Genomic DNA, 53,398 nt, shown 5'->3' with positions numbered 1-53,398 from the left:
AGGAAAACATTCAGACCCTACAGGATCTCAAAAAACAAGCTGGAGAGTTCTCGAGGTGGCTACAATCTGGAATTTGGAGTTGGCCAGTCCCCCTACTGGTCCTTGTTATCACCATATTGATGCTGCTTATGATTGCTCCATGTTATTGTCTAACCCATTTTTTCTATGCCCAGGTCAACAAGCTGCAACATGCAGTGCCAATTCAACAAGGATATATAAAACTGCAGTCGACCACAGAAAATATCACTTACCCTTAGAAGGACACTGCTATAAGGACTCTGAGGCTTGAGACTAGCAAGAGGGGGAGGCCCAATGCCCCTCGCCATCCCACTCCAGCAGGAAGTAGCCAGAAAGGCCTCAATGCCCCTATTCCCAAATAATTGGGCCTCCCATCTCTTGAGGGGAGGAATGTTAGGTGGTTAAAATAGGAAAAAGGAATCCAGAATGGCGGTGGCTAGAAGACAAGGAAGGGAAAAGCCCACAAAAATAGAACAAAGGAAGGTCCGAGGACTAGAGTGTGGACCTGAGGTAAAACAAACAGCACTCCTCAATAGCCCAATTTACATAGGGCAGGCCCAGGAGGAGGGAAAAAAAAAAATATATATATATATATATAAAAATATATATATAAAGGAGCCAAAATTGGGCTGGGGGCCTCTCTTCTCTTCGTGTCTTTTGGGTTGGCATGCCCTTATGCCTCAAGGATGTATTTTCCTTTGCTTTCTAGATAAAACTGAGCTGTAACATGGAGCTGTAACAGTGGTCTGCCTGAGGGCTATAACACTGGTCTGTCCATTGCTTCAAATTTTTGTTGGGATGAGACAAAACTGAGGAAATTACAAACTCCTTAGACATCAGGAAGGTTCTTTACCACTAGCGCCACCTGGGAAGTCCTAAAATAAATTTTTAGCATTATAAATTTATCCAGATTTAGATACATAAATTAGAGAATAGTTTGAATTGATTTATGAATTCAATTTTCATATCCATGGAAAAAGAAAACTGATGTTTATTAAATATAAAGACAGATGTAATTATATTATAATATAATTATATTAATTACTAGAGAAAGGAAAATTCTCATAGTTTTAATTACTGCATCCCATAAATAGATTTTCCAAAGAGGAATCCTCCCCCCAATAAACATAATAGTGAAATGATGATACACGCATTCATTGATAATTTCAGGGTTTCTGAGCAATACCATTTTTCATCTTCTATTGTGCTGTGCTTAGTCGCCCAGTCATGTCTGACTCTTTGCAACACTGTGGACTCTATCCCACCAGGGTCCTTTGTCCATGGGTTTCTCCAGGCAAGAAGACTGGAGTAGGTTGCCATGCCCTCCAACAGGGGATGTTCCCAACCCAGGGATTGAACCTAGGTCTGCCACTTTGCAGATAGACTCTACAGTCTTAGCTACCAGGGAAGCCCATTTTTCATTTTACTAATATAAAAACCTGACATTTTGATTGATATTCATTGCTTGCTTCATCAATCAGATAGTATGTCTAACCCTGGCATACTTCTAGAAGGGGAAAAAAATAACTATTTCCAAGTGCACAAATGCAATTACATTTTTGTTTATCACCAAATTATGTCATTTTGTAAATGGATATTACTTTCATTTCATTTTTCCAGAACAACATTTAGTAAAATAAAAAGATATACTACTTTCCAGGATATAGTATTAAACAGGGGGAAAAAAACCTGTATTGTTATTTTGTACAAAATCACAAAGCAAAATGAATTTAAACCTGAAAGTTTCCTTGAAAATGTATCTCTATTTCTTTTCTTTGTTCTGGTAAAAAAATAAATCATTGAAAGTGGAGCCTTATAGGCAACACATTTTCACTGTCTCATTTTCTCTTATTCAAACCTGAAGTATTTCACATTTTGCCTTAAATATAATATTCTGGTTGAGTTTCATTTTATTGCCCACCTGAATACTATACAGTCCTATCCTAGCTCTATTTCATTTCCGTGAAAGATATTGAATATTATGGTTGTATTTTATAAAAGTTGTTCTCCTAACACAAATGAAACAAATTTGGAACTACAAAGCTGAAAATTAAAGGGGGACTCATAGTCAGGTATAAAAGAAGAAACAGACTAGACCTACAGGGTCAGTACTGTAAATGTTACAGCCCACAGAGGGAGCATATATATAAATTCCTCAGCCTTTTTAGGCAGCTCAAATTCACAGATGTCATCTGCAGAAGTACATTTCCAATTACCTAGACTTTCTGATGGCATGCATCTTGTCTGATGTTCAGCTTCATTGTGAGCAATATGAGCTAAAGTACAAAATTCCTCTTTGCAAATTAGAACCTCATTATTATTACATTCTGCTAGAGCCTGTCAAAAACCTAGCTTCATGGTTTCATTTAGCCATTACATCAAATCTGGCTATTGGGCTAGAATTATAGGTAGGCTTTCATGCCCTCTGCTGGATATTCAAAGAAAAAAACTACATCCTTCAGCAGTAAGAAAAACCTTTAAAAAAAAAAAAAATGAATGCAGAGAAGGAATGGTATGACATTCTTTATATGTGGAATTGAAAAAGAAATGATACAAATGAACTTATTTACAAAACAGAAACAGACTTACAGAGTGAACTTATGGTGGCCAGGGGAGAAGAATGGGGTGGAGGGGAGAGATAGGGAGTTTGGTATCAACATGTACACACTGCTATATTTAAAATGGATAACCAACAAGGTCGTACTGTATGCACAGGGAACTCTGCTCAATGTTATGTGGCAGCCTAGATGCGAGGAAAGTTTGGGGGAGAATGGATACATGTATATGTATGCTGAGTCCCTTTGCTGTTCATCTGAAGCTATCACATTGTTCATCGACTCTACTCCTATATACATAAACAGCTTAAAAACCTAAACTAAAATAAGATGGTTTGGTAAAGCAAAAAAAAACAAAACAACAATGCTCTAACATGGAAAGAAAAAAAAAAATTTAATCCTATCAGAATTAAAATTTGAGATGCCAGGCTAAATTGAATTTTAATGATTTATTGATGAAATAAGATGCAGGCAAGGATTTTCTGAAATGAGATGACAAAAAAGAATACAGGCTTATTTTTTTAATTTCTATTTTAAATATCATGATAATCATATAACCTAAATTAGTTTTATCATTTTATTATTTGCAATAGTTTTCAGGGGACCGCAAAGACCACTTGCTACAGAACTTTCAAGTCTCTGGAGATCAGAGTAAAGTAGCAGAAACTAGTATCATGAAAAATAATACTAACAATAATAAAGTCTACTGAAGAAATATATCCAGAACTTTGTACAATACTTGATATATGTAATCATTCAGTAAGTATTTTTAAGACATTATACTTAAAATGTGATCTGTGATATTTGATGAAAAATCTTTGCCAGGAAAGTTTCTATGAAAACAAACTCTTTTCTACTAACCCTATCCACATGCTTAGAGCCTATTCCCCACACTTCCTCCCCAGTGCCCCCTAAGTAAACCAACCAACCACACACCAAGCAAGTATTGACACATACATGCAAATCACTTAAAAATAACCAACCACTTCAACTCTGCCTTTCATTAATGTCTTCATCAAACTCCAGCTGCTGAATAATTAGGCCTGTTTCCAGATATGCTTACACTTTTCTAAGTGTTTATTATAACCTCTGTCTTTCCTGTAATTAGAATGGATTTTAACATATTTAACTTATAGAATATGATGAAAAATTCTTTCCTTAGAGTTACTTCAAAATAAATGTATTTTAACCCAATTCTCTGATGTTTATTTTTATAACCACTTTTGAAGATAAAAGATCTTAGTGAAGAGATACTTAGAACAGGAATTAAAAGATGAAAATACATAGTCTCTAGTTTTATCTCAATTAGCTATGCACCTTGATTAGTCAATTATCCTTCCAAAGTCCATTTTCTTATCTGATACATGAAGGCAGGATTTTGTTTTGTTTTGTTTTTAAGAAAGAATGTTGCTGAGATTTTCAATTATAAAAGTAATATATACATATTTTTGAGCAATTAGAAAAATCCAGCAACATGAATAAACAGCAAAATTACCTGAAGCTCTACCACCTAAAGTCATTTATGTTTAACACTTTTATTTATAGTATGATTCCCCTTGTTTGTTGCAATTGCAAAGTATAAATCTGCCAAACCTTTATTTGTTTATACTTCTTTTTGTTAAAGTAACACTTGCATTTAGTTTTAAAAGTAAAATAGCACTATAGGCTTTTGATGAAAATTAGCACTCATTTGTTCTATTTCCACAGAACATTATCTCCAAATCCCACTTCTTAAGGAAATATACTTTTCAACTCTTTTGGCATTTTGTTTCAGATATTTATGACCTAATTTTCAAATGATGTGCTTTACTACTATTACTTGATTTTTAGAAAAGTTTAGATGTTATTCCTTGATTCCACCCACAGTGACTCAGTGGTAAAGAATCTGCCTGCCAATGCAGAAGATGTGAGTTCAATCCCTGGGTTGGGAAAATCCCCTGGAGAAAGAAACAGCAACCTATTCCAGTATTCTTGCCTGGGAAATCCCATGGACAGAGGAGCCTGGCAGGCTACAGTCCATTGGTTTGCAGAAGAGTCAGACACAACTTAGTGACTAAACAACAATTGATTCCACACAATATGAGATTAAGATTTACTTTCTAACCTTAAGCCTCTTCCTTAATACAAACTTTCCTTCTCTGCCTACATTGTCAATATGAATAACATCTATTTTATAATTCAACAGTAATTATTTACATGATTTACAACTTAACCAGTTGAGGGAGGGTTAATCTAAATTTTGTTTTTCATAGATTTATAATCATCTTGTTTTTCAGTATTTTTTCCCTTTCCATTTACCAACCCTTATTCTATCACCACATTTTCATCACTAATTTTTCCCTACACTTACCTCTTTATTCAACTGTAGTTATTTGTTGTCATGTTCTGATGGAATTGGCTCTTGTCTGGGTTGCTTCAATGCTATCATCCTGCAGATGAAGTTTTTCATCATTTCCAAAATTCTCTTCACTTCTCTTGTCTCTGACTCTAAGGCATTTCTTCTTTTGTACAGCATAAATTTGTTAGATTATTTTCTTTCTTTCCTTAAGTCATTTAGCATAGTGGAGAAACTTGAAACCCCATCTGTCTCAGGCATCTTTCCATGTACTAAAACTTGTTGCTAATTTTCTTCATCATCTTCTTGCTACTCTTTTTATACTTGTGAATGAAAAAGTGTTTTTACTCCCTTACTATAACCTTAGTGGGTTTAATAAGAGGATGGATATATGTGTAACTTCACGTTTTACAGTATTGTCAGCTGTCTCCAGCTTTCATCCAGATTCACTTCTGTAAGGCTTCATCCGCATAAATTTCCATCCAGCTATTTTTGGAAATTTCCAGAATTGGGAACTTATAAAATTTGTTTGAATACATAATAGTGCCAGGCTGCTTTAGAGGCTAGGGGTATAAATCAGTGGAAAACACAAAGATTCCTCCTTTCATTGGTTTACATTCTAGCAAGGAAAAGTCAACAGTAGACTATGAATACAATTTTGCCATGTACTGTAGCAGAAGACAATGCGTAGAAGACAGTATGTACTATGAGAAAAGGAAAACTGTGTCTGGGACAAGGAGGTTGAAGTGCTAGTGTTGGGAGAAATTGCAACTTAAAGTAGGATAATCAGGGTGGGCCTCATTGAGAAGGTGACTTTCAAACAAAGACTAAAAGGAGGTGAAAATGTGAGGCAATGTTGATATCTGAGGTAACAGTTTCATAGGAAAAAAGAACAGTAAGCACTAAGGCCAGAAAGGACATATGGGGTAGAATAATGTCTGGTAGGTTTGAGGAGCATGTTCCTGGAGCAAATGAGCAAGAGAGAGAGTCATTAAAAAGGAAACTTGAGAAGGGTATAGATTCTATTTTGGCATTTTTGAGTGACATGCGTTGTCATTGGAGTTTAGTTAAGGAACATGACCCACTTTATGTACTAAAAGCACCATTATAGATACTGTGTTGGAAATAGAATATAGGAAGTCAAAGCTGGGAGCAAGCAGTCCAGTTTAGATGCTATGCAGTAATCCAGGCAAGAACTGACAATATATGGGCTCACACCAGAGACAGGGTAAGAAATGCTTAGTGTCCAGACCTATTTTGAAGATGGAATTAATTTGAAGCATTTCCTGATGTAGGAAGTAATATAAAAGGAGGACTCAAGCCTGATTTCAAGTGATATGATCCTAGAAGCTGGAAGCTTGCTATTACCATCAATTGAGATGGGGAAGGTTTGGACAAACATGTTTGGGAAGAGCTTAGGAGATAAATCAAAGCTAACTTTGAAAGGTATATTAGACCAACAAGTGAAGAAGTTGACTGTTCTGTTCAACAATTGGCCAGCTTAAGACTATATGTCTTAAGACCACTGTCATGAGCAATGAAAAGTGTTTCTTGATGATATCTCATTGTTACTTCTGTAGTCAGAGTTCTCAATGGGAATATTGATACCTAGGCTGAGGGTTTTTATCATAGTTTGCTGAGAAACGCCCAGTTGAGGCACAAATTATTCAGTTCTCATATAACATCTTAGAAGAAATGGAGTAGCCATTATAGTCAACAAAAGAGTCTGAAATGCAGTACTTGGATGCAGTCTCAAAAACAACAGAATGATCGCTGTTCATTTCCAAGGCAAACCATTCAACATCACAGTAATCCAAGTCTATGCCCCAAACAGTAATGCTGAAGAAGCTGAAGTTGAACGGTTCTATGATGACCTACAAGACCTTTTAGAACTAACACCCCAAAAAAGATGTCCTTTTCATTATAGGGGACTGGAATGCAAAAGTAGGAAGTCAAGAAACACATGGAGTAACAGGCAAATTTGGCCTTGGAGTACAGAATGAAGCAGGGCGAAGGTTAATAGGGTTTTGCCAAGAGAACACACTAGTCATTGCAAACATCCTCTTCCAACAACACAAGAGAAGACTCTATACATGGACATCACCAGATGGTCAACACTGAAATCAGATTGATTATATTCTTTGCCACCAAAGATGGAGAAGCTCTATACAGTCAGCAAAAACAAGACTGGGAGCTGACTGTGCCTCAGATCATGAACTCCTTATTGCCAAATTCAGACTTAAATTGAAGAAAGTGGGGAAAACCACTAGACCATTCAGGTATGACCTAAATCAAATCCCTTATAATCATACAGTGGAAGTGAGAAATAGATTTAAGGGACTATATCTGATAGACAGAGTGCCTGATTAACTATGGATGGAGGTTCTTGACATTGTACAGGAGACAGGGATCAAGATCTTCCCCAAGAAAAAGAAATACAAAAAAAGCAAAATGGCTATCTGAGAAGGCCTTACAAATAGCTATGAAAAGAAGAGAAGTGAAAAGCAAAGGAGAGAAGGAAAGATATTTCCATTTGAATGCAGAGTTCCAAAGAATAGCAAGAAGAGATAAGAAAGCCTTCCTCAGCAATCAATGCAAAGAAATAGAGGAAAACAATAGAATAAGAAAGACTAGAGACCTCTGCAAGAAAATTAGAGATACCAAGGGAACATTTCCTGCAAAGATGGGCTCGATAAAGGACAGAAATGGTATGGACCTAACAGAAGCAGAAGATATTAAGTAGAGGTGGCAAGAATACACAGAACTATACAAAAAAGATCTTCACGACCCAGATAATCACAATGGTGTGATCACTCACCTAGAGCCATACATCCTGGAATGTGAAGTCAAGTGGGCCTTAGGAAATATCACTACGAACAAAGTTAGTGGAGGTGATGGAATTCCAGTTGAGCTTTTCCAAATCCTAAAAGATGATGCTGTGAAAGTGCTGCACTCAACATGCCAGCAAATTTGGAAAACTCAGCAGTGGCCACAGGACTGGAACAGGTCAGTTTTCATTCCAATCCCAAAGAAAGGCAATGCCAAAGAATGCTCAAACTAGCACACAATTTCACTCATCTCACATGCTAGTAAAGCAATGCTCAAAATAATAGCCAGGATGTGCAAGCAACCTACATGTCCATCAGCAGATGAATGGATAAGAAGCTGTGGTACATATACACAATGGAGTATTACTCAGCCATTGAAAAGAATACATTTGAATCAGTTCTAATGAGGTAGATGAAACTGGAGCCTATTATACAGAGTGAAGTAAGCCAGAAAGAAAAACACCAATACAGTATACTAATGCATATATATGGAATTTAGAAAGATGGTAACAATAACCCTGTGTACGAGACAGCATAAGAGACACAGATGTATAGAACAGTCTTATGGACTCTGTGGGAGAGGGCGAGGGTGGGATGATATGGGAGAATGGTATTGAAACATGTATATCATATAAGAAACGAATTGCCAATCCAGGTTTGATGCAGGATACAGGATGCTCGGGGCTGGTGCACTAGGATGACCCAGAGGGATGGTATAGGGAGGGAGGTGGAGGGGGGTTCAGGATGGGGAACACGTGTACACCCGTGGCGGATTCATGTTGATGTATGGCAAAACCAATACAATATCATAAATTAATTAGCTTCCAATTAAAATAAATTTAAATTAAAAAAAATTCTCCAAGCCAGGGTTTAGCAACTCATGAACCGTGAACTTCCAGATGTTCAAGCTGGTTTTAGGAAAGGCAGAGGAACCAGATATTAAATTGCCAACATGTGTTGGATCATTGAAAAAGAAAAGAGTTCAAGAAAAACATCTACTTCTGCTTTATTGACTATGCCAAAGCCTTTGACTGTGTGGATCACAATAAACTGTGGAAAATTCTGAAAGAAATGGGAATACCAGACCACCTGATCTGCCTCTTGAGAAATCTGTATGCAGGACAGGAAGCAACAGTTAGAACTGGACATGGAACAACAGACTGGTTCCAAATAGGAAAAGGAGTACGTCAAGGCTGTATATCGTCACCCTGCTTATTTAACTTATATGCAGAGTACATCATGAGAAACGCTGGGCTGGAGGAAGCACAAGCTGGAATCAAGATTGCTGGGAGAAATATCAATAACCTCAGATATGTAGACGACACCACCCTTATGGCAGAAAGTGAAGAAGAACTAAAGAGCCTCTTGATTAAAGTTAAAGAGGAGAGTGAAAAAGTTGGCTTAAAGCTCAACATTCAGAAAACTAAGATCATGGCATCCGGTCCCATCACTTCATGGCAAATAGATGGGGAAACAGTGGAAACAGTGGTAGAATTTATTTTGGGGGGGCTCCAAAATCACTGCAGACGGTGACTGCACCCATCAAATTAAAAGACGTTTACTCCTTGGAGGGAAATCTATGACTAACCTAGATAGCATATTCAAAAGCAGATACATTACTTTGCCAACAAAGATCTGTCTAGTCAAGGCTATGGTTTTTCCAGTGGTCATGTATGGATGTGAGAGTTGGACTATAAAGAAAGCTGAGCACCAAAGAATTGATGCATTTGAACTGCAGTGTTGGAGAAGACTCTTGAGAGTCCCTTGGACTGCAAGGTGATCCAATTAGTCCATCCTAAAGAAGATTAGTCCTTGGTGTTCATTGGAAGGACTGATATTGAAGCTGAAACTCCAATATTTTGGCTAATTGATGAGATGAGCTGACTTATTTGAAAAGACCCTGATGTTGGGAAAGATTGAAAGCAGGAGAAGAAGGGGATGGCAGAGGATTAGATGGTTGGATGGCATCACCGACTCAATGGACATGAGTTTGGGTAAACTTTGGGAGTTGGTAATGGGCAGGGAGGCCTGGCATGCTGCGGTTCATGGCGTCTCAAAGAGTCGGACACGACTGAGCGACTGAACTGAACTGAACTGAATAAAACTGGAGCCTCTGCTTCTCCACATCATGGGATTACATGTGCCCCATGGGTTTGATCCTTGGGTTGGGAAGATAACCTGGAGAAGGGAATGGATACCCACTTCAGTATTCTTGCCTAGAGATTCCCACGGACAAAGGAGCCTGACTGGCTACAGTCCGTGGGGTCTCAGAGTCAGACAAAACTGAAGCTACTTAGCATGCATGGATGCACAGTTAAGAAATGTCCTTCAGCTTCTATCAACACTTTCTATTTCCTCAGACTGTGACATACAGCTCCTTGAACTTTAATCATACTCTTCACTCATCTTTCACCCTTCAACTCCAAATGGCCCTTCTTCTTGCTCTCTCCCTGACCCTAATTCAAACATTATCTTTCTGACTCTGGATCTGGACAAGTATGACACTCTGTTTGGGTCACTGCTCAGTTCAGTTCAGTCACTCAGTCATGTCTGACTCTTTGTGATCCCGTGGACTGCAGCACACCAGGCCTCCCTGTCCATCACCAACTCCTGGAGTTTATCCAAACTCATGTCCATTGACTCAGTGAGGCCATCCAACTCGCTCATCCTCTGTCGTCCCCTTCTTCTCCCACCTTCAATCTTTCCCAGCATCAGGGTCTTTTCAAATTAGTCAGCTCTTCACATCAGGTGGCCAAGGTACTGGAGTTTCAACTTCGACATCAGACCTTCCAATGAACACTCAGGAGTGATTTCCTTTAGGATGGACTGGTTGGATCTCCTTGCAGTCCAAGGGACTCTCAAGAGTCTTCTCCAACACCACAGTTCAAATGCATCAATTCTTTGGTGCTCAGCTTTCTTTATAGTCCAACACTCATATCCATACATGACTACTGGAAAAACCATAGCCTTGACTAGATTGACTTTTATTGGCAAAGTAATATCTCTGCTTTTTAATATGCTGTCTAGGTTGGTCATAGATTTCCCTCCAAGGAGTAAGCATCTTAATTTCATGGGTGCAGTCACCATCTGCAGTGATTTTGGAGCCCCCCAAAATAAATTCTGCCACTGTTGCCACTGTTTCCCCATCTATTTGCCATGAAGTGATGGGACCAGATGCCATGATCTTAGTTTTCTGAATGTTGACCTTTAAGCCAACTTTTTCACTCTCCTTTCATTTTCAAGAGGCTCTTTAGTTCTTCACTTTCTGCCATAAGGGTGGCGTCATCTCCATATCTGAGTTTATTGATATTTCTCCTGGAAATCTTGATTCCAGCTTGTGCTTCTTCCAGCCCAGCGTTTCTCATGATGTACTCTGCATATAAGTTAAATAAACAGGATGACAATGTATAGCCTTTTCCTATTTGGAACCAGTCTGTTGTTCCAAGTCCAGTTCTAGCTGTTGCTTTCTGACCTGCATATAGGTTTCTCAAGAGGCAGGTCAGGTGGTCTGGTATTCCCATCTCTTTCAGAATTTTCCACAGTTTATTGTGGGTCACTGTTAAATGACAATAATTTTATTGACCCCATATCAGGGAAGAGGTCAGGTTAAAACAGAGATTGAGGCAGAGAAATCTGTGACATATTCTAGAGTGGAACTCTAAACTTAATGGAAGCCACTCCTTATGTTAATTACTGCCTATTGGATTACATCAAGAAACTTAATTTGTAAGATAATATTATAAAGCAACAGTGATATAACTAGAGTCCACTAGTTGACTACAGAAACATTTCCATGCCCAAAATTCTTTTCTTATATTCATTTATTTGTACTTTTTAAGACTACATTAACTAATCTCCAGGAATTCTCACCAAGTGAAAGAATTGTTCCTAAATTGTATGTTTTGGAATTTTAAATATTTCTAATCATTTCACTTAGCAGTCTAGATCTGAACTCGGCTTGATTTTAGTTTCTTCATATGGAGGTGGGGAGCCTAAAACTCCAAAACAGGGAACACGAAACAGTTCAGGGTTTTGAGTGTGAAGGTGCATTCCAACAGTTGGAGTCACAGCTGCTTCTGTCCCTGGAAAGAGAAAAGTAGAGGCATAATCTTTCTAGTCAGCATAAAACAGAAGCACATGAGCTTCCTAATAAAATCTGGCATTTCTTGGATCACTGGAGCAACAGAAAATTATTTGTACCCTTGAGAAAAAATTTACAATCATCTCACTCTCTGCTGTGATATTTTAGTCATTATAGCAAGAAAATTTGCTCTCATGTACTGATTAGGCCATCATTGACTAAGCCATCAAGAAGCATTTACAATTTAACAGCTGAAACTAGAAGAAATATCCCTTTTGGTAGATCAGAAGACAAGATTCCTGTAAACTCTAATGGCATTTTAGCTAATGCTCCCATCATGAGATATGCAATCTCATTAGAAACATTAAAGTATTACATCTGAACTTCATCCTTTCATGTGTATGTTTTGTAAACTGCAACTAATGCAATTAATGAATTACAACATTTGTCAATGATGCATAGTAAAAATACTAAGTTGTGAGAAGTTTGTAATTAAAATATATAATTACAATTAGCAAAAAGCATTCTTAAATTTTAAAATTTGAAATTAAAGGTCTTGACTTAGATTAGGCACACTACAAACCATCCAATATAAAAGACATGCATTTTCTTCCTTAAACTGATCACCTTGAGAGATTATGCACTTATTCCAATAGGTTTTTGGGAAATCTTTTATTAGTATTGGCCTGAAAGACTGCTTTAGAGTCACACAGGAAATCAATAGTAATACTTTATAGTCATTTATCTATATTGTTTTCCTTTTTTTCACAAGGTCTTTACATTTCTGGGAATAATTTGACTGCTTCTTCCCATATCAATAACATAACATAAATTCATGACAGCCATAAATTCACCTTTAAAGAAAAAATTACACCCTTAAACTAACCTTTGACTGTTTTTGTGTATTAAAATGAATTGTAACACTATCATGTCCATTCATTTTCATATTGCCTTTGGCTGCTTTTTCTACTATAATTGCAGAAATTAGTAGTCCCCATAGAGATCGTATGCTTGCAAAGCCAAACATATTTCTCGTCTGACTTTAATACAAAAAGTTTGATGACCCTTTCCTTTTTTTTTAATTTTATTTTATTTTTAAATTTTACATAATTGTATTAGTTTTGCCAAATATCAAAATGAATCCGCCACAGGTATACATATGTTCCCCATCCTGAATCCTCCTCCCTCCTCCCTCCTCATACCATCCCTCTGGGTGATGACCCCTTCCTTAAAGGATTAAGATTCTATACCATCAAGGAGATTTCAAAGAACAAGCCACAATTATTAAAATGACTCCCAGTAGTTACATAAAAGGCAATAGCTGTATCAGTGGAATCCATATGTAAATTAATCAAAATTATTGCTTTGGAGTGCATTTTATTTATTTAGAATCATGAATTTCCGTATATTTGTATTTGCTTTATTTTGTATCTCACTGGTTCACAGGACAAAGTATAATAATTTAAATATTAATGTAATATGTAAAGAGTAGAGCCATATGTAGAATATAAATCTCACCTGGTTCAACACTTTCCTTAAGGAGTTAATTTATTTAATTGAATAACCTAATGCTAACTTATTACACGTTTTTACACCTCAGCTTACTCTTGTGCAATATCTGTAAAAGCAAGGCTAAATGAATGTAACGTGCTTAAAACAAAGCCTGACATGCATTAAAGTTGACTGTCACTGTTATCAGTAGTGATATTAGCATTTTGTTGTTGTTGTTGTTTAGTCGCTTAGTCGTGTCCAACTCTTTGTGGACCCCAAGGACTGTAGCACACCAGGCCTCCCTGTCCATCACGAGCTCCAGGAATTTGCTCAAACTCATTGAGTCAGTGATGCCATCCAACTGTCTAATCCTCTGTGGCCCTCTTCTCTTCCTGCCCTCAATCTTGTCCAACATCAGAGTCTTTTCCAATGAGTTGGCTCTTCTCATCAAGTGATCAAAGTATTATCATTAGCATTATTATATATTAAGAACTGCACTATGCTAGGAGTATGCACGCATTTTCCTTTATTGACAGTAATATTTCCCAAACTTTTTTATTTTAATGTTTAAATAATGGTTTAATCATTATTCTTATTAAGGTTAATGGCACAGAGATTACTGAATGAAAACTTTCTTATTAAAAACAAAACTTTCTTGTAGTTAGAGCCTTGAATATTTAGGAAGTTTAGAATGATGTAGGTTAGTCCAAATGTCTTGATAAAAAGAGTTAACACTGGCAAAGTAGACTTGCCTCAGTATTTCCCTCCTTTGTGGATACAATTAGTAAGCACTGCCCATTTTCCAGATGAGCTGCTTCCAGCAAATCCGATACAGAGTCAGAGGTAACTTGGCTATCTTTGTATCTGTAGTGGTTGACCAGGATTATTCAAAATAAATATTAGCTTGAATTTATATCCACCAGGGTCATTATTAGTGTCATGCTCCAGGCAGCAAGATATTGACACTTGCTCTTTATGTTAGAAAAGGTTTATTATTATTTCCTTACTACAGATTTGCCCATTGCTCTTAAACTTATGACGACCATAGGGTATTCATATGATAAACAGAATTAAGCTCAGACAGCTTTGGTAAAATTGAACACATGTCACTTCTCAATTTTTTTTTCAAAGCATGTTTACATACAATATCATGTGATTGGGAGGGAAACAGGCATTATTTTTACCTTTTGACAAATTAGGAACCTGAGAGAGCTTAGTTAAAAATGCTTACAAAAATTCTATGATTTTGACAACTGTTGGTGAAGATAACAGTTTGTTGTTTGATTTTGTAAAACCAATACACTCACTGCTAATTTTTTATACCCGGAGTTCAGATTCCCCGAGTCATTAAGAGTCACTCTAATGGACTTGGTTCATTTGAAAATGCCTTTCTTATTCTTTCTGTTCTGTATCCTTTTTATATCATTCTGTTCTCTCACTTGGGGGTGACTAAGATTGCCTGAATTTGAGTCACCATTCTACCATCCACTCTGTCCCTAATCTCTAAGTGCCTTTGTTCCCTCATTTTCAGTGCTCAGAATGACAGTGAACTGTTAATGGAGCTGTAAGGAAGAATAAAGGAGATGAGAGATGTCAAGGAGTAGCCCGGAATGTGACACATGATAAGTGCTCAGTAAACAGGAGTCGTTACTATCATCATGCCCATCCATGACAGCTTGTGAATGACTCTCATTCCTTTCCCACAATGAGTCCCAGAATATTTACGTGTAGAACACAAGGCATAGGAAAATGACATTTCAAAAAGCATTCCTAAATAAGATAGGATTCTGGGGGAGGGGAGGAGAGAGGAGAATAGAGTGTGTAAGGATCAGCTTCTTGCCTGACTGCCCAGTCCCTTCTCCCCTTCCCAAATTGGAGCATTCACATTTAATCATTGCTGGAAGACTAGTATTTCTATTTGCCTTGAAATAAGAAAAAGGTAAGATTATTTCTGAAATTGCAGAAGAAATGGAACCAGGGAGATTGGATAGTTGAAATGCAGCATTATCCAGGAGATCAGCCCGAGGAGGAGCCAAGCCAGGATGAGTGTCTCAGGAGAGGTGACTCTGCTTCTCCTCTAGCTCTTTTTTCTTCCTTTCCCCCTCCACTTCCTTGACTCTATTCTGGTCCTCCTCCTCCTCTTTCTCTAGCAATACCTTCTCTTCCTCCTTACCCTCTGCTGGAGTATCAGAAGAATTAATTCTTTTATTGGTGCACAAAGAGCTTCATCATAACACATTATGACATGGAAACATTAGACCATTTCAGAGGGGAAGGAAAACAAATCTGAGCCCTGAGTCAACATAGAATTGTGAAAAGGTGTGATTATTGGTTTAGAAGATTCTTTTAAGGCCTTGGTGTTTGGCTGAGATTCCTAAGGACTTTTCCAGACAGAAGTCTCATCACTGTGATGGGCTGAACTGGTGAGGCCTTCCTTAAACATATTTTACAAGGATTCCTGAGCCAAGTATTTTCCTTCCTCCTTTAAATATTTCTAATCAAGATAATTGACAACCAGAGTCATGTAATATTGTCAGAAATTGCCAGCGAGAAATTTCCTATTTTATATATTTCAACATCAGTAAAGTTCACTCCACTCCAGGCTCTGAGAGTCTGTCAAAATTACTCTCTTTGCTCTTCTCATTTGAGGGCAGATTTCATGGTATCTTGAACGTCAAACCTCTGACCCTCAGGTCAGAAGAGCAGAACTATTTCAACTAATATATTCAGAAGAATATGGTAATAACATGAAATAAATTTTGAAGAAATAAAATGAAAGTCTTAGAGGAACCTGGGGCATATATATAAAATCTCATCTCATCATTGAAATGCTTTAGATGACTTATTTCCTACATTCTATATTCAGGAGGAAAGTCCTATCTGCCCCCTTTTGATCAAGGGGTAGCAGGGAGTCCAGGAACCTTATTTCATATTCTAATATATCACCAGTAGTTTGCAAACAAGTTCTCATTTTCCTCTCCTGCTTCTGAACAGTGGCTACAGGGAAGACTCAGAAGCACAAACTCATAACCTGCAGTGTAGACGGGAAAACCCAGCAGTAGTGGACTTAGCTCCAACCTGGGAGCACAAAGTTTTGTGGGACTGTGAAAGCAGGCTGTGGTTTGGCTCTTACTTCCCTCTCAGCAATAAAAAAAAAAAAAATCCTTTAGTATTTCCCTCACTTCTCTTTTGGAAAGTACCTCCTTTTAAGGAAATATTAGATAGGGAGGATATTTGTCTGCAGAAGTGTAAGTATAATGAGAATTCAGCGGAGAAAGGAAATTGGGTGTGGGTCTGGGTGTCAGATTTCCTTATAACATTAGCTCCCTGGAGTTTAATTCCAGAAATTACTAGTTAAGAAGAGGTGACTTGGGGCTTCCGTGGTGGCTCAGGGGTAAAGAAGCTGCCTGCAATGCAGAAGATGTGGGTTTGATCCCTAGGTTGGAAGGTCCCCTGGAGAAGGAAATGGCAATCTGCTCCAGTGTTCTTATCTGGGAAATCCCATGGACAGAGGAGACTGGCGGGCTACAGTCCATAGAGATGCAAGAGTCAGACATGACTTAGCAATTAAACCAACCGACGACCAATGACTAGAGATCACAGAGAATACCACTTCCTGAACTATTTGTTTGTGTTTTGTTTTGGAGAGTAAAAATAAGAATGGCAAGAAGCATAAGTCTGGGAGCCACATCCACATCAAAGACGATGTGAATGGTGATTCTCTACCTATATAGCCACCCTGAACATCCATAGGACAGGATGGGAGACAGGTAGTGGATGGGAAAATCACCATAGGTGAGGATAGAAATAAACCAAAAGAGGCAACTGAACGTGTTCTTTACAATGCACATCAACAGAAGTGAACTTGGTAATGCCATTTAAGGTGAAAAAGAGTTTAAATGTTCTTGCAAAAAACAAGAGTCAAAGCTACACCCCAGGGATTAAGAAGCAAAAGATAGAATGAGGAAGAGAATGAAGAAGGAAATGAGGGTTCTGGACAGCGAAACCCACCACTGAGGAATCACCCAATGGAAATATCTGGTGGTTCAAGATATAAGGCTGTGGTTAGTGTCCAGGAATGAGGTGACTAGCCGTGTGTGTGTGTGTGTGTGTGTGTGACTGTACTGATTCTCAGTCGTGTCTGATCCTTTGCCATGTGTGCCCTACGTAACTTTTCATTGCTCATTATCCTCAATCCTGGAAAATCTGGAGTATATTAGTTGACCTGCAACAGAGATTTATGGGGTATATTTATACAGCAGAGTGAGAAAAGTAGATAACATCCTCTAAAGGAAGTAATAGCCACTTTTCTGAGTTGGTATTTTAAGAATTAGAGATAGTATCTGTGAAACCCCTGACCTAGTGCTTAGTACTTTGTCGGTGTAAATTAACTTGTGAAGCATTATCACAGTCTTGACTCCTTTTTCTCACATTCATACCTGTCAGGGAAGTTCAGAAAATTCAAAAGCATGTATGTAAACCATCATCCAGGAAATATAAAAATATTAGATAAATTGGGATTTAACTGTGGCACATAAACTGCCTGAAAAGTTGTAACAGTATAACTGGGTAGCCTATTTACCAAAAATTAAAAACAGATTTTGTTTTGTTTTGTTTTAACACTTCAGAGTGAGAGAATGGCTAAGAAGACCAGTGCAGGTTCTCCTCTGTAGTAGCTCAAGTTAAGGTGGAAGAAACATAGTTGTGTGTTTATTTATTGAATACCTCTTGTTAGATAAAGAAAAATAGACCAATGTGACCACGTTGATCCCTTTGACTAACATATTTTGGTTGAAGGTCATGACCCTATTTCTCTATACACTCAGTGGAAAGTGCTGCTGATTTTAGAAGAAAAAGCTATTTTCATTGGAAACCTTAATTATCCTTTCCCAAATAATCATTTTTCAAGTTAACAATGTGTTTCCCTATTAAATAATAACTTTAAAAAGAAGTCAACAGTGAATCCAATCACTAAATCTTAATACTGAGTTTTGAGATTAAAACACTTTAGTTTATTTTTACCCCACTTTCTATTTAGCTGTGAGTTTTTCCAGGATATCTCCCACTCTCTCTGTTGAAAATCTTATGCTGACCCAAGTTTTGAAGGGCAGCTGTTAGTTTCTACCAAGCACTCTTGAGGCAACTGTAATATACAATGTAGTGCCTTAGAAGGAAAATCTCATAACAGACAATCTCTGGATGAGGACAACGCTTAATGTGAAGCTATAAACTGTCAATTGTCACCTCTCAGAAATCACAAAACTGTCATTTTTCTACTTAAAGCTGAGGCTGGAAATTACAAATAACTCAAGACCACAATTTTCTCCATTTCTTACCTCTTAATGCACACTAAAAAAATAATAGAAAGGACAGGGTTTGGGAGTGGATGTGGGGAGCAGGGAGGATCAGGAGACTGCCAATGTGTCTGGAGAGAAAGGACATGAGTACTGACACTCACTCACACAATCCAAAGTATTTCAGGCTCTGCAATGGAAGCAGACAATCTGAAAAGCATTATTCGATATTATTGCCAGTAAGTGAGGCATGGCAAGCTTCATAAATGAACACAAGGTGAAAGATGGACATCAAAAGCCCAGAGATACTCTTCTGTACCTTAAACTCTGCTTTCACCTGGAGTGGCCAGTCCTGTGTACCTTTTCCCTTCTGCTTGTTGACTTAATGTTTAGGTTTAGGTTCTGTTCCCATACTCAACTCTGAGTCACTTTCCCAGGAAACAATTTTTCTTTTTTTTTTTTGGAGTCTTTTGAAGTTTTCTCATTTAGACTCTCTCCCCAGTGCATGCCTTTGAGTCCTCAGTAAACTATATCTTGTTCTATGTTTACAAATTTGTTTTTCATAGATTAACTTTTCAACTCACACAAAACTATAAGGTTTCCAAAGAGGACATCTAGAAGTGTGTAAACAGCTTACCGCAAACGGAGTCCAAGTCTCCAGCAGCAAAAACAGCCATGGTGCGTCTTTGGGGACCATTTTTGAGTCTCCTCAGGCAGCACTGGAAGCAGAAGATCACTGTTCCACAGAGAAGAGCCACCAGGAAAATCAGCAGCAAGAACCTGACGCCAGAGAAAGCAGGGGAAGAGTGAGATGGAACATGCCTCAAAGTTAAGAGCTCCTGCTACTTCCTGGAAAGGTACAAAAACTCAGCAAGCCCAGCTGTAAGGAATCTGTGAGGCCAAATTCCTTAAACAAACCCCCATTATCTCTCATACACTTTCACCTACTCTGGAATCTTCTCTGAGCTCAGAGTGAGGCAGTCTTGCCAGGCAATCGTAATTGTTTCCTCTTTAGAAGTTGGAGATTTGTTCAAAGAAGCAGCATTTTAATTCCTTACATTCATCCATTATTGCTTCCATTCAGTTATCCAGTCATTCATTCAACTAGTGTGTGTGTAAGTATGTATGTGTGTGTGTATAAGTGTGTGTGTGGGGGGGGTGTGTGTGCACTCGCTCAGTCAGGTCTGACTCTTTGTGACCCCATGGTCTATAACCCAACAGGCTCCTCTGTTCATTGAATTTCCCAGGCAAGAATACTAGAGTGGGTTGTCATTTCCTACTCCAGGAGATCTTCTCAACCCAGGGATGAAACCCACGTCTCTTGTGTCTCCTGCATTGGCAGGCAGATTCTTTACCACTGCACCATCTTCTAGAATGTAAGTGACCAAATAGATTTTAGATGTTGGAGGTGGGGATTCAAAGGTTGACAAGATAGGGTTTCTGTCTTTGAGGAACTAACCACTAACTTCAATGTTTAGTTTGAAAAATACAGAAGCCAAGATTTAGAAATTTATAACAACTTTCTTTTGGTCTTATTCTGAAAGTTTAAGGCAAGAACTAAAATCGGTGGATGGGCCATTTTGAAAGATTTCAGGAGAAAGATTTCACCTTTAAAAATATCCAACTTGGGAGTAAATTATCATTCTTAAAAATAGTCAGTTTCCTGTCACAGGAAGTGTTTAAGTAAACACTGAAAAATGACCTGAAGCTGATGTTTCTATGTATGTTAATCCACATGACCCCTAAAGTTTTCTTAAGCTGTATGATTTCATATGCTATCTCAATTACTTAGGAAAAGGAGTATGTATATACCACCAAAGATTTTATAGCACAAATTGGGGATGTCCTTACCAGATATACCAGCCATTTGTGTAACGATCTTTATAGTTTATGCACCTGGTGATAAAGGAAGAGCAGTCAGTGCTGGATCTCTAGATTGACAAAGCTTATTCTTCTGGACTACAGTATTTTTTCTGACCACACCTGTTTCCCCCACAATCACCTGCTCACTGCACCCCCCAGCATAATTAAACAAATATTTACTGTATGTCCACTTCATTTAAGGCACTGAAAATACAGCTAATTGTGAATCTGTCAGAAACATAGACAGATAATTTCATTGTAATAGGGTTGATTCTAGAGTTATAAATACTGTTATGCATTGAGGTGGTAGTAACTACTTTCCAGAACTAACATGTCATCAGTTCAGTTCGGTTCAGTCACTCAGTCATGTCTGACTCTTTGCAACCCCATGAATCTCGGCACACCAGGCCTCCCTGTCCATCACCAACTCCTGGAGTTTACCCAAACTCATGTCCATCGAGTCCCTGATGCCATCCAGCCATCTCATCCTCTGTCGTCCCCTTCTCCTTCTGCCCCCAATCCTTCCCAGCATCAGGGTCTTTTCCAATGAGTCAACATGTCATAGGTATTTAGTATTAGGTAGATAATCGTTCCAGTATTCTGTTTATTCAGAGACTTAGAATTCTTCAGAATGCAAATTCTCCAGGGAAAGTTCATGATCTCTATTAACCTTTAATATCTTGGTAAGGAATAGAAGGCCTACAACCTGGTTGAAAGTGAAAGTCGCTCAGTCATATACCACTCTTTGCAACCCCATGGACTATAGAGTCCATGGAATTCTCCAGGCCAGAATACTGGAGTGGGTAGCCTTTCCCTTCTTCAGGGGATCTTCCCAACCCAGGGATTGAACCCAGGTGTCCCACATTGCTGTCAAATTCTTTACGAGCTGAGCCACAAGGAAAGCCCAAGAATACTGGAGTGGGTAGCCTATCTCTTCTCCAGTAGATCTTCTGGACATAGGAATAGAACCAGTGACTCCTGCATTGCAAGCGGATTCTTTACCAACGGAGCTATGAGGGAAGCCCAATAACTTGGTAGGATAAAGCAATTATAATAAAAGGAAAATGAGTGTCTGTGGTCACACATACCATTTACCAAGGAGTTAGAAGTTGATTTTCAGGATGGTCAAACTACTTGTGTATCTAGGCACAACTCAATCATTCTTGAATTAACATTTAAAAGGTGATACAAAGCCAAAGTCCATAGTGCAATTTTAAGGAGGTTTAACTCCCCAGGGATAGACATTTAAGTGCTATTCATTTTAGAGCCCCTTTCTATGTCAGACAGGTGCACTGAATGTACTTTTACTGATGGACCTTTTTCACGCCCTTGTGTAGATGATGCTGTTAAAGTATTCTGAGATTAAACAGTGGAAAACTGTTCATCACAGCCTGGTAACTTCTGAGATGAGCTATACTTAATCATCTTTGTTAAAATAACACTCAATACTTTTCAACTTGAAAGCATTCATAAATGTCAGCTAATTTATTGCTCCCAGCATCTCTAAGGAGGCAGTGTGTCATGTTTATCATTATAGTATTCAGAAATGACTTTTAACACATGTGAAGTGTCAATTTAAAATTTTTATTGCAAATGTTTAAGACAAAAGTCAAACTTAAATAACAAGAATTTTTTAGGGGGGCACCTAGAGGGTTTAGTCAAGTACATAAGTTCAAATGACAGAGGAAAAAAATGGGAACTGAAGTGTGAGTTTAAAAAGCATCCTAAGATAAGAGATCAATCAAGGATTTTACAAATAATTAGTGGCACATCCTTGTAAAGAAATATTGTCCATTCATTAAAGAGAATATAGATTATATTTACAATGAAAGCTTTGTTAAATAAAATAATGCAAAGATCTCAGTTCTACTTTGTATATTTTCTTTTGCACAAATACACTGATTTCACTAAATCGGTATTATACAGTTAGTATGTATAGATATGGGGCTTCCCTGATGGCTCATATGATAAAGAATCCTCCTGCAATGCAGGAGACTCCAGGTTGAATTCCTGGGTAGGAAAGATACCCTGGAAAAGGGAATGGCTACCCACTCCAGTATTCTTGTGTGGATAATTCTATGAACAGAGGAGCCTGGCAAGCTACAGTCCATGGGGTCATGTATACACCAAGTTACTAACAATGCCTGCTTATTTTGAAGATGGTATTGTGAGGCACTTAATTTTTTTTAACATTCTATATTCTTTGAATTTTTGTAATGTACATGCATCATTTTTGTAGCCATAAATTTTATAAATAGTATAATATATATATATATATATATAATTGAATGTAGTATTCCACTTTCAAAATGGATGTAGGAAAATTTTATTGGTATCCTGATTCAAAAATAGAGCACAAGATTCTTGGTTTTCAATCTTGAAATGTAAGCTTATAACCAGAGAGAATGGATTATTTCATCTTCCTCTATGTATAAATCTGCTTCTCTTCTTACCTTTAAAAATAGATCATATGCTTATTGAAATGCCAATTCTAAATATTAACTACCTCATTTAATTTCTTAGTTCTAATATTTGAGCCAATTAATATTTTTTCAAGTGCTATCAATTATCCAAACTTATTTACTTTACTTCCTCTTTCTGACCCTGTGCACACATTGTTGAAGTTACTAATAGCAATAAAATGGTCAGAAAGCAGTTAGCTGGAGAAATGCAAAGTGATCATATAATTTCACAATTGCAAGCTCCTTTGGGATCATTTATTTCACCCGTAGGATTTTTTCACTGTGCATTGTGATTTTTCACTGTGGGAAAAAAAAGTGGGAAGGTCACCAGCTGACCAAAGAGCTTAAATTAGAATATAGGTCTTTTCACTCCCTCCCTACCATCATTTCCATGTCTTTCTCAAGTTTAATTTTTAAATAGAAATTTTTGAGTTCTTAAAAAATAAAATAGCATCTGAACAGTAGCAATATTTTAAATACTCAAATTTAGGTGCAAAATTTTCAGTGTAGGAAAAGTTACATTTTCTTAAACAAAGTTGTTACTCAGAGATTTATTTCAGTTCAGTTCAGTCGCTCAGTCATGTCCAACTCTTTGCGACCCCATGAACCGCAGCATTCCTGGCCTCCCTGTCCATCACCAACTCCCAGAGTCCACCCAAACCCATGTCCATTGAGTCAGTGATGCCATCCAACCATCTTATCCTCTGTCATCCCCTTTTCCTCCTGCCCTCAATCTTTCCCACCATCAGGGTCTTTTCAAATGAGTCAACTCTTCACATGAGGTGGCCAAAGTATTGGAGTTTCAGCTTTGGCATCAGTCCTTCAAATGAACACCCAGGACTGATCTCCTTTAGGATGGACTGGTTGTATCTCCTTGCAAGGAGATTTATTTATGCTTATTCAAATTCAGATGAGAATGTCAAAAAGAAAAAAAAAATGCAAGAGAAGTTAGAGCAGATTATAATGTTTAAGGAAGACACTTTCAATAACCAGAACCTTCTAGAAGTAGGTGTCACCATATACAAAAGTAAACTCAAATAGATTAAACACCCAAATGTGAGACTGGACACTATAAAACTCCTAGGGAGAAACATCGGCAGAATCTTCTCTGACATAAATCACAGCAATATCTTTTTTGATCCACCTCCAGAATAATAGAAATAAAAACAAAAATAAACAAATGAGAACTACTTAAACTCAAAAGGCTTGCACAGCAAAGGAAACAATAAACAAAACAAAAAAATACAGCCCACATATTGGGAGAAAATATTTTAGAATGATGTGACAGAAAATGGATTAATATCCAAAATGTACAAACAGTTCATGATGCTTAACAACATCCAAACATCCCAATAAACAAATGGGCAGAAGACCTAAACAGACATTTCTCCAAGAAGACATACAGATGGCCAAGAGGCACATGGAAAGATGTTCAACATTCATGTTATTAGAGAAATGCAAATCAAAACTACAATATCATCTCATACCAGCCAGGATGGTCATCATCAAAAAGTCCACAAACAATAAATGCTAGAGAGGGTGTAGAAAGAAGTCAACCCTTCTACACTGTTTGTGGAAATGTAAATTGGTACAGCCATTATGGAGAACAGTATGGAGGTTCCTTAAAAAGCTAAAAATAGAGCTACTGTATGACACTGCAATCCCACTCCTTGGCATATATCCAGAGAAAAACATGACCGAAAAGGATATATGTACCCCAATGCTCATTGAAGAACTGTTTACAACAGCCAAGACATGGAATCAACCTAAGTATCCATCAAGAGACAAATGGTTTTAGAAGATGCGATTTATATATATAATGGAATATTATTCAGCCATAAAAAAGAATGAAACAATGCCATTTGCAGCAACATGGATGGACTTAGAGACTGTCATACTGAGTGAAGTAAGTCAGACAGAGAAGGAGAAATACTGAATGACATCCTTTAAACACAAAATCTGAAAAGAAATGATATTAATGAACTTACTTACAAGAGAGACACAAAGATTTACAGAATGAACTTATGGTTGCCAGAGGGAAAGGGATAGTTTTAGAGTTTGGGATAGACATGTAAACTCTGTTATATTTAAAATGCATTACCAACAAGGACCTACTGTATAGCACATGGAACTCTGCTCAATGCTGTGTCAGCCTGGATGGAAAGGAAGCTTGGGGGAGAATGGATACATGTATATGTACAGCTGAGTCCCTTTGCTGTTCACCTGAAACTATCACAATACTGTTAGTCAGCTGTACCCCCAATACAAAATAAAAAGTTTAAAAAAGAAGTAGGGGTCAGAGGAGATAATTTCTGTCCCTTTCAGAACCTCTTGTGTCCTACTGTGATATGTGGAGAGGATTCCTGCTCTGTAAAGACAAAAATTATCTCCTTTGGCACCTACTTCTCTTTTAAAATACTTCTTATTTGGGGATACAGCCAATCTTAATTTTCTTATCAGTGCTGAGAATCTGTGGACCTAAGATTAATTACAAATTCATTAATTTGATAAATAGACGAAAAGCTCAGAGTTGTTCCGTTGGCTCCGCTACTAGAATTATCCATAATTTCCTATGCTAGGCATTTTTCTAAACCAACAGTTATATAATTTCATGTGAATTAACTCACTTTCAAACTTAAAATTATACAAAGTAGTATCACACTATTGTAATTCTCACTTTACAATTGATACAATTCAGTCATAAAGAGGTTAAGTAACTTGTCCATGATAACCCAGTTAGAAGGGCCAGAGGCAGGCTTTAAGCCAAATGGTCTGGCTCTGGAGCCCATGTCTCTCTTACTACCATGCAGCACTGCAACTGGGAATAGTAAAAGTCAGTTCTAGCCTCATATTGCTGTGTGGTGTACTGCCTGAGTGCATTCAATATCCCATGTTACAAAATGTTTCAAGAAAATATTAAAAATAGAAAAAGAAAAGTGAGACCTCAGATAGTATCATACAAAAAGAATAAGCCATGAGTGAGATCACTTTGTAAACTGAATGTAGTAAATCCCATATATAAAATTAGAACTCAGCTTCAGATCTGGTTTAAACTTTCTAGCAGTTAATAGGATAAAATAGAGAATTGGTAATGTAGCATTCTCTAAAATTAATAAAAACAGGCAACATTATTCACTACACACACAACTATTTCTGATATAGTCATTCCCTTCTCCAGGGGATCCTCCCAATCCAGGGATCAAACCTGGGTCTCCTGCATTTCAGGCAGATTCTTTACCATCTGAGCCACCAGGGAAGCCCCAGAGAAATGAGAGACAAATTCAAACTATGGGGCTTCATAAATAGACTGCGTTTAACAACAAGAGCCTTGACGTACTCCTTTTCCTATTTGGAACCAGTCTGTTGTTCCATGTCCAGTTCTAACTGTTGCTTCCTGACCTGCATATAGGTTTCTCAAGAGGCAGGTCCCGTGGTCTGGTATTCCCATCTCTTTCAGAATTTCCCACAGTTTATCGTGATCCACACAGTCAAAGGCTTTGGCATAGTCAATAAAGCAGAAATAGATGTTTTTCTGGAACTCTCTTGCTTTTTCCATGATCCAGGGGATGTTGGCAATTTGATCTCTGGTTCCTCTGCCTTTTCTAAAACCAGTTTGAACATCTGGAAGTTCACGGTTCATGTACTGCTGAAGCCTGGCTTGGAGAATTTTGAGCATTACTTTACTAGCGTGTGAGATGAGTGCAATTGTGTGGTAGTTTGAGCATTCTTTGGCATTGCCTTTCTTTGGGATTGGAATGAAAACTGACCTTTTCCAGTCTTGTGGCCACTGCTGAGTTTTTCAAATTTGCTGGCATATTGAGTGCAGCACTTTCACAGCATCATCTTTCAGGATTTGAAAGAGCTCAACTGGAATTCCATCACCTCCACTAGCTTTGTTCATAGTGATGCTTCCTAAGGCCCACTTGACTTCACCTTCCAGAATGTCTGGCTCTAGGTGAGTGATCACACCATCGTGATTATCTTGGTCATGAAGATCATTTTTGTACAGTTCTTCTGTGTATTCCTGCCACCTCTTCTTAATATCTTCTGCTTCTGTTAGGTCCATACCATTTCTGTCCTTTATGGAGCCCATCTTTGCATGAAATGTTCCCTTGGTATCTCTAATTTTCTTGAAGAGATCTCTAGTCTTTCCTATTCTGTTGTTTTCCTCTATTTCTTTGCTGGGCTGTAAGAAGCACAAGCTGGAATCAATATTGCTGGGAGAAATATCAATAACCTCAGATATGCAGATGACACCACCCTTATAGCAGAAAGTGAAGAGGAACTAAAAAGCCTCTTGATGAAAGTGAAAGAGGAGAGTGAAAAAGTTGGCTTAAAGTTCAACATTCAGAAAACGAAGATAATGGCATCTGGTCTCATCACTTCATGGCAAATAGATGGGGAAACAGTGGAAATCATGTCAGACTTTATCTTTTCAGGCTCCAAAATCACTGCAGATGGTGACTGCAGCCATGAAATTAAAAGGCGCTTACTCCTTGGAAGAAAAGTTATGACCAACCTAGATAGCATATTGAAAAGCAGAGACATTACTTTGCCCACAAAAGTCCGTCTAGTCAAGGCTATGGTTTTTCCTGTGGTCATGTATGGATGTGAGAGTTAGACTGTGAAGAAAGCTGAGTGCTGAAGAATTGATGCTTTTGAACGGTGGTGTTGGAGAAGACTTTTGAGAGTCCCTTGGACTGCAAGGAGATCCAACCAGTCCATTATAAAGGAGATCAGCCCGGGGTGTTCTTTGAAAGGAATGATGCTAAAGCTGAAACTCCAGTACTTTGGCCACCTCATGCAAAGAGTTGACTCATTGGAAACGACTGATGCTGGGAGGGATTGGGGCAGGAGGAGGAGGAGAAGGAGAGGACAGAGGATGAGATGGCTGGATGGCATCACCGACTCAATGGACGTGAGTTTGCGTGAATTCCGGGAGATGGTGATGGACAGGGAGGCCTGGTGTGCTGCGATTCATGGGGTCGCAAAGATTCAGACACGACTGAGCAAGTGAACTGAACTGAACTGAACTGAAGAACAAGAGCAATGTTTATCATAGCACTCTTAGTTAGAATGTAAATGCAATAACAAATTTCATGGGTCCTTTTTGTAAAGATCATCCTTAACAAAAAGCTAGAATCAAATTTAGCTACAATAATTTGGGGGAGTGATGGGTGCCTAATCATATCACTCAGAATCTAGTGACCTGACCTAATTAATTTCGGGTTGGTAAATTGTACAGTCACCGAAAGGATGGATGGATTGTGCACCCTCGGGTGTGCCACCAGGTGTGTAATTTTATCTACATACTGGATACATAGTGCGGTTTATGGTGAAAATCCCAGGCTCAGGAGTCATTTGTGAGCGCAGATCAAAGCTCTGCCCTTTACTTGCTTACTCTTGAGCAAAATACTTAACTTCCCCAAGCGCAGTAATACGGCAGACTATCATCAGCAATGTATTCATGCAATTAATTTATAGAATGCTTATGGTTATTTATGTTTCATAAAATATCTATTTTTGCATGCACATGCACATCAATATATTGGTTATTTCTGGGAAAAGGGAAGATTAAAGGTATAACTATGCAAAGGACCTCTGTCATGTTTTATTCCATACATTAAATTACTTACAATATCTAAATTATATACAAAAGCTTAGCAACATGCTGTTTCTACTAAAATGCTATTATAAAAATAAATCGAGCAGGTTTGATCAGAAAAAAATTTGTCTTGTGTTTGAAAAACAATTTACATAGAACTAATACTAGATTCCCACAAACACCTTCTTATGGTGACAAAACATTTGAGATACTGTGTCTATTTTCAATACATTCAATGTGTTTACTTACCTTCTACCAGCTCCCTACAAAATCAACCACTTTCTTACCTTCTCTGTCTTTATTTTCTGCTAATTTTCATTATATCCGAAGTGGGTCTTTTTGTTTGTTTGTTTTTATTCAAAAGTAGTGGTATTAAACAATGGGTGTGTGCTCAGTAGTGTCCGACTCTTTGCGACCCCATGGACTGTAGTCCACCAAGTTCCTCTGTTCATAGAATCTTCCAGACAAGAATGCTGGAGGGGGTTGCCATGCCCTCCTCCCAAGAATCTTCCCTACCCAGAGATTGAATCTACATCTCCTGCACCGGCAGGCAGATTCTTTACCACTGCACCACTAGGGAAGCCACTAAATAATGACAAATATATTCATAACATGCAAATACAAAATGATGTAGCCAAAAGTTTTGTACTTAAGTACTAGTTTAAGTCCAGTAGTTAATTTGTTACTATCTCTCTTTGGGTCTCAATTCTTCACCTGAAAAATATGCTAGTAGCCTCAGTGATTCTAAAGTTAGCATATTAAGTTCTCCAATACCATATTCTCCTGTCATGTTGATGACAGAGTTAGATTCAACACTTATGATTTTTCCAATTAAGAATTTCTTTATTCTAATGAGAATTCCCTTGCTTCTCAGTGGTTAGGACTCCATATGTCCACTTCTGGGGGCCTATGTTCAATCCCTGGTTAGGGAACTAAGATCCTGCAAGCCATGCAACATGATCAAAAAACAAACAAACAAACACTTTCATTATTCTAGTACTCTGGGTCAAAAGCAGAAGATGAAAGGGCAAGATGAAACAATCACGAGGTCCAAAATTAAACAAACCAATAGTCAAAAGTCCATTATGTCACCAACCCCAGAAGACAGAGGGAAAAGCAAGTCCAATATCAGTGCAAAGAAACAGCAGTGGAGAAACATGCAGTAACTGTAAGATAGGCACATACTTAACAAGCAGATTATCAATAATGGGATGATCCACCAAAAACAGGTGAAGGATTCCAGGGCCAAGGAAAGCATCCCACCCAGCATGGCCTCTTAATCTGGAGACAGGGCCCGAAAACCCCAGCCTGGAGGGTAACAATGATAATTAAAACAGCTAGTTGGCAGTGAGGACTGCTCCCAGAAGAAGACAGCACTTGGCAGAAGTGATTTCTGACACTTGCACCAGTCTCAGTATGTTATAGTTATCATTAATCAGCAGCAGCTTTATTAATGACACCTTCTCCCCATTTCCAGAATAGAATTCTGAGAAGCATTAAGCCTATAGCACAAAAAAATGAGAAAATTGAGTCAATTATTTACATAACTTATATCAAAACACTTTGAAATATAATTTAGGTTAGATCATTGTTTGCTTATAGTTGAAACCAAATTAGCCAGAAAACTGTCTCCAGTCATCTCTGTGTCTTAACGCATGTGGATGCAGTCATAGAGGAAGACATGAACTTAAAGGACATCTAAAAACTCCAGGATGGAGAATACAATGAGCAAAAATACCTTGAAATCAACGAGGCCCCTTATTTTTATTTAACATAGCTGACCACAATGAAAGTGCATCTTTTCTGCTTTTAGAAAAACTGAGCCATTTGCATTTAAAAGTAATGTATTTTTTTTCCTCTAGTAATTGTAATGATCATTTGAAACTCATTTTGTGCTTCTCAAATGACTTGAGACATTTTTAGTCTTCAGATTTTGAAAATGCTGAATAAAACTGTGGAGCTTTTTGTTATTTACTTACATTTCATTTTCTTCACATGGTGTGTCCGATAGCACCAACTGAAACACATGTTTAGAACAATAAAATCCAAACATTTCATCAGTCTAATCCTTTAATACAAACAGGGCCTAGAGACAATGGGGATTTATATCATTTCGTTTTTTTTTTTTTTTTTTAATTAAAATCTCTGTAGCAGAATCTATTGGCGCACAGAATTTTAATTGAAAAAAATCTCTGGGTAGACACTTCAGCTCAGCAATGACAGGAGATATATATTATGAGCCAGATTCTTATCCTACACACCACCAGAGGTGGGTATGAAAACACTGTTTTGTCTATAGGCAGATTTTGGTTTCTCTAAGGAGCTTTTGTGCACCTTGTACATTTGCTTTGCTTTCAAATTTTAGGTAAAGGAAGGAGCGTCATTACTTGTAAATATTATTTTCACATGAAGGAACCAAGTTTCCCACATGAAAACTGGAGTGACGTCCATCCCATTAGCGATAGTGGATGTTAAATATATGCAGGAAGGAGTGATTTTTAACTGCTCTAAGGCTAAGGTCCACCTAAGCTCCATTGACATTTTTGTTGAGATTTACATTTCTCTGTTTATCAAAGAAGAAGGAAAAGCTAATAACCTTGATTGCTTTGCTTTGAAAGACTCAAACCATAAGTATTCTAACACAATTATCTTAGTCCTCTGTATTGAGTCTTCTAGGTTACAACAACACACATCACAGAGGAAAGAAAGTTCTACTATCTAAGGATTTGTTTGTGTATTTGTTATTCTACTGAACTGAGACCCTTTTCAAGTATAACGAGAAAAATCATTAAATGTCATTCATAGGCAGCCCCTAAAAGTATGTTAATGAGGTCAGTGAAGCTTCTATTTTCCTGGACCATAATACACAAATATCAATACAAGTAAGGAGTTAGAAAATTTAAAATCATAGACGGGAATTTCATGTGAGATATAATTTTTTTTCCCCTTAATCCTGAGCTCATCTTCTTTAGCACCTCATATTTACTCCACCAAGCTTATCTGGGCAGAGATTTGTGGCGTTGCAGATGGAGCCATGAATTGGCCATAAGAGAGCATGGTAATGAACAATTTATAAGCACAGAAAATGACTTGTACTCTCTTTTGCTAGAATGCAGCAAATAGACTTGCATACTAACTGAGAGGAAAGTAAACATTCCTATTTTGTCCATAAAGAAAGTTTATGAGTAGATGAAATGCTTTAGGATCTAGCTTAACAGGTAAATGAAGACAGCATTTCATTCTTAAGTCAATTCCTAGTCTTGTGTGCTGTATCCCAGCAAGACGTACACACTGTGACATTATTGCCTCCTCACTTCCAATGTTAGGCTTTGGACCCATCATGAAATAGGGAGTCTTAACATATTTCAGACCTAAATCTTTCAGATACATTGCATTCAAGTAACACTAGAGCAAAGGTTTCAAAATAAACTCTAAGATGGTTCCATCTGCCTTTTTCAGCACTGAAAAGTCATTGAGCTTCGAGTATGGCTTCAGGCAACAGTAAACATGTCTTAAATTAATCCTACCATAGCATTTTATGTCAATAGCATTGCTGATTTTTAAAAATGTTATGGCATAGCAAAGCTAAACAAAGATTAAATTGCATCATATTATCTCAGTAGCAATCAAATTAAACAAAGAAGACATAGGAATAATGCCATGACCAGCTTTCTTTATCTTTAACCAGTAAATATAATTAGTCATATGATTCTGATAAGGCTTTCCTAAAGGAAATTTCTAAACATCAGAGGAGTTGTTACCCAAATCACAAATCTATTACAAATCAGATCCTTAGAGTAGTAGCTTTGAAAATTATTTCCCCAAAAGAGAGTTGGTTACCTGGAATAGTGGCAGACACAAGATTCCTGCTTTTGAGATCACTGAAGTGTCACTTAAAAGTCTGGATCTCAACATACTTAAAGGACAAGCAGCTCAAGATAGCGGTTTGTCATCTGTGTTTATCTCCGTCTTACTCAGAAGTTGTTAACTTTTCTACAAGTTATGCTTCCTGCCAGAGTAGTCATTAATGCTGGCTCTTTGTGACTGGTTAAGTACATGCCAGGGGCAGAAATTTGAGGTGCAAGTTCACAGGTACTGAGAGTTCAAGGAATTTCAGTTTAAGGTCAGAATCTTGATAATGTTTGTCAAGCCCTTAAAAGCCAGGGTTAGCCATGCTGACCTGTAAAACTAGCTGGCTGCAAAAATAACTTAAAACATTCAAGCACATGTTGTATTCCAGGGTACTTCTGGGTTTTTTGTTTGCTTGTTTTTCAGAACTTTTATTTGGAAAATTTATTTTGTTTTCCACCCTTTGTTGGCCTTCTTTGCTTTTTTCCTATACATTATTTTCAGGCCCAGGTCTAACCCAACCTTGGGCGTAAAGCTTTCCTTGTGCATAATAGTTGCACCGTATTTTTAAACAGAGCATATTTCATATTTATTTAAATGAAACAACTCCAACCCTACCACGAACCAAAAAGTTTACAAAAATATCTAAGGAAGTTCTAAAAAAGAACAATAAAGTGGCACTAAACTACTATATGTTAAGGCATTATAAAAGTATAAATATGTACAAAAATTGGTACTGACACATGTAAACAATAAGATAGATATAACAGAATAGCAAAGCATTGATTGTTCAGTGGTAAAATTCTCACCTGTCATGCAGGAGACCAGGGTTTGATTTCTGCCAGTGCAAAGTACATAATTCCATTCTTTTGGGCTTCCCAAATAGCTCAGCAGTAAAGAATCCACCTGCCAAAGCCGGAGACATGGCTTTAATCCTTGGGTCAGGAAGATCCTCTAGAGTAGGAAATGGCAACCCATCCCAATATTCTTGCCTGGAAAATTCCATGGAGAGAGAAGCCTGGCAGACTACAGTCCATGAGGTCACAAAGAATCAGATACAAGAATTCAGAACAAGATGTTGCAGTGCAAGCCCCAGCATAGCTCATGAAATCTAGTTCTAATTATAATATATGGATTAATTTATGATCACATACATAAAGAGAAGGCAATGGCACCCCACTCCAGTACTCTTGCCTGGAAAATCCCATGGACGGAGGAGCCTGGTAGGCTGTAGTCCATGGGGTCGTGAAGAGTCAGACACGACTGAGCGACTTCACTTTCACTTTTTCACTTTCATGCATTGGAGAAGGAAATGGAAACCCACTCCAGTGTCCTTGCCCAGAGAATCCCAGGGACAGGGGAGCCTGGTGGGCTGCCATCTATGGGGTCGCACAGAGTCGGACACGACTGAAGTGACTTAGCACATAAAGAGCACTAGGAACAATTCGGCTGCTTTAGTTATCTAAACTACTACTCTGAATTGGCCATCAAGGTACATGGATTAGTTGAGCTGCATCTGGACTGCTGAGCGTGCAAGCACAGAGTACGAAACAGAATACAGATTTCAGAAATAAATTATAATAAATACAAAGATTTATCTCAGCTGTCATTTCAAACCAGTGAGGAACAGACACTATTTAGCAAATGATGAAGTACTGAGTGCTTAGGTGGAAAAAATGTTACAAATGACTTTTAAGATGCTAACCACAGTCATAATTAGATAAATATAACTTACCATTATAGTCAGATCCTTAAGTTCAAAAAATTAATAATAAAGTGAGAAGAGGTAGATGTTGTGGTTCAGTCTCAGTCACGTCTGACTCTTTGTGACCCCACAGATTGCAGCATGCCTGGCTTCCCTGTCCTTCACCATCTCCCGGAGCTTGCTCAAACTCATGTCATTGAGTTGGTGATGCCATCTAACCATCTTGTCCACTGTTGTCCCCTTCTCCTATTGCTTTCAATCTTTTTGAGCATAAGTATCTTTTCTAATGAGTCAGCTCTTTGCATCAGGTGACCAAAGTATTGCAGTTGAAGCTTCAGCATCAGTTCTTCCAATGAATATTCAGGGTTGATTTCCTTTAGGATGGACTGGTTTGATCTCCTTGCAGTCCAAGGGACTCTCAAGAGTCTTCTCCAACACCACAGTTCAAGAGCATCAATTTTTAGATGCTCAGCCTTCTTTATAGTCCAACTCTTACATCCATACACGACTACTGGAAAAACCATAGCTTTGACTAGATGGACCTTTGTCAGCAATGTAATGTCTCTGCTTTTTAATATGCTGTCTAGGTTTGTCATAGCTTTTCTTCCAAGAAGCAAGCATCTTTTAATTTCATGGCTGCAGTCACCATCTGCAGTGATTTTGGAACCCAAGAAAATAAAGTCTGTCACTGTTTCCATTGTTTCTCCATCTATTTGCCATGTAATGATGGCACCAGATGCCCATTCAGAGAGGAAGATATGAGAAGTCAAATCCTCTCTTATGTTGTTAGGAAAACTGCACAGCTTCTGTGGAAAATAATTAAATAATATCTATTAACCTAAAAACTAAATATATCCTTTGACCAGGAAATTCCCTTTCAGCAAAGTACCCTATAGATACTTACACATGGCACACATCATTACATGCAATGATGTTCGCTGAAGTATTGTTGGAAATAGCATAATACTGGAAATTGAATGTCCATCAAAATGTGACTTTTTAAAAGAAAATGATTACATCTACATCAGCATACTATTCAGCTGTTTAAAAAGGTAGAGCAAACCATACATTCTGATATAGGAAGGCTTCTAACAGGTTTTATTAAATAAAAAGAACCAGCTTAGAATAATGTGTACATCTGCTACCTTTTATGCAACAAATAAGGAAGTATAACTTATAATGTTTTCTCTGTATATAAAATCTGGGTATATATGCTGATACATGGATAGAATGTCTTTGCTTAAAACTATTAATGGTAATGGGGCTTCCTAGGTGGCGCTAGTGGTAAAGAACCCACCGGCCAATGCAAGAGACATAAGAGCTGTGAGTTCAATCCCTGGGTTGGGAAGATCCCCTGGAGAAGGAAATGGCAACCCACTCCAATATCCTTGCCGGGAGAATCCCACGTACAGAGGAGCCTGGCTGGCTACAGTCCATAGGGTCGCAAAGAGTCAAACATGACTGAAGCAACTTAGCACAGCACACATTAATGGCAACATATCTGTAGAAGGGAAATGAGAGTCAGAGGAAACAAGAGTAGGAGGGAAATTTACTTTTTACTGGTAATTTCTTGTATGTTTGATTTTATTTTTAATTCTTTCATCTAAACATTTTATACACACATACATTTCAAAGGGCCAATTTTGAAGCCAATCATCTAGTATTCAGAACAAGTTGTTGTGATTCAAGCCCTGGGATAGTTCACAACAACCAATTCACATGATAATATATGGATTCATTTATGATCATATACATTTAGTGCACTAGAAATAATTTGACTGTGTTAGTTACCCAAACTACTGTTCTGAATTGGCCATTTAGGTACATGGATTAGTTGAGCTGCATCTGCATGGCTGAGCAGCCTGTGTGAGGGCCTCTGTTTAGTATGCAGCCACAGACACAGCCATGAATTTCAAAGCAGAGAAAGGGCTTGGTGCCAATGCCAATAAGAGATAAGTAAACCCAGCCTACAGTATTATTTGTCCAAAGACACCCTCCATTTTGAGTGTCTCTTAAGCCTGTAATTAAACAGAATGAAAAATAGGCTTTTCACTGGTGAGCTTATTTATTAGGCGGTCAGAAACCTGACTTCCGTCAGCATAGTCAACGATCTTAAGAATTCCTGGGAAAGAAAGAGAAGGCCAGATAACTAGAAAAGAGATGGGATAGTACCAAGGGCAGCATGTTTAGTTCAGCCTTACAACTGAAACTGACCCATCAGATACATAGATTAAATAATTCTTGTTTTTAAACACACATACAAACAGGATCCCATAGCAGGTGGCTGAATGGGAGACAACTGATTGAAAGCGAAGTCTATCTTTGCAAAAAAGTGAATACTGAAAGCACAATTACTATATTTGATGCTAAAATAAAATTAATATTCATCACTATCTTTTTCCTCACAGATCATCATTTATCTGTTTACTTCTGTGACTTTCTTACTATACTCTCAACAACCAGCATGATAGATTTTGCCTAAGATAGTATTTTTTCTAGTGCATTCCCTTTCCAACTTCATGACAGTTTGCTGGTCTTGGGAAAGGACGCTTGCCCTTGAATGTTCTTTTATATGCATCATTTTTAAGCTTTTTATTTTGAGATAATTATAGATTCACATGGAGTTTTAAGAAATATACAGAGGTCTCATATATCTTTTGCCCAATTTTTCCAGTGGTAACATCTTGCCTAACTTGCACAATATCACAACCAGGAAATTGATACCAATATAATCTGTCACCTGCATGATTTTTGTTATTTATGTTTTATCATTTAAAAGTTGTGACTAATATATTTATTTTGTTCAACTGCATGCTTATGTGCATGAACTTGTGGTAATGAGTGACCATCTCTAGGAATTCATGCTAAAGATGCATGACTGCTATTCCTAAAAATATATTTTTATGAGGCTAAAATTCTGACTCCTTATGTTTGTATGTAAGAGTGGAAGGAAGTAAAACTCTTAGGAATCAAGAAGAAGAACAAAGAGGATGTGTACTGTGATGATATATGAGATTACACTCACAAGATTTACTGAGTACTTAGATGTTGGGCCTATAACTCTTTGTAACAAGAGAGTGGGCAGATATATGTTCAATAATACAATGCTGGTCATTTACCCAACCTTTCGCCTATGCTAGGAGGAAGTAAATCCTTCATGAAAGGATGGACATAAGGGCATATGAAACTATTCTTTGGGTTCAGAGCCTGGCAGAAGTTCAAATTCCCTGAAGCTCTGAAGTCATATCACTGTTTGTCCTTAAAGGTCATGATATGCAACTATTCAAAAAACTCTAAGGACCAAAATTCAAGGGATTAAGTAAGAATAAATAGAATGTATGAATAGAAGTGCGCAGTGCATAAAGGAAGTTCCAAAGAATAAGAAGTCTTCGCTTCTCTCATTATGGAAATTAAAGGAGGAGGATCAGAAGACCTGGGCTGAGTCACCACTTTGCCACTAACCAGAAGCGTGACAATGAACTGTTTATCTTCTCTAAAAACTGTGCTTTCTGCAAAACAATGATAGAAATATTGACTTATCTCCTTCATGTATTTTTTTAAAAAGATCAACTTGAAAACATCAACATGGAATAAGATAAGGCACAGTCATAAGGAACTAATTACTGGAGCATAATAAAATAAAGAATTCCAAAATTGGTTCACCTCATAGAAGCTGTGGGAGTTTGGGTTATACAAAGAGGACTTTAAATAAGGAAGCATGTCTGGTTGTCCACTTTCATCATTTCCTTCTTCTCCCCAGTGAGAAGAAACATTGATCACATTGCTAAATCAATGGTCAGTTTTCAGCCTGCATTTTATTTGTCTTAATTGGAGGCATTTAACTTAGATTATCACTTCCTCCTCCTTTAAATGTTTTCTTCACTTTGCTTCCAAAACAATACATTTCCTGGTTGGCCGCTCACTCCAGGGACCACTTTTCTTTATTTTATTTGCTGATTTCCCCACATTTCCGGAGACTTGGAGTGCTAGGGGTATCCTAAGGCTGAACCTCAGACCTTTGACTTTTCTATAAATATTCACACTTTTGGAAATCTCATTCAATCTCATTGACTATCATTCATAAACTGTTATCTCCAAAACTCAGGCGTCCAGACCAGATCTCTTCCCTGAACTCATAACCAATAGCCAACTTCATGTCGTCATTTGACATTTACTAGACTTCTGCAAATAAAATTGCTATAAATCTAGTTTCTCATTTCCCATCTTCCCTATTCCCACAGATCTTCCATGTATCAGTGCATTACAATTCTTTTCTTTAGATTGTTCAGTTCAAAGAGACGTGTAAATATTTTTGAGTTCTGTCTTTCACATCGAATGTCCAGTCAATCAGCAAATACTGTAGTCTCTACTTTTAAGATAAATGCAGAGCCCAGTACTTTTCATAACCTCTGTCAGCAACTTTTTACTTGAATTACTTACCAGTCATCATCATCTGTTGCCTGAGTTATTTCAATAGCTTCTTTGTAGGCCCTCCTGTTTTTGCACTTGCCTACCCACAATCATCTCTCAATTCAGCGACCACAGTAATGATCTTAACTATGAGTTAGATCCTGTCATTCTTCTGCATAAAACTCTCAACTGGTTTGAATTTCCCTCAGAGTGAAGGGAAATCCTCGCAATGGGTTACAGAGCCTCTCAAAGTCTGTTCTCTCTTCCCTTTCTGGCCTCATATTTACTGTCTCTTTGACCCACTCTGTTCCAAGCACACAGATGGACTTGCTTTTCCTTGAACTTCCTAGGCATTCCCCTACTTTAGGGTCTCCACATTTACTCTTCCCTCAACCTGCAAAGGCACTTCCCATTTATTAATATGACTTCTTTACCTTCTTCAGCTCTTTGTTCAACTGCCACATTTTCAGTGAGGCTTTCTTTAACCTTTATACTTGGTATTATAAAAACCTCCTTCCAACACTCCCTATCCTTTTTGTGTAATTCATGTTATAAAAAAAAAGATCTGTGAAATGCCTATTTGTCATACTACATTTGACATTTATTTATCATTTTCTCCCTTTTCCAGAATAAAAACATTTTGAGGAAAAGAAGTTTTGTCTATTTTGTTCACTGTGTATCTCCAGTACTTAAAACAGTGCTTTTCACATATCAAGCACTCACTAAAAATTTGTTGACTATATGAACTAATTGATTAATTAAGGTATGAATGAATGAGCTGGCTTAGAGTCTGGCTAACAAACATCTCAAACAGGTTGCCCAGTTCTATAGAGAACAAGCTGCTTCTGGGAGCAGGAGTCCAGGCATTCTTTTATAGTGAAGATGGTTTCCAGATTGTATGAAAGGGAAAAAATAAGCACAAATTTAATGTCAGTTTTGATGGGATTTTACTGACCATGCTACTGTTACATGAATATAAGAGGGTGTCAACCAGGAAAAAATATACAGATGGAGGAAGAGAGTAAGAATTGATTAAGAGGCACAGTAGTCAGATGAATCTCAGATCAGCTTAGAGAGAGTCTCTGCAACTTTTTGAATGGAAAAACTTGACATTGGTTTGTTCTACACTCATTACTAGATTGTACCAGCAACTAAGAGGCCATGTCTGAAATGGACCATTAAATGTAGTCCTTTGCAGATTTAACACAAATTATATCACTCTGAAGAGTGCCTTGACATAACTTAGAGTTAAACATTTGCTGTAAATGCCACTGTTTATGGTAATAATTGACAAACCATGCTTAGGTTAGATGTGAGTAAGAGTTGTTTTATTAACTGGCAACATTATTGAATTCCTTAAAACTGCAAATTTGGTTGTGTTTTAAAAACCATTGGATTAATGTTGCAGTTACTAAATAGCTGAGTTTATTGCTCTGTTAAATATAATGTGAGAGATACTAAAGTTGACCTTAATTCCTTTCACAAATTTCAGTGGAATTTTTTCTTATCAAGTGTTAAAAGTTTAGGACTCTAGCTTCCAATTTTGATTTTATAAAACATTACTCAAATCTCTGTGAATGCAAGGGATAAATATCTTAGCTTTCTTTTATATCTCACATTCCTTCCTTCCCTACTTTCCTTTTAGAGTGATTGATTTTCTCCCTTACATATAAAAATAGAGTTAATGTTTCTTTCAAAAGAATGATCAAAAAAGAATTTTGAACTGTTTTGTTGTTTTAAATCCAGAAAAGGTAATGGGAGAATTCACAGTTTACCAATTTTGCTAACTAAGCTATCTTGACAGTAAACGGCAAATATGTCTTGCTTGGCCCAACTATCCATATGAAAATTGGCTCAGTTTTGTTTGTAGAAAGAATCCATACTCCAAGAGGTGTATCTTATTTCCATAATTTGTACTGACAAAATAGCCATGACTTTCTGATCCAAAGAGACTGCATCAATTGTAGCTACTAATTACTAAGTCTCCTTCTGCAGGCTAAGTAATTTGCATTGATTTACTTGAGCCTGTTGCAATGCTTTATTTTCATGTAAAGTCATCCTATGTACATATGGAAAAAGTAAAGCTATGGAACTTAGGTTACTTGCCAAAGTCCACACAGCTAGGAAGTAACAGAGGTAGAACTGAAATAGATGACTGTGACCATCCTATGAATACACACATGTTCTTCTTCCATTAACCTCCATTTGTTGCCTTCTAGACAGGAGTTCAGTCGCCACTCTGTGACTGAAGAATATCTGTGATGGTCACTCAATGAGATTTGCTCCCACAGACCCTTGTATTCAATGTGTGCCAGACACTGGGATAAATAGGTGGAATTTTGAGGCTGTTCTTCATGCCTATCAAAGACTGACTGGAGTAAGTTTCTTTGATAACTGTGTAAAGAAAAATCAATTGGAATTTACAGAGCTAGCGATTATTTTTTCATTGGAAAGAGCTGAAAACAGTGATGACTGCCTATCCAAAATCTGCTCTGCCTTCTATATAATACTGGCTTTATTGAGCCATTTACTCTTCTCTGAACCCCATGGATGGCTCAAATATTTGTGTTGTCCATTCATTCATCTTGTTAATAATTAGTGTAAGCATGATATGTGACCCAGTTATAGACAATGAGACATGAGAGAAAATATGCTATAGGGACACTGATTATAGGAAACATTTCTCCACACTAATGGAATATTAACCTGAGAATGATAAAAAAAAAAAAAAATCTGACTTCAGATGTTTTGTATTTAAAATATCATTTCTGTTCCATAGCTGGTTTCATGGGAGATGATATAAAAGATAGATCTAAGATGCATTGTAAAAGATGTATAGAGATAAACTGGAGTGCAGTGGCATCTCAGGGGGAAATATCAGAGTTGGCAAAGGTATAGAGGGAGTTAAGATTGTGTAAGATAGAGGTGGGGAATGGCAACCAGGGGCTCCAATAGAGCTAGGACGAGAAATGTAGGACTAGATCATGGACACTTTAAATATCAGAATAAAGAGTCTGGATAAGCCTTTCCCTTTAGGAAATACAAATGATTAGCAGATTTGATCAGTATCTAATCTGGAGATGAGACTGGCTGGAGGAAATGTCAAGTGAAATATTTGCAGTCATTAATATCTGAATCCTTAAAAATGACTACATGTACTTCAGCGTGTTATTAATAAGTAAGCATGTGTTTACTTGGTTTTTATTCAGATTTTAGACACTGTAATAATTAACCACCTTTCTAATAGGATGATGAAAATAATTGATTGTAAATATACCAAAGTGTCTAAAAAACAAAATACTTATTTCCTATCGCATAAATTTGCCAGAAATTCTCTTAATGAAGAATGTGAAAGAAAATAAAAGATTGGCTACTGCTTGCCCTCAGGAAAAATTTATGCAGCATGGAGTCTGCATTCCACTGTGGCTGAGGAAAGGAATACTTTGTCTTTGTAATTTAGACTATAATTTGTGTTCTGATAGGGTGACACTAAGTGGCTGAAAAGGGAAAGGCTTAGTCAATAGAAATCAAAATAAGAACAAAAAATTGCACTCATGGTGACATTTATGAGTCCCAGGCGACAGCATTAGGAAATTATACATATAGTAACTTGAAATCATTAAAAAAAAATCAACAGCAAGCAATTTCTCTCCTTTGGAGTAGCTCAACTCTCATCCATTCTTATAAATGGATGACAAAAGACAATGCAAATTGAATCATATAAGAAGAATTGGTAAAAAAGATTTTTTCCTTTTAAATAAATGATATAAGTATTTTGACACTGCATTTCCTATCTCAAAGGTATATTTGCTAGGTAGCATTTTTTCATTTGTGCTGTTAATTGTTGTCATGTCTGACTCTTTGCAGCCCCATGGACTGCAGCACACAGGCTTACTAGTCCGTCACCATCTCCTGGAGTTTGCTTAAACTCATGGCCATTGAATTGGTAATGCCATCCAATCATCTTGTCCTTAATTGTCCCCTTTTCCTATTCACTCTTTCCCAGCATCAGGGTCTTTTCCAATGAGTCAGCTCTTCACATCAGGTGGCCAGAGTATTGAAACTTCAGCTTTAGTATCAGCCCTTCCAATGAGTATTCAGGGTTGATTTCTTTCAGGATGACTGGTTTGATCTCCTTGCTGTCCAAGGGACTCTCAAGAGTCTTGCCCAGCACTACCTTTCAAAGGCATCAATTCTTTGGCACTCAGCCTTTTTTATTTTCCAGCTCTCACATCCATACATGACTACTGGAAAAAACCATAGTTTTGACTACATGGAACTTTGTTGGCAAGGTAATATCTGTGTTTTTTAATACACTGTCTAGGTTTGTCATAGCTTTTCTCCAAGGAGTAACTGTCTTTTAATTTCACGATTTGTGTTATTAATACTAACAGTAAAATATATAATTTTGCCTTTCACCTTATAAAACTTACTGTGGTTTTTCAACTCAATATCTCTGAGTAAATTTATTCATATATATATATATATATATATATATATATATAATATTTATCTGAGATATTGATTTTGGACCCCTTCAAAAATTTCTTCCTGAAGGTAGAAAAAAATATGACCTTCTGGCATAATTTATAATTAATTTGTGTTTTTATTTCCGTTAGTGCTTTAAGAACTTTCTTTTTAATAGCAAGTCTATTTTTATTCACTGAAAATCAAAAGAACTTCCTAGTCCAGTATTCAATTATTCATTATTTATTTATTTGTTTTTTCATTCAGTAAATATTAAATCAAACTACATAAAATTATTTTTATTTGTTAAAAGTGGCTAGGACTTCCCTGATCATCCAGTGGATCATCCAGTGGTTAAGACTCCATGCTTACAATGTAGGAGGCAGGGGTTTGATCTCTGGTCAGGGAAGTGCTACATGCCTCAAGGTGCAAACAAAAAAAAAAAGTGGCTAAATTTTGGCAATTACATTTTATTCAACCTGCCAGGCTGCTATTTATTAAATTCTTCTAGATGATGGTGATAGATATATGGTGCCTTCTACTCATGGACCTCTGGCCACTGACAGTAACTCATCACACGCCAACTCACCTATCTAAATACTTAGAAAAAATATTAATGACAGAAGTAAATGGCTATTTTTATTCTTAACCTGTCCAGTTATCTCCTTCACACAGGATCATTATTGCCTTAAAATCTGACCAATCTGAATAGATTTCCATTTTGCCTGGGACAAAATGTTTGCTGGATGGAGTGCAGTTTTTTCTTTTAATAACTTTCACTTTCCAATTTATCATGATTTTATAAAATTAGGCAAGTGATATATTACATATCAGCTATTTAAATGAAAAACAAGGAAAATCAAGAAACTATATGTCACAGACCAAAGGAGACAAAGGGACTATGATAATCAAATGTAATATTCTATCATAGATTGGATCCTAGAGCAAATGAACTGCATTAGTAAAATTTTTACTAGAGTTTAGCTCATAGTAATGTAGCAATATTAATTTCTCAATTTGTAACTTCATAAACTATAGCCTGCCAGGCTCCTTTGTCCATGGAATTCTCCAGGCAAGAATCCTGGAGTAAGTAGCCATTCTCTTCTCCAGGGGATCTTCCCAACCCAAGGATCAAACCCATATCTCCTGTGTCTCCTGCATTGCAGTAGATTCTTTACTGTCTGAACCACCATGGTAGCCCATGTTATGATTCACTTCAGTTCAGTTCAGTCGCTCCGTCAGGTCCGAATCTTTGCAACCCCATGGACTGCAACATGCCAGGCCTCCTTGTACATCACCAACTCCCAGAGCTTGCTCAAACTCATGTCCATCAAGTCTGTGATGCCATCCAACCATTTCATCCTCCATCATCTCCTCCTTCTTCTCCTGCCTTCAATCTTTCCCAGCATCAAGATCTTTGCCAATAAGTCAGTTCTTCACATCAGGTGGCCAAAGTATTGCAGTTTCCACTTCAGCATCAGATCTTCCAATGAATATTTAGGACTGATTTCCTTTAGGATTGACTGATTTGATCTCCTTGCAGTCCAAGGGACTCTCAAGAGTCTTCTCCAACACCACAGTTCAAAAGCATCAATTCTTCAATACTCAGCCTTCTTTATTATCCAACTCTCCAAACCATACATGACTACTGGAAAAACCACAGCTTTGACTAGACAGATCTTTGCAGGCAAAGTAATGTCTCTGCTTTTTAATATGCTGTCTGAAAAGAAAGTGTAAGTTGCTCAGTCATGTCTGACTCTTTGTGACCCCATGGACTATACAGTCCATGGAATTCTCCTGGCCAGAATACTGAAGTGGGTAGCTTTTCCTTCTCCAGGGGATCCTCCCAACCCAGGTATGGAATCCAGGTCTCCTGCTTTCCAGGCAGATTATTTACCAACTCAGCCACAAAGGAAGCCCAAGAATACTGGAGTGGGTAGCCTATCCTTTCTCTAGCAGAACTTCCTGAACCAGGAATCAAATTGCCACATTGCAGGCAGATTCTTTACCAACTGAGCTATCAGGGAAGCCCTCTATGTGCTGTCTAGGTTGGTCACTGCTTTTCTTCCAAGGAACAAGTGTCTTTTCATTTCATGCTTCATTCACCATCTGCAGTGATTTTGGAGCCCAAGAAAAGAAAATCTGTCACTGTTTCCATTATTTCCCCATCTATTTGCCATGAAGTGATTATGAAAATATAATACCAATGAAGAGCATATATAACTCTCCATCTTGTCTTTGAAACTTTTCTATAAATCTAACAGTTTCCAAAATAAAAACATAATAGGATACCACTAAACACCAAGCTGAGTGACTAAAAAGATTGCCATGCCCAACTGCACTAGAGAGACTTGAGGAATGAGTCCTCAGATAATGTTAGCTTAAGAGAAAATTTGTACAACTACCTTAAAAGACCATTTGGCACCATTCTTTAAAGTTGAAAATAAACACATATTTGAAAATAGTGTTATTTGCTCAGGCATGTCCTATTCTTTTCAACTCAATGGACTATGGCCTGCCAGGCTCCTCTGTCCTTGGGATTCTCCAGGCAAGAATACTGGAGTGGGTTGCCATTCCCTTTTCCAGGGGATCTTCCCAACCCAGGGATCGAACCCAAGACTCCTGCATTGCAGGCAGATTCTTTACCATCTGAGCCACCAGGGAATATGTTTTACATTTTCCTACTTTACCTAAAAGATTATAAGAAAATTTTTGTGTGTCCAGATTCACTAAGACTATTGTATTGCACGGACTTGCTTGGTGGTCCAATGGCTAAGACTCCAAGCTCCCAATGCAGGAGGCCAGGGTTTGATCTCTGACTGGGCAACTAGACCCCAAATGCTGCACTAAGAGTTCGCATGCTGCAGCTAAAGTTCCCACGTGCCACAGCTAAGACCCAGTGCAGCCAAATAAATAAAACCTTGGCAAAAGAAATGGCAACCTACTTGGCTGGGAAATCCCATAGACAGAGGAGCCTGGCAGGCTACAGTCCATGGGGTGACAAAGAGATGGACACAACTTAGTAAACAACAATAAACATAGTATTGCCAGATCTCATATTCATACACAGTTGTCTGAAAACTAAATAGTTTGGAAAGAATTTGCTCTTTAATGAACAATTCACCTCATTTCACTTTTTTATTTTTAAAAATTTTTTAGACTTATTATAGTGATACTATGCTTTCCAAGATGCTGCCCAAGAGGCCCACTTCTGACTCACCCATCAGAACGTTGAGAAGACTGGCATGGCTATAGTTTGGGGATGGGTAAGAGCAGAAAAGGGGGGCAAATAAAGTGTTTATAGTTAGCAATACTGTATACATACTTAAAATATGCTAAGAGAGTAAATCTTATGTTAGGTGTTCTTACCACACATAAGTAATAATAATAATAATGGAGGTGGAAGGAAACTTTAAGCGGCAATGGATATATCTATGGCCTTGGTGGTGGTAGTGGTTTCAGTGGTATATACTTACCCTCAAACTCATTGAATTAAATATGTACAGCTTTTCACATGTCAATGTTGCTCACTAATGTGGTTTTTAAAAAAGCAAGCATAATTTACTATATAACAGAATAAAGGATAAAAGCCATATAATAATTTCAGTAGTTAGACGCAGAAAACGCTTTTGACAAACTTTAATACTGATTCTCAACAGAAGTACTAACACAACTCAATGGGGAAAGGAAGAATTTTTCAACAAATTGTGCTGAAAAACCAAATATCTTTATAGAAAAGAATGCTTCCATGTGTGTGTGTGCTCAGTCACTGGTCATGTCCAACTCTTTTCAACCCTATGGACTACAGCCAGCCAGGTTCCTCTGTCCATGGGATTCTCCAGGCGAGAATACTGGAGTGTGTTGCCATGCCACCCTCCAGGGAATATTCCTGACCCAGGAATTAAACCCAAGTTTCCTGCATGTCCTGCATTGCAGGCCAATTCTTTACCACTAGTGCCACCTGGGAAGCACATAGAGAAGAGTAAACAACTTTTACCTTACCACATACACAGAAATTATTCAGTAAATTATCAGTTCAGTTCAGTTGCTCAGTCGTGTCCGACTCTTTGTGACCCTGTGAATCGCAGCACCCCAGGCCTCCGTGTCCATCACCAACTCTCGGAGTTGACACCCAAACTCATGTTCATAGAGTCTGTGATGCCATCCAGCTATCTCATCCTCTGTTGTCCCCTTCTCTTCCTGCCCCCAGTCCCTCGCAGCCAGGGTCTTTTCCAATGAGTCAACTCTTCGCATGAGGTGCCCAAAGTATTGGAGTTTCAGCTTCCGCATCAGTCTTTCAAATGAACACCCAGGACTGATCTCCTTTAGGATGTACTGGTTGGATTTCCTTGCAGCCCAAGGGACTCTCAAAAGTCTTCTCCAACACCACAGTTCAAAAGCATCAATTCTTCGGCGCTCAGCTTTCTTCACAGTCCAACTCTCACATCCATACACGACCACTGGAAAAACCATAGCCTTGACTAGACAGATCTTTGTTGGCAAAGTAATGTCTCTGCTTTTTAATATGCTGTCTAGGTTGGTAATAACTTTCCTTCCAAGGAGTAAGCATCTTTTAATTTCCTGGCTGCAATCACCATCTGCAGTGATTTTGGAGCCCAAAAAAATAGTCTGACACTGTTTTCACTGTTTCCCCATCTATTTCCTGTGAAGTGATGGGACCAGATGCCATGATCTTAGTTTTCTGAATGTTGAATTTTAAGCCAACTTTTTCACTCTCCACTTTCACTTTGATCAAAAGGCTCTTTAGTTCCTCTTCACTTTCTGCTTTAAGGGTGGTGTCATCTGCATATCTGAGGTTGTTGATATTTCTCCCGGCAATCTTGATTCCAGCTTGTGCTTCTTCCAGCTCAGCGTTTCTCATGATGTACTCTGCATATAAGTTAAATAAGCGGGGTGACAATATACAGCCTTGACGTACTCCTTTTCCTAATTGGAAACAGTCTGTTGTTCCATGTCCAGTTCTAACTGTTATTTCCTGACCTTCATATAGGTTTCTCAAGTGGCAGGTCAAGTGGTCTGGTATTCCCATTTCTTTCAGAATTTTCCACAGTTTATTGTGATCCACACAGTCAAAGACTTTGGCATAGTCAATAAAGCAGAAATAGATTTTTATCTGGAACTCTCTTGCTTTTTCAATGATCCAGCGGATATTGGCAATTTGATCTCTGGTTCCTCTGCCTTTTCTAAAATCAGCTTGAACATCTGGAAGTTCACTGTTCACGTATTGATGAAGCCTGGCTTGGAGAATTTTGAGCATTACTTTGCTAGTATGTGAGATGAGTGCAATTTTGAACCTAAATAAAAGAGCCCAAATTACCTAGAATAAAAGAAAGAATATGTTTTCACAAAAATGAGGCAAAGGTTTATTACAAAGCATATAAAATATCTGTGTGCCATTTGAGAGGGCTCATGTGTTCTGTCTATGGGGGTATGTGGGGTACCAGCCAAAAGGGAGAAGCCAAAAGCATAGTGTTGGCAGCTAGCTACATGGGTTTGTAGATGGGGTGTTCCTCAATATCTGTGGTCTAGGCTCTTGGTGGAGCCCCTGAGGCAGTCGATAGGACCTGTAGTCAATTGTTCAGATCTTCAGGCCATTTACTATGAGTTCTTACTCTCCTTTTCTGCTGTTAGCCGTCCCCAGACTACAGCCATGACAGTCTTCTCAAAGTTCTGATGAGTGAGTCAAAAATGGGCTGGGCCTCTTGGGGAACATCCTGCAAAGCTGGGGAAGCACAGTGTAATAGCTGCTTTAAAGTCCTAACTGATCATATAAACATCTGCATCATCTTGGTTTGGCATCTTTTGATTGTCTTTATTCTTAGAATGGATTATCTTTCCTAATTCCTTTTATACCAGTTAATTTTGGATCATGTCAAGCAAATTGTGAGTATTGTTTTTGTTTGTGTATTATTCTGCTATAATTCTCTGGAAAACATTCTTACTCTTCTTTCTGTGGTCAATCAATCCAGTTATATTTTGATTGCAAGTTCTAGCTCACCTTCTGAGGATGGTGGCTCAAGTCTCAGTTTAGTTTTTTAAAACTTCATTGTTTCAGTTAGTCCTGTCCATGCAGTTAGGCTGAGACTTGTGTAAAACTCGTTCCCAGAATTAAAGCTTCTTTCCTTAGTTTTCTTCTATCCCCTCCCAACACCAAGCCCATTTCTGCTCCTGTTATTGCTCCCCATGGCCAGAAAAATGTTGAGTTGTTGGAACATTACTGCCTCACTGCCTCAGTGCATCACTCTGCAGCTGAGGTTGACTTTCAATACTGCCGAATGAAGAAGAATCCTGAAAATTCACTCTCATAGTACTCCTCTTCCATATTGTGACTCCTCTTCATAGCTGTTTACATTTATTTACTCTCCTTAGTGAACAAAATGTAGTTGTGTTTTTTGTATCTTGTAAAATTTGTAGCTGTTGTCAGCAGGAGAGTTGGGTTACTAGGGACTCACATAACCAAACAAAAACTAGAACTCACACTGTTTTTTCTTTTTGTTGTTGTTGTTGTTAAGTGTTCTCTTCCTTTTTTTGTCCTAAATTCCAAAAGAGTTATACTTTAGAACATAGGGGAGAAAAAAAGGTTGTTACAAAAGAAGCCAGGTTCAGTCATTTATCTTACACCTTCAGTGTATAAGGAAGCTCATGCTATAGAGGAAGGAATATCTGTTTTTTTTTTTTTTTCTATTTGGAATTAATTGGTTGTTCCTGCTTGAAAAAGTTGCTTTGCTTCTTAGAGTTTCAATTTACTTAGCAATATATTACCAGACCTTGGTATAGAATTTCTTTAAAAACTCCATATTTCTATGGAAAATAGGAGTCATTATATTAAAACTTTGACACAGTTATTTTACAGATAATTTTGTTTATTATTTTTGGTTAGTATAAAGCATTTTAGCATTAATGCACCCACCTTGTCAAAGTGAAAGCGAAACCTAAAAAGTGTGCAGAGATTGGGTTTTGATCTGTGACTTAATCTACATTGCTGTCGCCCTTGTTAGTTGAGCCTGAAATTATCATCTGCTGACTCTAAGCATATTTTTCTTTGCCTAGTTTTCAGGCAGGCTTGGAATTGGGGATCTAAATTAGAAATGATCCTATCTGTTTATTAACTTAGAGATCAGTTTCATTTTTTAGAGAAAGCAATAAAGAATATGATGTGTCACAGTAAGAGAGGCTGTCTGGAATCTCTTTACGGTCCTCATCACTTAGAAGAATAGCTATAGAATAAAATACTGTGACTATAATTTTCACTTTAATAAGCTTTTTGCTGTTCAATAAATGAATGAGGAGTAATTTTTAAATTAAATTTGCCCCTTCGTGCAGTTACTTTTATTTCTACCTCCTCACTACATACCCATTTGTTCATTAGAATTTGTGTCCAGATATTACTTATAACTGGCATATAGGTAAAAAGCTATGACAAAAATAATTTACTTGGGATTTCAAGCCATAAATTTTACTTCATCCTGGCAAAAAAGGAAGTCAGAATGGAAACAGTGACTTTTAAAATATAAAAGTTATAATATTTTTTTTGAAATACTGATAGCATTTAAAACTGGACTTTGAAATTACATCATAATAGCTAACACTTTTCATAAAACATTATCAAGTCAATTTCCTTGGCAAAATCACTAAGCAATAAATACTGAAATACATTCTGCTTTAAGTTATTCTATCATCTAATTCATGCATACTGTGTTTGAAACTTCACATTTGGGTGGCACATATGAATGGAGCATGATAATTTCCAAAAAGTATTATTGAGAGCCTCTGAATTTCAGTGACTGTGAATAATTTATTATTTCAGATTTTCAAAGAACTTATCCAAAATTCTCACTTTAATGTAATTCCACCATCTTTATTTTTTACTCATTTTTCTTAGTAAGATCCCTGGAACCACAGTGCATGTTTATATTATTATGACTTGGATAATCATTTGTGCTCTTTGAAATTGTGTGATATATAAGACACTTGAAATGATTTCAGAAGAAGTTTCTGGGTGGTTCTAAGTTTTACTAAGCAATTTTTTGATTAACTATCCTCTGGCTTTCTACCACTTGCAAATGGAGAAATCCTATTGCCATTACTGTCGGAGAAGGCAATGGCATCCCACTCCAGTACTCTTGCCTGGAAAATCCAATGGATGGAGGAGCCTGGTAGGCTGCAGTCCATGGGGTCGCTAAGAGGTGGACATGACTGAGCGACTTCACTTTCACTTTTCACTTTCATGCATTGGAGAAGGAAATGGCAACCCACTCCAGTGTTCTTGCCTGGAGAGTCCCAGGATCAGGGGAGCCTGGTGGGCTGCCATCTCTGGGGTCAGAGTCAGACACGACTGAAGTGACTTAGCAGTAGCAGTAGCATTGCCATTACTGTAACAGAGGCTTGAATTAAAAGCTCTTTGTAAAGTGTTGTCTTGTTCTCCTAAGATGTCCTGTGCATGGTAAGCTTCCAATATAAAGTGTTGATAATGAGCAAAGTGCTAGCGATCAGATTCTGATAAATTGGTAGGCTAAAATGGTATAAAATTGGCAATTCCCCTGGTGGTCCAGTGACTAAGACTTTCATTCCCAATGCAGGAGGTCAGGGTTCAGTCTCTGGTCAGGGAACCAGATCCCACATGCCACAACTATCCTGCATGCTGCAGCTAACAGATTACACACGAATCAGTGAAGATCCCATATGCAAGCTGTAATGAGAATCCCCAGGTGATAGAAATTAAGACTGAAAAGTTAATTGGCTAGATCTCTGGAAACCATTGGTCATGACAGATAGAAGCATTGAGTTTCAGACTTAGTATGCCTAATGCTTGTATTTTAATAACCTCACTTCAGTAAAAAGCTGCAAAGGGACTGATGTCTGTACCTGGGGCTTTCAGAGAATTGAAACCTCCATAAAAGGGTTTTACCAAAATAAAATCTATTTGCTGACATAGGAAGCAGATAGACAACAATGAATCTTATCTCTGCCTAGATACTGGGTTGAAAAACGGGGTAATTTGTAAACTTGGACCCAAGTTTTTGAATTTTGGAATCTAAAAACTTCAAGAGGTAGGAACCTATATGTCAATAATTAAGATAAACATTGATCTCACACCAGTGTGTTCCTCAGTTCAGTTCAGCCGCTCAGTTATGTCTGACTCTTTGTGACCCCATGGACTACAACACGCCAGGCATCCTTGTACATCACCAACTTCTGGACTTTACTCAAACTCATGTCCATTGAGTCAGTGATGCCATCCAATCATTTCATCCTCTGTCATCCCCTTCTTCTCCTGCCTTCAATCTTTCCCAGCATCAGGGTCATTTCAAATGAGTCAGTTCTTTGCATCAGGTGGCCAAAGTATTGGAGTTTCAGCTTCAACATCAGTCCTTCCAATGAACATTCAGAACTGATTTCCTTTAGGATGAACTGGTTGGATCTCCTTGCAGTCCAAGGGACTCTCAAAAGTCTTCTCCAACACCACAGTTCAAAAGCACCAGTTCTTCAGTGCTCAGCTTTCTTCACAGTCCAACTCTCACATCCATACATGACCACTGGAAAAACCATAGCCTTGACTAGACGGACCTTTGTTGGCAAAGTAATGTCTCTGCTTTTTAATATGCTGTCTAGGTTGGTCATAACTTTCCTTCCAAGGAGTAAGCATCTTTTAATTTCATGGCTGCAGTCACCATCTGCCGTGATTTTGGAGCCCCAAAAAAGTCTGCCACTGTTTCCACTGTTTCCCCATCTATTTGCCATGAAGGGATGGGGCCAGATGCCATGATCTTAGTTTTCTGAATGTTGAGCTTTAAGCCAACTTTTTCACTCTCCACTTTCACTTTGATCAAGAGACTCTTTAATTCCTCTTCACTTTCTGCTATAAAGGTGGTGTCATCTGCATATCTGAGGTTATTGATATTTCTCCCAGCAATCTTGATTCCAGCTTGTGCTTCATCCAGCCCAGTGTTTCTCATGATGTACTCTGCATATAAGTTAAATAAGCAGGGTGACAATGTTCATCTTTGACATACTCCTTTTCCTATTTGGAACCAGTCTGTTGTTCCTAACTGTTCCTAACAAAGGAGAAAGGAAACCAGTCTAAAGTTACATTCCACAATCTAGGTCGAAAGAAAATCTCACAGAAGACCTCTTTAAATGATATCACAATAAAAATATTTTTGCTCATGACCAGCTGTGTCTGATTCTTTGTAATCCCACGGACTGTAGCTCTCCAGGCTTCTCTATCCATGGTATTTTCCTGACAAGAATACTGGCATGAGTTGTCATTTTTTCCTCCAGGGGGTCTTCCTGACCCAGGGATGGAACAATTGTCTCCTATGACTCCTTCATTGGCAGCCAGGTTCTTTATCACTGAGCCTCCTGGGAATCCCATAAAAGTAGTTTATAAGTAGTTATAAGAACTGAAAAGCTA

General features: G+C 37.8%; 1 protein-coding gene across 1 annotated transcript; it reads right to left on the bottom strand.

Moving 5' to 3' along the window:
• Positions 1 to 11,539: 11,539 nt before the first annotated feature.
• On the bottom strand, positions 11,540 to 32,536 carry TMEM207 (transmembrane protein 207). Its single transcript, XM_006060986.3, has 5 exons — positions 32,373 to 32,536; positions 30,512 to 30,549; positions 20,454 to 20,498; positions 19,240 to 19,382; positions 11,540 to 11,818 (listed from the first exon to the last, which is right to left on the bottom strand). The coding sequence occupies exons 1-5, from the start codon at positions 32,445 to 32,447 to the stop codon at positions 11,670 to 11,672; spliced, it is 450 nt and encodes a 149-aa protein (XP_006061048.1). The 5' UTR covers positions 32,448 to 32,536; the 3' UTR covers positions 11,540 to 11,669.
• Between the last annotated feature and the right edge of the window lie 20,862 nt (positions 32,537 to 53,398).

Source organism: Bubalus bubalis, chromosome 1, assembly GCF_019923935.1.
Source record: "Bubalus bubalis isolate 160015118507 breed Murrah chromosome 1, NDDB_SH_1, whole genome shotgun sequence".
Taxonomy (NCBI): domain Eukaryota; kingdom Metazoa; phylum Chordata; class Mammalia; order Artiodactyla; family Bovidae; genus Bubalus; species Bubalus bubalis.
This window is presented reverse-complemented; position numbering and strand designations above follow the sequence as displayed.

Bases quoted from the DNA above. Each gene is read 5' to 3' on its own strand.
- TMEM207 (XM_006060986.3), bottom strand. From the start codon at position 32,447: ATGTTGAGATCCAGACTTTTAAGTGACACTTCAGTGATCTCAAAAGCA. The intron at 19,383-20,453 runs GTAAGGACATCC...CTCTGGCGTCAG, and splicing joins ACAAATGGCTGGTATATCTG to GTTCTTGCTGCTGATTTTCC. The intron at 11,819-19,239 runs GTAAGCTGTTTA...TTCTCTTTCCAG, and splicing joins AGACTTGGACTCCGTTTGCG to GGACAGAAGCAGCTGTGACT.